Below are 71,330 nucleotides of genomic sequence, written 5' to 3' on the forward strand. Positions count from 1 at the left end.
ACGGTTCAATAACCTCATCAAGTCTCCCCCATCCTCCCACTCAATTCTTTCGAAAGAAACTTTTCCTCGAGAAAGGACTCGATTCTAGAAACAATCCCTTATTGCTTTCGGTTCTGAGACAGGAGGTATACCCAACTGTTTTGGGTGTCCTATGAAGATGCATTTATCCGCTATGGGTTCGAGCTTATCGGCCTGAAACTTTTTCGCATAAGCGTCGCAGCCCCAAACTTTTAAGAAATGACAGCTTAGGTTTCTCTAAACCATAGTTCATACGGTGTCATCTCATCGGAATTACGTGGTGCCCTATTTAAAGTGAATGTGGTTGTCTCTAATGCCTAACCCATAAACTATCGTGGTAATTCGATAAGAGACATCATGGTATGCATCATATCCAATAGGGTGCAGTTATGATGTTCGGACACACCATCACACTATGGTGTTCCAGGCTGTATTAGTTGTGAAACAATTTCCACAATGTCTTAATTCTGTGCCAAACTCGTAATTCAGATATTCATCTCTATGATCATATCATAGATATTTTATCCTCCTGTCACGACGATCTTTCAACTTCACCCTGAAATTACTTGAACCTTTCAATAATTCAGACTCGTGATTCATCAAGTAAATATACTCAACATCTACTCAAATCATCTGTGAAGTAAGAACATAACGATATCCACTACATGCCTCAGCACTCATTGGATTGCACACATCAAAATGTATTACTTCCAACAAGTTGCTTTCTAGTTCCATTTTACTGAAAACGAGGCTTTCAGTCATCTTGCCCATGTGGTATGATTTGCATGTCTCAAGTGATTCAAAATCAAGTGAGTCCAAACGGTCCATTTGCATGGAGTTTCTTCATGCATATACACCAATAGACATGGTTCGCATGTCTCAAACCTTTCAAAACAAGTTAGCCCAAAGATCCATCAACATGGAGCTTCTTCATGCGTTTTATACCGATATGACTTACGTGGTAGTGCCACAAGTAGGTGGTACTATCATTACTATCTTTTGGCATGAACATGTGTATCACTACGATCGAGATTCAATAAACCATTCATTTCAGGTGTAAGACCATTGAAGGTATTATTCAAATAAACAGAGTAACCATTATTCTCTTTAAATGAATAACCGTATTGCGATAGATGAAGGAAATATGCCCTAGAGGCAATACTAAAGTTATTATTTATTTCCTTATAATCATGATAAATGTTTATTATTCATGCTAGAATTGTATTAACTGGAAACATAATACATGTGTGAATACATAGACAAACAAAGTGTCACTAGTATGCCTCCACTTGACTAGCTCGTTAATCAAAGATGGTTATGTTTCCTAACCATGAACAATAAGTTGTTATTTGATTAACGAGGTCACATCATTAGTTGAATGATCTGATTGACATGACCCATTCCATTAGCTTAGCACCCGATCGTTTAGTATGTTTCTATTGCTTTCTTCATGACTTATACATGTTCCTATGACTATGAGATTATGCAACTCCCGTTTGCCGGAGGAACACTTCAGGTGCTACCAAACGTCACAACATAACTGGGTGATTATAAAGGAGCATTACAGGTGTCTCCAAAGGTAGATGTTGGGTTGGCGTATTTCGAGAATAGGATTTGTCACTCCGATTGTCGGAGAGGTATCTCTGGGCCCTCTCGGTAATACACATCACATAAGCCTTGCAAGCATTACAACTAATATGTTAGTTGTGAGATGATGTATTACGGAACGAGTAAAGAGACTTGCCGGTAACAAGATTGAACTAGGTATTGGATACCGACGATCGAATCTCGGACAAGTAACATACCGATGACAAAGGGAACAGCGTATGTGGTTATGCGGTCTGACCGATAAAGATCTTCGTAGAATATGTAGGAGCCAATATGGGCATCCAGGTCCCGCTATTGGTTATTGACCGGAGACGTGTCTCGGTCATGTCTACATTGTTCTCGAACCCGTAGGGTCCGCACGCTTAAGGTTACGATGATAGTTATATTATGAGTTTATGCATTTTGATGTACCGAAGGTTGTTTGGAGTCCCGGATGTGATCACGGACATGACGAGGAGTCTCGAAATGGTCGAGACGTAAAGATTGATATATTGGAAGCCTATATTTGGATATCGGAAGTGTTCCGGGTGAAATCGGGATTTTACCGGGTTACTGGGAGGTTACCGGAACCCCCCGGGAGCCATATGGGCCTTCATGGGCCTTAGTGGAAAGGAGAAAGGGGCAGCCAAAGGTGGCTGCGCACCTCCCCCCTCCCCTAGTCCTATTAGGACTAGGAGAAGGTGGCCGGCCCCCCCCTCTCTCTTTCCCCCCTTGGGAATCCTAGTTGGAATAGGATTGGGGGGGGGGGAATCCTACTCCCGGAGGGAGTAGGACTCTCCTGGCGCACCCCTTGTGGCCGGCCAGCCTCCCCCCTTGGCTCCTTTATATACTGAGGTAGAGGCACCCTAGAACACACAAGTTGATCCACGTGATCTATTCCTTAGCCGTGTGCGGTGCCCCCTGCCACCATATTCCTCGATAATACTATAGCGGAGTTTAGGCGAAGCCCTGCTGCTGTAGTTCATCAAGATCGTCACCACGCCATCGTGCTGACGGAACTCTTCCCCGACACTTTGCTGGATCGGAGTCCGGGGATCGTCATCGAGCTGAACGTGTGCTCGAACTCGGAGGTGCCGTAGTTTCGGTGCTTGATCGGTTGGATCGTGAAGACGTACGACTACTTCCTCTACGTCGTGTCAGCGCTTCCGCAGTCGGTCTGCGTTGGGTACGTAGACAACACTCTCCCCTCTCGTTGCTATGCATCACATGATCTTGCGTGTGCGTAGGAAATTTTTTGAAATTACTACGAAACCCAGCAGTGGTATCAGAGCCTAGGTTATTTATGTTGATGTTATATGCACGAGTAGAACACAAGTGAGTTGTGGACGATACAAGTCATACTGCCTACCAGCATGTCATACTTTGGTTCAGCGGTATTGTTGGACGAGACGACCCGGACCAACCTTACGCGTACGCTTACGCGAGACCAGTTCCCTCGACGTGCTTTGCACATAGATGGCTTGCGGGCGACTGTCTCTCCAACTTTAGTTGAACCGAGTGTGGCTACGCCCGGTCCTTGCGAAGGTTAAAACGGAGTCTATTTGACAAACTATCGTTGTGGTTTTGATGCGTAGGTGAGATTGGTTCTTACTTAAGCCCGTAGCAGCCACGTAAAATTTGCAACAACAAAGTAGAGGACGTCTAACTTGTTTTTGCAGGGCATGTTGTGATGTGATATGGTCAAGGCATGATGCTGAATTTTATTGTATGAGATGATCATGTTTTGTAACCGAGTTATCGGCAACTGGCAGGAGCCATATGGTTGTCGCTTTATTGTATGCAATGCAATCGCGATGTAATGCTTTACTTTATTACTAAACGGTAGTGATAGTCATGGAAGCATAAGATTGGCGAGACGACAACGATGCTACGATGGAGATCAAGGTGTCGCGCCGGTGACGATGGTGATCATGACGGTGCTTCGGAGATGGAGATCACAAGCACAAGATGATGGCCATATCATATCACTTAGATTGATTGCATGTGATGTTTATCTTTTTATGCATCTTATCTTGCTTTGATTGACGGTAGCATTATAAGATGATCTCTCACTAAATTATCAAGAAGTGTTCTCCCTGAGTATGCACCGTTGCCAAAGTTCGTCGTGCCCAGACACCACGTGATGATCGGGTGTGATAAGCTCTACGTCCATCTACAACGGGTGCAAGCCAGTTTTTGCACAAGCAGAATACTCAGGTTAAACTTGACGAGCCTAGCATATGCAGATGTGGCCTCGGAACACGGAGACCGAAAGGTCGAGCGTGAATCATATAGTAGATATGATCAACATAAACGATGTTCACCATTGAAAACTACTCCATCTCACGTGATGATCGGTTATGGTTTAGTTGATTTGGATCACGTAATCACTTAGAAGATTAGAGGGATATCTATCTAAGTGGGAGTTCTTAAGTAATATGATTAATTGAACTTAAATTTATCATGAACTTAGTCCCTGATAGTATCTTGCTTGTTTATGTTGATTGTAGATAGATGGCTCGTGCTGTTGTTCCATTGAATTTTAATGCGTTCCTTGAGAAAGCAAAGTTGAAAGATGATGGTAGCAATTACACGGACTGGGTCCGTAACTTGAGGATTATCCTCATTGCTGCTCAGAAGAATTACGTCCTGGAAGCACCGCTGGGTGCCAGGCCTGCTGCTGGAGCAACACCAGATGTTATGAACGTCTGGCAGAGCAAAGCTGATGACTACTCAATAGTTCAGTGTGCCATGCTTTACGGCTTAGAATCGGGACTTCAACGACGTTTTGAACGTCATGGAGCATATGAGATGTTCCAAGAGTTGAAGTTAATATTTCAAGCAAATGCCCGGATTGAGAGATATGAAGTCTCCAATAAGTTCTATAGCTGCAAAATGGAGGAGAACAGTTCTGTCAGTGAACATATACTCAAAATGTCTGGGTATAATAATCACTTGATTCAATTGGGAGTTAATCTTCCGGATGATTGCGTCATTGACAGAATTCTCCAATCACTGCCACCAAGCTACAAGAGCTTCGTGATGAACTATAATATGCAAGGGATGAACAAGACTATTCCCGAGCTCTTCGCAATGCTGAAAGCTGCGGAGGTAGAAATCAAAAAGGAGCATCAAGTGTTGATGGTTAACAAGACCACTAGTTTCAAGAAAAAGGGCAAAGGGAAGAAGAAGGGGAACTTCAAGAAGAACGGCAAGCAAGTTGCTGCTCAGGAGAAGAAACCCAAGTCTGGACCTAAGCCTGAAACTGAGTGCTTCTACTGCAAGCAGACTGGTCACTGGAAGCGGAATTGCCCCAAGTATTTGGCGGATAAGAAGGATGGCAAGGTGAACAAAGGTATATGTGATATACATGTTATTGATGTGTACCTTACTAGAGCTCGCAGTAGCACCTGGGTATTTGACACTGGTTCTATTGCTAATATTTGCAACTCGAAACAGGGACTACAGAATAAGCGGGCACTGGCAAAGGACGAGGTGACGATGCGCGTGGGAAACGGTTCCAAAGTCGATGTGATCGCGGTCGGCACGCTACCTCTACATCTACCTTCGGGATTAATATTAGACCTAAATAATTGTTATTTGGTGCCAGCGTTGAGCATGAACATTATATCTAGATCTTGTTTAATGCGAGACGGTTATTCATTTAAATCAGAGAATAATGGTTGTTCTATTTATATGAGTAATATCTTTTATGGTCATGCACCCTTGAAGAGTGGTCTATTTTTATTGAATCTCGATAGTAGTAATACACATATTCATAATGTTGAAGCCAAAAGATGCAGAGTTGATAATGAAAGTGCAACCTATTTGTGGCACTGTCGTTTAGGTCATATCGGTGTAAAGCGCATGAAGAAACTCCATACTGATGGACTTTTGGAACCACTTGATTATGAATCACTTGGTACTTGCGAACCGTGCCTCATGGGCAAGATGACTAAAACACCGTTCTCCAGTACTATGGAGAGAGCAACAGATTTGTTGGAAATCATACATATCGATGTATGTGGTCCGATGAATATTGAGGCTCGTGGCGGATATCGTTATTTTCTCACCTTCACAGATGATTTAAGCAGATATGGATATATCTACTTAATGAAACATAAGTCTAAAACATTTGAAAAGTTCAAAGAATTTCAGAGTGAAGTTGAAAATCATCGTAACAAGAAAATAAAGTTTCTACGATCTGATCGTGGAGGAGAATATTTGAGTTACGAGTTTGGTGTACAGTTGAAAAACTGTGGAATAGTTTCGCAACTCACGCCACCCGGAACACCACAGCGTAATGGTGTGTCCGAACGTCGTAATCGTACTTTACTAGATATGGTGCGATCTATGATGTCTCTTACTGATTTACCGCTATCGTTTTGGGGTTATGCTCTAGAGACGGCTGCATTCACGTTAAATAGGGCACCATCAAAATCCGTTGAGACGACGCCTTATGAACTGTGGTTTGGCAAGAAACCAAAGTTGTCGTTTCTTAAAGTTTGGGGCTGCGATGCTTATGTGAAAAAGCTTCAACCTGATAAGCTTGAACCCAAATCGGAGAAATGTGTCTTCATAGGATACCCAAAGGAAACTGTTGGGTACACCTTCTATCACAGATCCGAAGGCAAGACATTCGTTGCTAAGAATGGATCCTTTCCGGAGAAGGAGTTTCTCTCGAAAGAAGTGAGTGGGAGGAAAGTAGAACTTGACGAGGTAACTGTACCTGCTCCCTTACTGGAAAGTAGTTCATCACAGAAAACTGTTTCAGTGACACCTACACCAGTTAGTGAGGAAGCCAATGATAATGATCATGAAACTTCAGATCAAGATACTACTGAACCTCGTAGATCAACCCGAGTAAGATCCGCACCAGAGTGGTACGGTAATCCTGTTCTGGAAGTCATGCTACTAGATCATGATGAACCTATGAACTATGAAGAAGCGATGGTGAGCCCAGATTCCGCAAAGTGGCTTGAAGCCATGAAATCTGAGATGGGATCCATGTATGAGAACAAAGTATGGACTTTGGTTGACTTGCCCGATGATCGGCAAGCAATTGAGAATAAATGGATCTTTAAGAAGAAGACTGACGCTGATGGTAATGTTACTGTCTACAAAGCTCGACTTGTCGCAAAAGGTTTTCGGCAAGTTCAAGGGATTGACTACGATGAGACCTTCTCACCCGTAGCGATGCTTAAGTCCGTCCGAATCATGTTAGCGATTGCCGCATTTTATGATTATGAAATTTGGCAGATGGATGTCAAAACTGCATTCCTGAATGGATTTCTGGAAGAAGAGTTGTATATGATGCAACCGGAAGGTTTTGTCGATCCAAAGGGAGCTAACAAAGTGTGCAAGCTCCAGCGATCCATTTATGGACTGGTGCAAGCCTCCCGGAGTTGGAATAAACGTTTTGATAGTGTGATCAAAGCATTTGGTTTTATACAGACTTTTGGAGAAGCCTGTATTTACAAGAAAGTGAGTGGGAGCTCTGTAGCATTTCTGATATTATATGTGGATGACATATTGCTGATTGGAAATGATATAGAATTTCTGGATAGCATAAAGGGATACTTGAATAAAAGTTTTTCAATGAAAGACCTCGGTGAAGCTGCTTACATATTAGGCATTAAGATCTATAGAGATAGATCAAGACGCTTAATTGGACTTTCACAAAGCACATACCTTGACAAAATTTTGAAGAAGTTCAAAATGGATCAAGCAAAGAAAGGGTTCTTGCCTGTGTTACAAGGTGTGAAGTTGAGTAAGACTCAATGCCCAACCACTACAGAAGATAGAGAGAATATGAAAGATGTTCCCTATGCATCAGCCATAGGATCTATCATGTATGCAATGCTGTGTACCAGACCTGATGTGTGCCTTGCTATAAGTTTAGCAGGGAGGTACCAAAGTAATCCAGGAGTGGATCACTGGACAGCGGTCAAGAACATCCTGAAATACCTGAAAAGGACTAAGGATATGTTTCTCGTATATGGAGGTGACAAAGAGCTCACCGTAAAAGGTTACGTTGATGCAAGCTTTGACACTGATCCGGACGATTCTAAATCGCAAACCGGATACGTGTTTACATTAAACGGTGGAGCTGTCAGTTGGTGCAGTTCTAAACAAAGCGTCGTAGCGGGATCTACATGTGAAGCGGAGTACATAGCTGCTTCGGAAGCAGCGAACGAAGGAGTCTGGATGAAGGAGTTCATATCCGATCTAGGTGTCATACCTAATGCATCGGGTCCAATGAAAATCTTTTGTGGCAATACTGGTGCAATTGCCTTGGCAAAGGAATCCAGATTTCACAAAAGGACCAAACACATCAAGAGACGCTTCAACTACATCCGGGATCTAGTCCAGGTGGGAGACATAGAGATTTGCAAGATACATACGGATCTGAATGTTGCAGACCCGTTGACTAAGCCTCTTCCACGAGCAAAACATGATCAGCACCAAGGCTCCATGGGTGTTAGAATCATTACAGTGTAATCTAGATTATTGACTCTAGTGCAAGTGGGAGACTGAAGGAAATATGCCCTAGAGGCAATAATAAAGTTATTATTTATTTCCTTATAATCATGATAAATGTTTATTATTCATGCTAGAATTGTATTAACTGGAAACATAATACATGTGTGAATACATAGACAAACAAAGTGTCACTAGTATGCCTCTACTTGACTAGCTCGTTAATCAAAGATGGTTATGTTTCCTGACCATGAACAATAAGTTGTTATTTGATTAACGAGGTCACATCATTAGTTGAATGATCTGATTGACATGACCCATTCCATTAGCTTAGCACCCGATCGTTTAGTATGTTGCTATTGCTTTCTTCATGACTTATACATGTTCCTATGACTATGAGATTATGCAACTCCCGTTTGCCGGAGGAACACTTCAGGTGCTACCAAACGTCACAACATAACTGGGTGATTATAAAGGAGCATTACAGGTGTCTCCAAAGGTAGATGTTGGGTTGGCGTATTTCGAGAATAGGATTTGTCACTCCGATTGTCGGAGAGGTATCTCTGGGCCCTCTCGGTAATACACATCACATAAGCCTTGCAAGCATTACAACTAATATGTTAGTTGTGAGATGATGTATTACGGAACGAGTAAAGAGACTTGCCGGTAACGAGATTGAACTAGGTATTGGATACCGACGATCGAATCTCGGACAAGTAACATACCGATGACAAAGGGAACAGCGTATGTGGTTATGCGGTCTGACCGATAAAGATCTTCATAGAATATGTAGGAGCCAATATGGGCATCCAGGTCCCGCTATTGGTTATTGACCGGAGACGTGTCTCGGTCATGTCTACATTGTTCTCGAACCCGTAGGGTCCGCACGCTTAAGGTTACGATGACAGTTATATTATGAGTTTATGCATTTTGATGTACCGAAGGTTGTTCGAAGTCCCGGATGTGATCACGGACATGACGAGGAGTCTCGAAATGGCCGAGACGTAAAGATTGATATATTGGAAGCCTATATTTGGATATCGGAAGTGTTCCGGGTAAAATCGGGATTTTACCGGGTTACCGGGAGGTTACCGGAACCCCCCGGGAGCCATATGGGCCTTCATGGGCCTTAGTGGAAAGGAGAAAGGGGCAGCCAAAGGTGGCTGCGCACCTCCCCCCTCCCCTAGTCCTATTAGGACTAGGAGAAGGTGGCCGGCCCCCCTCTCTCTCTTTCCCCCCTTGGGAATCCTAGTTGGAATAGGATTGGGGGGGGGGGGAATCGTACTCCCGGAGGGAGTAGGACTCTCCTGGCGCACCCCTTGTGGCCGGCCAGCCTCCCCCCCTTGGCTCCTTTATATACTGAGGTAGAGGCACCCTAGAACACACAAGTTGATCCACGTGATCTATTCCTTAGCCGTGTGCGGTGCCCCCTGCCACCATATTCCTCGATAATACTGTAGCGGAGTTTAGGCGAAGCCCTGCTGCTGTAGTTCATCAAGATCGTCACCATGCCGTCGTGCTGACGGAACTCTTCCCCGACACTTTGCTGGATCAGAGTCCGGGGATCGTCATCGAGCTGAACGTGTGCTCGAACTCGGAGGTGCCGTAGTTTCGGTGCTTGATCGGTTGGATTGTGAAGACGTACGACTACTTCCTCTACGTCGTGTCAGCGCTTCCGCAGTCGGTCTGCGTTGGGTACATAGACAACACTCTCCCCTCTCGTTGCTATGCATCACATGATCTTGCGTGTGCGTAGAAATTTTTTTGAAATTACTACGAAACCCAGCAATAGACATAATCCAATCATGTCTATGCTCAACGCAAACACCAATCTCGATGGTAGAGGAAGCGTACGATATTTGATCAACCATGGAAATACTTCCAACACATATCGTCATCTCACCTTTAGCTAGTCTCCGTTTATTCCGTAGCTTTTATTTCGAGTTACTAACACTTAGCAACCGAACCGGTATCTAATACCCTGGTGCTACTAGGAGTACTAGTAAAGTACACATTAACATAATGTATATCCAATATACTTCTATCGACCTTGCCAGCCTTCTAATCTACCAAGTATCTAGGGTAATTCTGCTCCAGTGGTTGTTCCCCTTATTACAGAAGCACTCAGTCTCGGGTTTGGGTTCAACCTTGGGTTTCTTCACTAGAGCAGCAGCTGAATTGCCATTTCATGAAGTGTCCCTTCTTGCCCTTGCCCTTCTTTGAAACTAGTGGTTTCACCAACCATCAACAATTGATGCTCCTTCTTGATTTCTACTTTTGCGGTGTCAAACATCGCGAATATCTCAAGGATCATCATATATGTCCCTGATACATTATAGTTCATCACGAAGCTCTAGTAGCTTGGTGGTAATGACTTCGGAGAACTATCACCATTTCATTTGGAAGATCAACTCCCACTTGATTCAAGCGATTGTTGTACTCAGACAATCTGAGCACAAGCTCAACAATTGAGCTTTTCTCCCTTAGTTTGCAGGCTAAGAAAATCGTCGGAGGTCTTATACCTCTTGACGTGGGCACGAGCCTGAAATCCCAATTTCAGCCCTCGAAACATCTCATATGTTTCGCGACGTTTCAAAACGTCTTCGGTGCCTCAACTCTAAGCCGTTTAACTGAACTATCACATAGTTATCAAAATGTGTATGTCAGATGTTCGCAACATCCATAGACAACGTTCGAGGTTCAGCACACTGAGCGGTGCATTAAGGACATAAGCCTTCTACGAAGCAATGAGGACAAACCTCAGTTTACGGACCTAGTCCGCATAATTACTACTATCAACTTTCAACTAAATTTTCTCTAGGAACATATCTAAATAGTAGAACTGAAGCACGAGCTATGACATAATTTGCGAAGACCTTTTGACTATGTTCAGGATAATTAAGTTCATCTTGTGAACTCCCACTCAGATAGACATCCCTCTAGTCATCTAAGTGATTACATGATCCGAGTCAACTAGGCCGTGTCCGATCATCACGTGAGACGGACTAGTCATCATCGGTGAACATCTTCATGTTGATCGTATCTACCATACGACTCATGCTCGACCTTTCGGTCTCTTGTGTTCCGAGGCCATGTCTGTACATGCTAGGCTCGTCAAGTCAACCTAAGTGTTTCGCGTGTGTAAATCTGTCTTACACCCGTTGTATGTGAACGTTAGAATCTAACACCCGATCATCACGTGGTGCTTCGAAACAACGAACTGTCGCAACGGTGCACAGTTAGGGGGAACACTTTCTTGAAATTATTATGAGGGATCATCTTATTTACTACCGTCGTTCTAAGTAAACAAGATGCATAAACATGATAAACATCACATGCAATCAAATAGTGACATGATATGGCCATCATCACTTTGCTCCTCTTGATCTCCATCTTCGGGGCTCCATGATCATCATCGTCACCGGCATGACACCATGATCTCCATCATCGTGTCTTCATGAAGTTGTCTCGCCAACTATTACTTCTACTTCTACAGCTAACGGTTAGCAATAAAGTAAAGTAATTACATGACGTTTATGTTGACACGCAGGTCATAAATAAATTAAGACAACTCCTATGGCTCCTGCCGGTTGTCATACTCATCGACATGCAAGTCGTGATTCCTATTGCAAGAACATGATCATCTCATACATCACATATATCATTCATCACATCCTTTGGCCATATCACATCACATAGCATACCCTGCAAAAACAAGTTAGACATCCTCTAATTGTTGTTTGCATGTTTTACGTGGCTGTTATGGGTTTCTAGCAAGAACGTTTCTTACCTACGCAAAAAACCACAACGTGATATGCCAATTGCTATTTACCCTTCATAAGGACCCTTTTCATCGAATCCGATCCGACTAAAGTGGGAGAGACAGACACCCGCTAGCCACCTTATGCAACTAGTGCATGTCAGTCGGTGGAACCAGTCTCACGTAAGAGTACGTGTAAGGTCGGTCCGGGCCGCTTCATCCCACAATGCCGCCGAATCAAGATTGGACTAGTAACGGTAAGCATATTGAACAAAATCAACGCCCACAACTACTTTGTGTTCTACTCGTGCATAGAAACTACGCATAGACCTAGCTCATGATGCCACTGTTGGGGAACGTAGCATAAATTCAAAATTTTCCTACGTGTCACCAAGATCTATCTATGGAGTCATCTAGCAACGAGGGAGGAGTGGATCTACATACCCTTGTAGATCGCGCGCGGAAGCGTTCAAGAGAACGGGGTTGATGGAGTCGTACTCGTCGTGATCCAAATCACCGATGATCCTAGCGCCGAACGGACGGCACCTCCGCGTTCAACACACGTACGGAGCAGCAACGTCTCCTCCTTCTTGATCCAGCAAGGGGGGAGGAGAGGTTGATGGAGATCTAGCAGCACGACAGCGTGGTGGTGGAAGTAGCGGGATTCCAACAGGGCTTCGCCAAGCGCCGCGGGAGGAGGGAGATGTGTCATGGGAGGGAGAGGGAGGCGCCAGGGCTTAGGTATGGTTGTCCTCCCTTCCCCCCACTATATATAGGGCCAAGGGAGAGGGGGGCACAGCCTTGGCCCTTCCTCCAAGGAAGGGTGCGGCCAGGGAGGAGTCCATCCTCCCCAAGGCACCTCGGAGGTGCCTTCCCCCTTTAGGACTCTTCCTTTCCTTATCTCTTGGCGCATGGGCCTCTTGGGGCTGGTGCCCTTGGCCCATACAGGCCAAGGCGCACACCCCTACAGCCCATGTGGCCCCCCGGGGTAGGTGGCCCCACCCGGTGGACCCCCGGGACCCTTCCGGTGGTCCCGGTACAATACCGGTGACCCCGAAACTTGTCCCGATGGCCGAAATAGCACTTCCTATATATAATTCTTTACCTCCGGACCATTCTGGAACTCCTCGTGACGTCCGGGATCTCATCCGGGACTCCGAACAACTTTCGGGTTACCGCATACTAATATCTCTATAACCCTAGCGTCACCGAACCTTAAGTGTGTAGACCCTACGGGTTCGGGAGACATGCAGACATGACCGAGATGACTCTTCGATCAATAACCAACAGCGGGATCTGGATACCCATGTTGGCTCCCACATGTTCCACGATGATCTCATCGGATGAACCACGATGTCAAGGACTTAATCAATCCCGTATACAATTTCCTTTGTCTAGCGGTACGATACTTGCCCGAGATTCGATCGTCGGTATCCCGATACCTTGTTCAATCTCGTTACCGGTAAGTCTCTTTACTCATTTCGTAACACATCATCCCGTGATCAACTCCTTGATCACATTGTGCACATTATGATGATGTCCTACCGAGTGGGCCCAGAGATACCTCTCCGTTTACACGGAGTGACAAATCCCAGTCCCGATTCGTGCCAACCCAACAGACACTTTCGGAGATACCTGTAGTGTACCTTTATAGCCACCCAGTTACGTTGTGACGTTTGGCACACCCAAAGCACTCCTACGGTATCCGGGAGTTGCACAATCTCATGGTCTAAGGAAATGATACTTGACATTAGAAAAGCTTTAGCATACGAACTACATGATCTTGTGCTAGGCTTAGGATTGGGTCTTTGTCCATCACATCATTCTCCTAATGATGTGATCCCGTTATCAATGACATCCAATGTCCATGGTCAGGAAACCGTAACCATCTATTGATCAACGAGCTAGTCAACTAGAGGCTTACTAGGGACATGGGGTTGTCTATGTATCCACACATGTATCTGAGTTTCCTATCAATACAATTCTAGCATGGATAATAAACGATTATCATGAACAAGGAAATATAATAATAATCAATTTATTATTGCCTCTAGGGCTTATTTCCAACATAAATGACGGTTGAGTATGTGGACTTGCTGAAAAGCTCTTATATTGACTCTTTCCTATGTTATGATAAATTGCAATTGCTTCAATGACTGATATTATAGTTTGTTGGTTCTCAATGAAGTTTCTGATTCATACTTGAAATTGTGAATGAATTGTTACTTTAGCATAAGAAATCATATGACAATATATATATATATGTTGCTGTTCTAAGAATGATCATAATGCCCTCATGTCCGTATTTTATTCTGTCGACACCTCTATCTCTAAAAATGTGGACACATTTTTCGATATCGGCTTTCGCTTGCGTACAAGCGAGGTCTAAGCTTGGGGGAGTTGATACGTCCATTTTGCATCATGCTTTTATATTGATATTTATTGCATTATAGGCTGTTATTACACGTTAGTCACAATACTTATGCCTATTATCTCTTATTTTACAAGGTTTACATGAAGAGGGAGAATGCCGGCAACTGGAATTCTGGGCTGGAAAATGAGCAAATATTAGAGACCTATTATGCACAACTCCCAAAGTCTTGAAACTTCATGGGAGCACGTTTCAGAATATATAAAAAATATTGGGCAAAGAAAGAACCAAAGGGGGCCACCCACCATCCACGAGGGTGGGGGGTGCGCCCCCTGCCTCGTGGGCCCCCTGGCAGGCCTCCGGTGCCCATCTTCTCCTATATGAAGTCTTTTACCCTGGAAAAAATCATAAGCAAGCTCACGGGACAAAACTCCGCCGCCACGAGGCGGAACCAATCTAGGGCTCCGGCGGAGCTGTTCTGCCGGGGAAACTTCCCCTGGGAGGGGGAAATCATCACCATTGTCATCACCATCGATCCTCTCATTGGGAGGGGGTCAATCTCCATCAACATCTTCACCAGCACCATCTCATCTCAAACCCTAGTTCATCTCTTGTATCCAATCTTTGTCCCAAAGCCTTAGATTGGTACCTGTGGGTTGCTAGTAGTGTTGATTACTCCTTGTAGTTGATGCTAGTTGGTTTACTTGGTGGAAGATCATATGTTCAGATCCTTTATGCATATTAATACCCCTCTGATTATGAACATGAATATGAATTGTGAGTAGTTACGTTTGTTCCTGAGGACATGAAAGAAGTCTTGCTATAAGTAGTCATGTGAATTTGGTATTCGTTCGATATTTTGATGAGATGTATGTTGTGTCTCCTCTAGCGATGTCATGTGAACGTCGAATACATGACACTTCACCATTGTTTGGGCCTAGAGGAAGGCATTGGGAAGTAATAATGAAGGAAATATGCCCTAGAGGCAATAATAAAGTTATTATTTATTTCCTTATTTCATGATATATGTTTATTATTCATGCTAGAATTGTATTGACCGGAAACATAATATATGTGTGAATACATAGACAAACATAGTGTCACTAGTATGCCTCTACTTGACTAGCTCGTTAATCAAAGATGGTTAAGTTTCCTAACCATAGACATGAGTTGTCATTTGATTAACAGGATCACATCATTAGGAGAATGATGTGATTGACTTGACCCATTCCGTTAGCTTAGCATTTGATCGTTTAGTATGTTGCTATTGCTTTCTTCATGACTTATACATGTTCCTATGACTATGGGATTATGCAACTCCCGTTTACCGGAGGAACACTTTGTGTGCTACCAAACGTCACAATGTAACTGGGTGATTATAAAGGTGCTCTACAGGTGTCTCCGAAGGTACTTGTTGAGTTGGCGTATTTCGAGATTAGGATTTGTCACTCCGATTGTCGGAGAGGTATCTCTGGACCCAATCGGTAATGCACATCACTATAAGCCTTGCAAGCATTGTAACTAATGAGTTAGTTGCGGGATGATGTATTACGTAACGAGTAAAGAGACTTGCTAGTAACGAGATTGAACTAGGTATTGAGATACCGACGATCGAATCTCGGGCAAGTAACATACCGATGACAAAGGGAACAATGTATGTTGTTATGCGGTTCGACTGATATGTAGGAGCCAATATGGGCATCCAGGTTCCGCTATTGGTTATTGACCAGAGAAGTGTCTCGGTCATGTCTACATAGTTCTCGAACCCATAGGGTCCGCACGCTTAACGTTCGTTGATGATATAGTATAAATGAGTTATGTATGTTGGTAACCGAATGTTGTTCGGAGTTCCGGATAAGATCACGGACATGACGAGGAAATCCGGAATGGTCCGGAGATAAAGTTTGATATATGGGATAATAGTGTTTGGTCTCCAGAAGGGTTCCGGAATTCACCGGAAGGGGTTCCAGATGTTTCCCGAAATGTTTGGGTACGAGAACACTTCATTTGGGCCAAAGGGAAAAGCCCACAAGGTTTTTGGAAAGCGCAAAAGGAAGTTTTGCGGAGTCCAGGGGCCAGACGACAGGGTCCCTGGCGTCTGGACCCAGACGCCGGGAACCCTGGCGTCTGGCCCTGGAGTCCGAGAAGGACTCTTGCCTTTCGGGTGAAACCGACTTTGTGGAGGCTTTTACTCCAAGTTTCGACCCAAGGCTCAACATATAAATAGAGGGGTAGGGCTAGCACCCAAGACAGATCAAGAAACACCAAGCCGTGTGCCGGCAACCCCGTCCCCTCTAGTTTATCCTCTGTCATAGTTTTCGTAGTGCTTAGGCGAAGCCCTGCGAAGATTGTTCTTCACCAACACCGTCACCACCCCGTCGTGCTGCCGGAACTCATCTACTACTTCGCCCCTCTTGCTGGATCAAGAAGGCGAGGACGTCATCGAGCTGAACGTGTGTAGAACTCGGAGGTGCCGTGCGTTCGGTACTTGGATCAGTCGGATCGTGAAGACGTACGACTACATCAACTGAGTTGTGCTAATGCTTCCGCTTTTGGTCTACGAGGGTACGTAGACATACTCTCCCCTCTCGTTGCTATGCATCATCATGTTCTTGCGTGTGCGTAGGAAATTTTTGAAATTACTACGTTCCCAAACAAATAAGTAGATGATGGGTTGCTAGAGTGACAGAAGCTTAAACCCTAGTTTATGAGTTGCTTCGTAAGGGGCTGATTTGGATCCATATGTTTCATGCTATGGTTAGGTTTACCTTAATACTTCTTTTGTAGTCGCGGATGCTTGCAAGAGGGGTTAATCATAAGTGGGATGCTTGTCCAAGGAAGGGCAGTACCCAAGCACCGGTCCACCCACATATCAAATTATCAAAGTACCGAACGCGAATCATATGAACGTGATGAAAACTAGCTTGACGATAATTCTCATGTGTCCTCGGGAGCGTTTTCCTTCGTATAAGAGTTTGTCCAGACTTGTCCTTTGCTACAAAAAGGATTGGGCCATCTTGCTGCACCTTATTTACTTTTATTACTTGTTACCCGTTACAAATTACCTTATCACAAAACTACCTGTTACCGATAATTTCAGTGCTTGCAGAGAATACCTTGCTGAAAACTGCTTATCATTTCCTTCTGCTCCTCGTTGGGTTCGACACTCTTACTTATCAAAAGGATTACGATAGATCCCCTATACTTGTGGGTCATCAGTCGTCTCATCAATATTCGGTCTGACTACAAAATTCAGAAGACTTGAAGGTGAAAAAACTCTATTGAACATGATTTGACAACTTTGATGGGCCATCCGGGGATCAGTAATCTATCGTTGCCATCAATATTGCCCCCTATTTGTGACTTGGTTTGTAAAGACTTTGTATTCCTTATTTGTAATATGTGGGGACAATTTGCTACATGGAGCGCATAGCCGACCATTCGAGGGAGTGATCGGGCTATGGAACAAGATGTTGTTTGAGGTATGGCTCAACTTCTCATTGGATTCATTGTGCCATTTGTCGTGAGACTAGATGATTTCATGTTTGCTTCACCAACATGCCTGTCAAAATGCTTATATTTTTGTAGTATTAAATATTTTCTCAAATGCCATGGATTTGGTGGATGGGGTCCATCATGTGACTTACTTTAATCTAAGATGCTAGAGACATCATAATGGTTTATTTTTGTGAAGACCCATGACTTTACACAAAAATGCATGGCACGGCTAGTAAGGTCCAAGTCAACACTACTGTGCAAAATGCTTTCCAGCACGTTCAATTTTTTTTTACTAAACTGAACATATATGCCGAGTTTAAGGTGCCTATTTAACCATTTTCAAGTTTATGAGATAAGTTGAACCCACACGTCAAATCAAAAGACATCAATTGCATTTTATTCTTCTTAAATATATTTTTCAAAAAAGAGGCTATCCAAGTTTTTGTTCTTGTCGAAACATTTAGAGGACAAGTGGTTCGTTGCATGAAGTTGTCGCTTCCTGCACGTACATATTTTGATTCCCCCGTTTGCATGTTTGTATCCAACAGTGTCATAACATGAGTACTAAAGACATGTAAGAAGAAAATCACGCCATACACATGGATCTATATAGTATAAGGAGCTGTTTGGTTTGTGACTAACTTTGTCAAAGATTGCCACACCTAAGGTTAGGCAAGTTTGACCAACTTAGGTGAGTGTTTGGTTCAAGCCACATTTTAGGCAAGCCACACTTGGGCCCCACATGGCATACACACAAAAAGTATGGCAAGATTCCCTTAGGCTTGCCAACTTGTGACTCTCTTTTTGATGAACTAATCTTAGGAAAGTTTGACAAAAATGTGTGGCAAAGTGTGGCAATGCTAGTCCTAGAATCGAACATCCCCTAAGTGTGTGTGTGTGCGCGCCCCCAGAATCCACCACTAAACCGTCTCCTCGAACGCTAAATGGAAGACTCTAGTTGTCTCTGAAGGTATGTCTGACACTCCTTGGAACAATGACGAGCAAATCCCCCCCCCCCCCCCTCTGAAAGGTTTGTAAAGTTAAATGTAGATGCATGCTTCCTGGAGAACAGTGGAAGCTTGGTGAGTTTCATTGCCCGAGACCATCGTGGTGAGGCCTTATGTGCGGACAACCAAGTCTTCAACCATGATTTGACATGAAAGAAGAGAAAGCCATGGCTACCAAGTTGGGTCTGCGTTAACTATCTAGATTTTGGATACCACAATTTTAGTTGAACTTGACTTGGCTACGATGGTGAACACACTCAATTTGTGATAGTGCAAATTTCTCTAGGAAGTGATAAAATTGCATACACATTTTTCATCTCATCAATATTCATTCTGACATTGTAAACGACTTCATTTTCTTGCAATTTTTGGGAAGGAAAAATGAGAATTTAGAGTCGGGAGTTGTGACTTGGAAATGGAATATATGATTCTATTCCTAATCCCTCGTCTGGTATTGGGTGAGTATTATGTATGAATATTTAAGAGGAGTGTTTATTCCCTCGTTTGATTATTGGGAAATGGGGACTTGGCCGAGAGATGGCAACATAAGTTATGATGAAGGGACGCGATGTTATGTGTAAATCAATTCCCACCCCCTATTCTGTTAATAAAATGATGAAAATTGGCCTCTAAACTCCCATGTCCAATCCCATTTAAATTCATATTCCTTCCAACCACTGTCTAATTACTCCTAACCAAACATGTTGTTAAGGAAATGGGGGTCATGTGGCCTCTCTCGTTGTAGAAGGTCAAAAACCTCTATTGCTCGTGGTATAGCAGGTTCGACGCGCCATTTGGATATCAACAATCTGTGATTACCTCTCCAATACCATTCCTTGTATGTGACTTGATTTGTAAAGATTTTGTAATCTAGAAACAGGCTCGCGCCCTGCTTTATAGATAAAGTAACAACCAAAGTACAAGGCCGAACGATACAAAATGAAGAGATAGCCCTCTTACAAAACAGATCCTGAGATCTCGGTACTGTGCAGAGCCTATGTTGCCGAAGAAGAACAAGGGAATGTCAGAGTAGAACGCCACACCTCACCCTAGCACGCCTAGACTCCACGACAACGCCCTCAAGAGGACGAACGACACAGAGTGTCGCCACTGCCAAGTCTGGAATGGACAAGGGTCTTCATCCGGAGCCCGGACACAGAAGCTTTGCTACATCAACGGACAATTACAGGCTTGTTACGGGGTGAGGTTGAGTTGTCAAACTGTAATTGGATTAAGGGGGGAGGAAGGGCCCCACCCACCTGAAAATATGAGAAGGGGGGGAGAAGATTAGTTAGTCCGAAGGGTCCGTTGCAACTCCATAATCAACCCGTGCGTGTAGCATTTTTGCCGGACACAAAGAGGAGAACCACAACGACGTCTTCAGGAAGATAGCGCCGTCCGCAGGTGCCGTCCTCATCAGCGCCAAAGCGCGGAGCTTTCCCTCAACAACTTATCCATGTCACACAATATATGCAGGACAACACCGGGAGATTCAAAGACTTTGTAGTCCACAGCTAAAAGTTCACAACAACTTTCTCAGAGCTTAGAACAGCTTTTTTAGAATCTGCAGTTCAACCAAACACAACGATTTGCAAGATTTTTCTTTAGGTCTTTGTTAATCAATGCCAAACTGAAATCGTAGTTACTCGACCGTCGGATCTCATCTCAAGCTAAACGCAACATTTTCAAATTTGGTGCGTCCCGTTCGTCACACTGCTACAGTGCGCACCATCGGCGCGGCGCCATTCTCCCCCACCTCCCATGGATTTTGGCCAAGGCGCCATTGGTGGCGCTGCGGGTGGCGGGCGCTCCCAGAATCGCACGTTCGCCCGGGCGGCCAGACTCGTCCTCCTCCCCCTCCTCCTCCTCTCCCTCTCCCTCCCCCTTCCCCCACCCCATGGTGCCAAAAATAGATGGGAGTCGCCTCGCCTCTGGTTCGCGCCCCACGTTCCCGCTCCCCTCCCGGCTCCGGCTCCGGCTCGCCTCCCTCCGCCCGCCCGCGCGCTCACCGCCGGTGCCGGCATCGCGCGTCTCCCCGCACGCGCGCGCTCGATCGACGCGGAACGCACCGGGCTCGGGCTGTTCCCTCCGCCTCCGCGGCCGCGAGGCGACCGGCGAGCGGCCCAAGGGAGGGAGACACCGCCGCCGCCCGCCTCCGGCCGCCGCCTCCGCCGAAGGCTCGATTCTCCCCCGTACGATCGTAGCATTCCGGCTCCCCCGCGCGTGACCCCATGGTGAGTTGTTTTGCCCTGTTGCTGTCTGACGAATATTTTTAGATCAACTGTCTGACGAATATCGGACGGTGAGATTCCCTTGTTTTGGTTTGGTTTGCACGGCGTGCGTGCGCGCCTCGCTTCCCGTAGTTTTGCGTCGTCGTCAATGTGTTTATTGGGCTCGAATCGTGCGTTAATGGTGCGAGGAAAACTCAGTACATTCAGGATTTCAGGTCAGCACGCGCGCGGCGTGTCCCATGCGGTTTGATGCACGCAAGACCGAACTGATTATGTTTGCTAAGTATGGGCTCAGTGACGGAGGATCGATTTTGTGTCGCTGTTCAGGATAACTCAATTGTTTGATCTGTTGGGGGCAGTTCAAAGCTGAAGGACGCAGAGTGTTGTGCTAAAATGCACTTTTAGTTAATTAGCTAGGTTCGTTTTGCTCTACGAGTGTATATCAGAAGAAGGCCTCTTGTTTTTACATGGGAAAATTGGCTGAATTTGATCAAGCAACCTTGCTTTTCTGGTTCCGTTGTGCGAGACAAGTACTTATTTCTAGTTATTATCATGTTAGGCTGGGCTTAAGCATGCTGGACAGTATTAGCTTAAATCTAGTTTGTTAAATTATTGACAACGCTGTCTTCTACTCTTGATGACGCTGTTAGTGTACTGGATGTTTTCAGATTGAGTGCGTTAGTTTCAGTTTCATCATTTGACAGGCCATTCTTAGGTTTACTGCACCTATCTGCTTTTCATAAACTATGCCCCTAATGGTGTTTTGAGCCTTCTTGCCAATTCATTTACCGCAGAAACTACAAGAATTTTCTCTGACTTGTTTTTCTCTCCTACTTGCCACATGTGCAGGCTCAGTCTGGGACATTAAACATTGTTGTAGGCTCCCATGTATGGCTGGAGGATAAAGATTTAGCTTGGATTGATGGTGAGGTCTTCCGAATTGAAGGCCGAAATGCCCATGTCCGCACTACTAACGGAAAGACGGTATGTGTGGGCGTGTGGGTGATGTCGGTTACAAGCTACATGCATCAGTAATGGTTCTCTGTGTTGTCCAAATGTGCTCTTTCCTTGTTCATGATGGGCTACATTTCTAGTTTTATTACCTAAGGCACTCGTTGATTTTTAGGTATTATAGCTGTTTTAGATATCCTTATACAACACTTGTACCTATAGTACTAGATGCCTATGTATTCAGTAACAATTATAAGAGTTAATACATGTATCTGTACCTACCTAAAACAGTTACATACATATCTTTAGTGTGCCCTTTAAATTGCAGTTTGGTATTATGATATATATTGATATGCTTCTGGTCCTGAAAACTTTAATTTCGCGAGACCAGGTTACTGCAAGCATATCAAACATTCATCCGAAGGACACAGAAGTTCTATCTGATGGAATTGATGACATGACACGCTTATCATACTTACATGAGCCTGGTGTTTTGGACAATCTCGCTGTCCGATATGCCAAAAATATTATTTATGTAAGTTTTTGTTGTTCACTTGTATCATGAGAGAAATGTTCAAAAGTAAATGGGTTTAAATTTTCTCATGTACTTTTTGTTTGAGTTCCAGACCTATACTGGCAATATTTTGATTGCAATAAATCCATTCCAAAGGCTGCCTCATATTGCTGAACCCAGTACTATGGAGAAGTACAGAGGTGCAAATTTTGGTGAGCTTGATCCTCATGTATTTGCACTCGCTGATGTTTCTTACAGGTGAATGCCTATACAAATATTGATGGATAATTTCTTTAACATATATACTGCATGGGCAGTACCAATATTGATGGTACCTCTTGTGACATTGTTTTGAATAAGGAAACAGGCAAATGATGAATGAGGGAAAGAGCAACTCCATTTTGGTGAGTGGTGAAAGTGGTGCTGGTAAAACTGAAACCACAAAGCTGCTTATGAGATATCTTGCATTTTTGGGTGGACGATCTAAAACTGGAGGGAGGACCGTTGAACAACAAGTTTTAGAAGTGAGTTGGGAATCATAATATTCTTACAGTTCTTTCTTGTTGCTTATGGTAGTATTCCTCCTGTTCAAAATACAGTGAAGGCATTAGAAGTTATATGCCATATGTAGTTTCACCTGCAACTAATCTCCTGTATCTATATTTTGCTTCATCGCAGTCAAATCCAGTCCTCGAAGCATTTGGCAATGCAAAAACTGTTCGGAACAACAACTCAAGGTTTGTTTTTACACTGGCAGTTTGAGTCTTCGCAGATAATTCGTTCAGAAGTTATCCAGTTTAGGATATTTAATAACTCTTTATAAGCAAGGAACAATGCTAACTGCTCCTAGCCCCCCCCCCCCCACACACACACAAACACAGAGTTCTCATGGATATAAATGTATTGTAATTCATGCATCATTTCTGTCCCTTTTCACTCATACTATTTGCTTACTGACCTGTTTGCACTTTGGACAACATGGTGAAGTCGATTCGGAAAATTTGTTGAAATCCAATTTGACCAGAGTGGGAAGATATCTGGTGCAGCCATTAGGACATATTTGCTTGAGCGATCTCGTGTTTGCCAAATCAATAGCCCAGAGAGGAACTATCACTGTTTTTACTTCCTGTGTTCAGCACCATCGGAGGTATTTTTTCTAACTCAATGTGACTGATCAGCTGAGTCTCTCCAACATTTTTCATAAACAAAACCCAATGGCAGGACATTAAAAGGTATAAGCTGGGCGATCCTTCGTCATTTCACTATCTCAACCAATCTTCCTGCATTAAAGTTGATGGAATGAGTGATGCTGAGGAGTATCTTGCAACAAGAAGTGCGATGAATACAGTTGGCATAACTGAGCAGGAACAGGTTTTTCCCTTTTGAATAATTGATATTCTACGTGAATGTCTAGGTGACCTCTGCAAGTAACATACTTTATAACGTAGGAGGCTACATTTCGGGTTGTTGCTGCTGTGCTTCACCTTGGGAACCTCAATTTTGTTAAAGGGAGAGATGCAGATTCATCTGTACTAAAGGATGAGAAAGCTAAGTTCCATCTGAATGCAGCAGCAGAGCTCTTGATGTATGCCTAATATCTACCCTGTTGTTCTATAATTATTATACCCAACATTCATACTCTATACATTGTGGAATTCCTCTTACAGGTGTGACCGTGAGAAGCTGGAGAATGCACTGATAAAGAGGAAAATAAATACGCCAGAAGGAGTGATTACCACAACAGTTGATCCTAATTCTGCTACTGTTAGCAGGGATGGCTTAGCAAAACAAATATATTGCCGACTATTTGACTGGTAATGAATATGGCACTGTAATTCATTCGTGGCTTATGTATCGGTTTTTGTGAGTACATATGGTTGTACCTTGTGCAGGCTTGTAAATAGGCTAAATGCATCAATAGGACAAGATGCACACTCAGCACGTTTGATTGGGGTGCTTGATATATATGGTTTTGAAAGTTTTAAGACTAACAGGTAAATTCTTAGCAAAAGACTGATTCCAATATATTCCATTGAAGACCATTTATAGAAGTCTCCTGTTGTTATAATTCTCTGATGGAAACAGCTTTGAGCAATTATGCATCAATTTCACCAATGAAAAACTCCAACAGCATTTTAATCAGGTACATGTGGAAGCGGAACACATGCTTGGAAGTTATGATGGTAGACTTATCTTTGCTTCTGCTGTTTGGTAAATTAGGCAGTGTTGTCTTTGCAGAATGTCTTCAAAATGGAGCAGGAAGAGTATAATCGAGAGCAGATCGACTGGAGTTACATAGAATTCGTTGACAATCAAGATGTGCTGGACTTGATTGAGAGGGTATGTGCATATATGGCATTTGTTTTATTTAGGGTGCTTAAGTAGCCTTTATATCACGTATTGCAGTCTTGTAATGGTCGTTGTCAGCAAGCTAAAATACTAGTTTTAAGATGTATTCATCAAGTAGTCTGATACTGTTTGACTTATAGATTGGCTATTTGGTGTTTAGTGAATTAATGTGGGCATAAACGTATATTTTTTCTTACCAAGTGTCAGTTTAAGCACCAAATAATCGAACACTGCTACCGTACTCTTATTTTGAGGCTTGGAGATGTTGCATGTTGGAGTTATTCAGAGTTGTTAACTTATTATGATAAGCTGCTTATCATAAGCACCGGTAATTTTGTGCAAGATAAGTGGTTTAGAAATAGCCCTGATGTGTTGTGTCAGCGGGTAATGTATTTGTGTATGCTTCCTAGTTGTGTGTCCCATTACCTCAATGTTTGTATCTCCCTCTTTCATTTTCAGAAACCTGGTGGAATTATTGCACTTCTTGATGAAGCTTGGTGAGTTTGAAGTATTCTTGTTGCACTACATGCAACCAGCAGCTTGTAAATAGTTGACCATCATTACTTGTTTCTATTTCTCAATTAATGCTTCTAACTGTGTTTTTTTTTGTTTCTTTGTTTCTTTGTCCTGTATGCATTAGTATGTTCCCGAAATGCACGCATGAATCATTTTCTCAGAAGCTGTATGAGAAGTTCAAGAACAACAAAAGGTTTAGCAAACCAAAGCTTTCTCGTACTGCATTTACAATTCAACATTACGCAGGAGAAGTAAGCATTTCTTGGAACACATTACTCTTTGCTTCTGCATTTAATTGAATATACTCCTTTCAGTTCCCTGAGTTTTTTTTGCAGGTAACCTATCAGTCCGATCATTTCCTGGACAAAAACAGAGATTATGTAGTAGGAGAACATGAAGAATTGCTTAATGCTTCCAAGTGCTCCTTTGTATCAGGGTTATTCCCATCAGTACCAGAGGAGAACACAAAATCGTCGAAGTCATCAATCGCTAATCGATTTAAGGTGTGATTCTGCTAGCTGTTTCCTATGTACTCCCTCTGTTCCTGAATATAAGTCTTTCTAGAGATTTCAATGCGGACTACATACGGAGCAAAATGAGTGAATCTACACTCTAAAATATGTCTATATACATCTGTATGTAGTCCTTACTGAAATCTCTCAAAAAGATTTATATTTAGGAACGGAGGGAGTACATGTTTCCTCATTGTTCTTTAGGCACTAAGTTTAGGGTAAAATCCTATTTTAATCCTCGAAGTTTTGTGCACGTAGAACTCTTTGATAGTTTGTTACACTTTATATGCAGACTGTATAATGGGGGTATATCACTGCATATTTGTAGCTTGGACAATCACACAACTACCTTAGTTTGTGCATCAAATCAACATGCAAATATTTAAAAGAGGTGGCTGTACTTCTCAATTTAGTCTACCTCCCTTCTGTCACCATAAAAAATCAAGAACAGTTGTTCTATAACTTCACTATGAATTTAGTTGCAGGTATAAAGAATATTTATGCCATCTTGGTTTTTGCAAAAAATAAATAATAAATGTACTGAATATAGTGAGCAAATGCATATGCATGTCCCAAAAAGGATGAATTAAGTACATTTTATGAAGTGAATGAGTATTACTTGGTAGACATAATGAAGCGATCAAGACCATTGCTCCAATGTGCTTCTGTTTTTTTATGTAAAATCTTTGGTATGATTTTGACATCTGATTATTCCATGAAATTCTTAGGGGCAACTCCATGAACTAATGGAGACTTTGAGTTCTACAGAACCTCATTACATTAGATGTGTTAAGCCCAATAATCTTCTTAAGCCTGCTACTTTTGACAACATCAATGTTCTGCAGCAACTTCGATGTTCGGTAAGGAAGCCATTGATCACAAAGTTTCCACATAACTTTTTTGTTTCTTAAACATGTGTCGTTTTGTATTAGAAGAAGAATGTTAACATAGAAGCTCAGTACCACTGTATACTCATGATTCTTCACCCTTTCAGGGTGTTCTTGAAGCTATCAGAATAAGCTGTGCTGGATACCCTACACGGAAAGTATTTCGTGATTTTCTTCAACGGTTTTGCATCATTGCTCCTGAAATTTTGAAAGAAAGGTGTGTAAGTTGTTTGATAATAACAGTAATAATGAATGTTCCCCTATGCCTCTAATTATATCACTTGTGGCCTGCTTTTATAACTATTTTCATGATATCTTGATAGAAACGATGACAAAGTAATCTGCCAAAAGATTTTGGACAAAACAGGACTCCAGGGTTATCAGGTGAAGCATGCTTCTACCATAATGAATCCTTTTTTATGTATTCTGTACATCACATTGTTCTTTGATCTGCATCTTGCCGAAAAGACAGGGAACTAAAAATGAGATGCTTGTTTTTAGTTGAATAATTACCACGTGTGACAGAGGTGATGAATGATGGGGAAATGTCTAGTGAAAACCATCACCATATTTTAAACCTAAAAGCTTTCTTAGCAGGCGATCGTAAATAATCTCTCTGAAAAAATTTCATGAAGATTTAGACCATTTGGCAGTAAAACTTAAGAATTACTTAGATATTCTCCTGGTAAGAATGCAAGGTGGGAGTATGCATATACAGTATAGCTAATGTGTACACCTTTTCGCTCATGTTTTTTTTTCATGATACTGCATGGAAGGAATATATGCATGCGTCATTTTCAGAGGGTATATAATACACAGTTTATTTAGTCATGATCTTTGTCACAATATTTCAAATAATTTCTGTTTTACAGATTGGAAGAACTAAGGTGTTCCTGAGAGCGGGTCAGATGGCTGAACTGGATGCTAGAAGAACTGAAGTGCGGAGTAAAGCAGCTAGAGTTATTCAGAGTAGATATCACACTTATGTTGCTCGTCAGAAATTCCTTGCAATACGCAACACATCTGTATCTTTTCAATCTATTGTTAGAGGTATGGTCACACCATATGACATCTAGAGGGAGACAGTTCTGACCGCAGTATTGCACTGGTGGATGTGTGGAACATATACTTACAAAGAGTTCCATTCTCCTTTGCAGTAATATTGGCTTGTAAGCGGCGTGTATTCCTGAGAAACCAAGATGCGGCGTTGAAAGTACAGAAAAGTGTCCGCTGGTACCTTGCTTGGAAGTCTTATTCTAAACTGCGATGGTCAGCCGTTACATTGCAGGCAGGATTGAGGGCTTTTGGTGCTTACAATGAATATGTTCGCAGAAAACAAAGGAAAGCTTCTATCCATATCCAGGTAGACTATTAATTCATGCTCTCTCTTTTTTATTTAAGGGGAGCATTTGTAGGTTATCATTCAAGCCATTTTACACATCTATGTTACGATAGACCAATTAATAATCGGTCCTTTACTATGGATAAAAGTTAAGAATCAGTCTCCTTACATCTTATAAGCTTTCTCTGTTCATCTCTTGGTTGTACCATCGGTCTGATAATTGTTACCTGCAGGCTCGTTGGCGTTGCCACACAGATAATTCAAATTATCTTAAGCTGAAGAGATCAGTGTTGATTTATCAGTGTGCATGGCGAAGACGTGTCGCTAGAAGAGAACTCAGAAAGCTTAAAATGGTACTCAAGCTGTCATACCATTTTTATTTATTTGTTTATGCTGATTTCATATTTACCTGTACAGCTTTTTATTTGTGTTGCATAATTTCTGTAGGCTGCAAGAGATACAGAAGCTCTGAAGGTGGAGAAGGAGAAACTTGAGGAACACGTGGAAGAGCTAACAAGCCGTTTAGGTTTGGAAATGAAACTGAGGGTAAATGCTGCCCCTTGAATCAAGCCATATTTAGATACAGAAATAGGATGCCATCTTGCTGATTATCTGGTCACGCTTTATTGACACATGTGTCTATTTTCAGGCTGACTTAGAGAACAACAAAGCAGGAGAAATCTCCAAATTACAGGCTGCCCTTCGTGAGATGGAGCATCGAGTAGAAGAAGCCACAGCGGTGCAGGAAAGTGAATCGGCCAAAAGGGCTGTTGAAGAAGCTCTAGCTCAAGAAAGAGAAAAAATCACTATATTGACTAATGAAGTTGAGGGGATGAAGGTACTTCTCCCCAGGCTCAACTTATGTATCATTGCAACAGTATAAAATTGGAAAGGTTTAAGTATTGCACCATTCGTTGTTTCAATGAAATCAAATGCGGTTGCAGTAGCTGTTTCAGGCTAAAAGGATTAAGAAAACCTGTGTATGACTATAAAATATTCCTGTTTCAACAGAGTACAGTGTTCAAGTAACTTGTTCAGTTATGTCATCATATCTGATTGGATGATGGTTGTGCCCTTGGACAGGTACTACTATCAAGAGAACAAGAAGAAAACACTGCAACAAAGAATGATCTTGCTATTGCTCAGGAAAGATGTGAAGACCTGAATGGAAAAATCGAGGTTGCAGATGAAAACATCAAGCAGCTTAGAGATACTGTGAAAAGGTTAGTTGCTTGGTGACTACTACTCCCTCCGTTCCTAAATATTTGTCTTTCTAGAGATTTCAACAAGTGACTACGTACGGAGCAAAATGAGTGAATCTACTGTTATGACTGGCATATTAGGGGCTTAGCCCAGTTAGTTGTGGCCCAGTTTATCTTATCGTTATTAGGGGCTTAGCCCAATTATCTTATTAGGAGGATTATATAAACTCGTATAAGGACCCGTTTTGGAATTAAGCAAAAAGCAATCATATTTGCTCGGCTTCCTTAGGGAGCCGGGAGACCTAACCCTAGCCGCCGCCCCTGCTCTCTCTCGCGCGCACGCAACGACGGCGTCCCAGCGCCGGCGACCACGCCTTCCTCCACGCCATCCCTCCTTCCAGCCCTACAACCTGAGACCACGCCCTGATAGGGATCCGGCTCCTACCAATTTGGTATCAGATAGCTTCGGAGCCGCGCAGACGTGGTACTACGCCCTCGAACAGGACGAGGGTGGCATGCCACGATGGGAGCACTTCCGTGATTTGTGCCTCTTGCGCTTTGGTCCGCCTATACGCGGGAGCCGTCTGGCGGAGCTTGGGCGTCTTCCGTTCCTCACCTCGGTGCAAGACTTCGCCGACCGCTTCCAGGCACTGGCGTGCCACACCCCCGGCGTTTTGGCTCGTCAGCGGGCTGAGCTCTTCGTCGGCGGCCTACCGGACCACATCCGCGTGGACGTGGATATGCGCGGGCCACAGGACCTTCAGACGGCCATGTACTACGCCCGCGCGTTCGAGCGTCGCGCGGTGGCCATACAGCAGGCACCACCGCCCCGAGCCGCTGGGCCGCCACCCTGGCCGGAAGTTCCCGCGCAGGGTCAGCCTGTCCAGGCTTCCGCGGCGCCCCTCGCCGCGGCTGCGACACGCTCGTTCCGCCGGCTCACCCAGGCCGAGCAACTCGAGCGTCGCCGCCAAGGGTTGTGCTTCAACTGCAACGAAACCTACGTACCAGGCCACGTCTGCCCATGACTCTTCTACCTGGAGGCTGCAGACTACATTGAGGAGGACCCCGCCGCTGCCGGGCTCGGCGACCAGCCCGCCCCAGTTGACGTGGAGGTGTTTGGCGACCGTTGATCTTCTCCGCCTTCCAGCTCGAGGACGAGCTGTTTGTGCAGGCGGGGAGAGATGTTATGACTGGCATATTAGGGGCTTAGCCCAGTTAGTTGTGGCCCAGTTTATCTTATCGTTATTAGGGGCTTAGCCCAATTACCTTATTAGGAGGATTATATAAACTCGTGTAAGGACCCGTTTTGGAATTAAGCAAAAAGCAATCATATTTGCTCGGCTTCCTTAGGGAGCCGGGAGACCTAACCCTAGCCGCCGCCCCTGCTCTCTCTCTCTCTCGCGCGCGCGCACGCAATGACGGTGCCCCAGCGCCGGCGACCACGCCTTCCTCCACGACATCCCTCCTTCCACCCCTCCAACCTGAGACCACGCCCTGGTAAGGATCCGGTTCCTACCATCTACACTCTAAAATATGTCTATATACATCCGTATGTGGTAGTCCATATGAAATCTCTAAAAAGACAAATATTTAGGAATTGAGGGAGTAGATCTTAGTAGACTAAGTAGCAGGTTCTTTTGGTTCCGAATAAAGCTGGTTGAAAGTAAAGAGTCGGGTGCATATGCTTCATACACATGGATAGATGGTGACGCACTCATGCATATTATCAGGAAATGGGTACACAAAGTTCAATCTGGGCTATTATAAGATCATGTTTCTCCAGACATATCTTTAGTAGAGCAATAATAAAAGAAAATCCTTTTAAGACCCCAGCTGCAGTTATTCACAATAAGAGCCATGTGTATATTCTTCATGAGGAATTTGTAGAAGGCTTGTGGTTTCTCCCACATGTTTACATGCTGGTGTTTGACACCTTTTAAGTCTACAAAAGTAGTTTTTTGTACAATAGGAAGTTACCATAACCAAGTAAATCCACTTTCATCCAGTCCTACTATGTGGGATAACAACTTGCTCCCTTTCTGTTGGATACAGATTTGAAGAGAATGTGACAGAACTAGAATCTTCACTGATGACGGAGAAGCAACACAATGAGGCAACCAGAGGGGAACTTGGTGAAGCACACCAGAGAGTTGAAGAACTACTGAGACAAGTTGCAGATGCTGATGGAAAATCCGCCGTACTTCAGTCTACTGTGCAAAGGTCATATTCGTTTTGCATGACATATAATCCTTGTCCAACAGCCACATAGTCTTATAACTGACCAACTTTCAGTACTGTTATTGGTGTGATATTTCTTGGCTACCAGGTGGTTAATTCATTATCTCATAGTCGTCGTCTTTTCTTCATGAGCACAGGCTGGAAGAAAGTCTAACAGAGACAGAGGGCACTTTGCTTTTAGAAAGGCAAGAGAGTGAGGCAATCAAGAAATCACTCACTGAAGCTCGTGGAGACAATGAAGAATTAGTCCATAAAACTGAAGTTTTTGAAAAGGACATTGCTAGGTTTCAAAACAACATCGAAAGGTCTATTGCCTAATTCCTTGGGTTGCTGTTTCCTATGCTTGAAGCTTGATTGCACTCGAAAACCGGCTTTAAGTCTTAACTCACAGTTTTAGACTATCATAATCCTAGTAATATGAATGCTGATTATTCTTGTCAACTGACAATTTGACAGACTTGAAGAAGCTGCAAGAACATTTGAGACTTCATTGCTGGCTGAAAAACAACACAGTGCTGCAATCATGTCACAGTTAGCTGAAACAAAGGAGGAAATTGAAGAACTGCAAAAGAAGTTTACAGATGCCAATAGGACAAATGACACGCTTCAAGATTCTTTGAAGAGGTTTAGCTCTCACGTCGCATTAATTACTCAATGTAATCATACTTCTACTGTTATACAGGCATCAGCTGATGTTCCAGTTAACAATATACTGTATCACTCACATTCATCCAAGCTCTAATGTTCATGTTTGTTTTTGCAAATATACAATCTTTTTTGGTGAACAAAATGGCAATAAAATGACGCAACAAGGAAAATAATGAACATTTACGGGCAAGGTAGTCAGCATCTCAATATGAGTTCCAGTTAACAACCTGACTATTATATCATAATATCATATATTCTTAACATTATGATGCTTCTAGTTTATTCCTACTTATATATATTCTTGGAAAATAAAGGCTTAAAATTAAGACATGATTTTAAAGATGGAAAAGAACAGTCAGGCCCTGAATCATTGGTTTGTATAATATAGAGGATAGTGAACCTGTTTGTTCAGGAAATCCTAGAGGATTGGTCATTGCTTGGGATAGGGTGATATATATGTCGATGTAACTTTCTGTCGTCAGATCTATAGCAATATGGCATCAACCATTTTTTTAACCTTTACCCCTGCGCTCAGTAGTACAAGCTAACCATTGTTAACATTTTTCTTCACTTCATATAGGCTTGAAGAAACTGCAGCCACAAGGGATGCCTTGCACGTAGCAGAAAAGCAAGAGCATGGTCAAACCAAAGAAGCGCTTTCTAAATCTCAGGAGAGAAATTCAGAATTGCTTACGAAAGTTGATGAGTCTGAGAAAAGTATAAATAAGCTGATGGAGAATGTCAAGAGGTTCTCGCCTTACTTCCATTATGCATTATTAGCAGCTGACCTTAGCTTTCTGAAAACTATAAGATCATCTCCTCAACTTTGTGAGCTAAAATGCATTTCATTTCTTACAATGTATTTAGACTTGAGAAACATGCAACATCAAGGGAGTCATTGCTGTTAAAGACAAAGCAAAATCAGGATGGCACAACAAAAGCACTAGCTGAAGCTGAAAAGAGAAACGAAGAGTTAATGAAAAGCTCTGAAGATTCAGATAAGAAAATCAGTCTGCTTGAGGACTCAGTGAACAGGTTTGATTTCATTGCTTTACAAATATTTATAACCTTTAAACAACCTAGCAACTATTTCGTGGCCAACTTCTCCGATTACCTCTCATCACAATACATCCTTATTGCATGACCATGTTAAGTGACTCCAGCAGTATTTTTCTTTCTTGCGCATAGACTAGAAGAATGTGCTGCAGAGAAAGACTCTCTATTGGCAACAGAAAGACAAGAAAACAATGCTACCAAGGAAGAACTAGCCAATGCCCAGAAAAAAACAAAGGAATTAGTAAATGAGTTACAAAATTGCCAAGAAATCAGAAAGCAACTCGAAGAAAACATCAAGAGGTCTGACACTTCTCATCAGTGGATACATGTCCCATATTTTCTCAATATTTTTATTCATTGTGATAGTAAATTCTCATTTTGGTGTTCTCAGGCTTGAACAAGATGCTACTGCCAAAGATGCTTTATTGATATCAGAAAAACAAACACATGAGGCGACCAAGAAAACTCTGACTGAAACTCTGGGGAGAAATGAAGAGTTAATCAAGAAAATTCAGGATTCTGATAAACATAGTCTTCAGCTTCAGCTAACTGTTGAGAGGTTGATAATCATTCTTGGCAGTATGTTCTTATTTTAAGTAACTTTCTGAGATCCTATCAAGTACATCATTCATCTTATGCTCTGTCCTTCTTAATTAACTAGATAGCTCTTTCATGATTACAGACTTCAAGCAAATGCATCTGCAAAGGAGGATTTACTGTTGAGAGAAAGGGAGCAAAGTAATACAACCATGAAGGTGCAAGAAGAAAATCAAGAAAGAAATTTGCAATTACTAAAGAGATTTGAGGATGTTGACAAGAAAATTGACCTTCTTCAAGGCACCATACAGAGGTAATTTATGCTGCATTTCGATATGTCATGCATACTAAATCTTCGTATATGTAGATGCTGATATTTGTAATGCTATTTCTTTGTTGGTTCAATTCAGGCTTGGCGACCATACAGAGAAAGACACGTTACTGCTATCTGAGAAACAAGAGAAGGATGAATTGAAGAAAGCACTCACTGAGACTGAATACAAAAATGAAGAATTAACGATAAAAAATGGTGAAACCAACAAAAAAATTGAACATCTGCAAAACACTATACATATGTATGTACCTTTGATTAAGTTTATGTGGTACAAGTGCATCATCTTAGTTTTTCATTGTTGGGACCTACCTGTCAGTGTCTCATTATTCTCATCAAGGTGTAACAGAGTGACACGTCTGCTGCTACCTCCGGACCCAACATGTGCTCTCCACCTGGGCAGGCGGTACAGGTGTCCTTAGTTGACACCTTTTTTTCTGCTAGCTTGTGTACTGCATGCCCATGTAGAGAACCCTAGCCATGTCAGATGCTGACGTGGCAGCAGCCGTGTCACTTCTTTACACCTAGATGAGAGCAATGAGGCACTGACATGTGGGCTATATCACTCAAACTAACTGGAAACCAAAAATATGGAGTTGTGCAATACATTGTGACTTCAAATGTGGACATAGTGGCGAAAGTTGCTTCTTTGGATGGTTTATACAACATATGTATATTTTGCAAAATTAACTCCATTGGTTGTTAAACCCATGAGATTAAACAGTTGTTTCTGCCCGAAAACAGGCTTGAACAAGACATAGTGGCGAAAGTTGCTTCTTTGGAAGCTGAAAAACAAGAAAATGACGCGATTAGGAAATCTCTTGTTGAAGCTCAGGAGAGAAATGATGAACTATTTATGAAAATTAGAGATAGTGAATACAAGGCCCACCAGCTCCAAGATACTGTGCAAAAGTTGGTATTTTAACTTACTATCTGGCTTTCTACAGTTTTGTGCACCAAGTACAGTTCCATCATTATCAGTCATCATGTTGTCCTTTTTGAGACTAACGTCTTCACTGATTAGGCTTCAAGTAGATGCCATATCAAGACTGTCTTCCTTTGTACTGGAGAAACAAGAGAGTGATGCTGTGAAGAAAGCACTTACTGAGGCTCGTGGAAGAAATGAAGATCTAATAAGGAGAAACGAAGACCTCCTCGATAGAAATGATGACCTTATCAAGAAAATCGAAGAGCTTCAGGAGACCGTACAAAAGTATTCCTTTACATTTACAATAACCTTTTCAACTTTGGTAATTTATATGTCCAAATCATGCGCTCCTTTGTGATTACTTTTGATGGAACAACTGTATCCACAACACAGGCTAGAAGGAAAATCATCTAACTTAGAGGCAGAAAACCAAACTCTTCGTCAGCATTCGATTGTGTCGACTCCATCTACCGCCAAATCTCAAGCTTCATACTCTAAAATCAGTATGATCCATGTAATGTGCCTTCAATAGAGCTTACATTCGCATGACTGTTGAATGTTCTCATCTGATTTATTAGATGCATTTCAACAGAGAAGTCAAGAAAATGGTCATATTTTAAATGGCAACGTACCATATGCTGAAATGAGGTCCTCGTTTGGTCCAGCAGAAACAAGACCCTATATGGTAGTTTAACCAAGCACATGCCAGTTTTTTATTTTTATATTGTTTGATTGAGTAGTCATGACTTTGGTCGAAATAATATGGCAGGGTAGTGCCCCTGATTTGACTATCCACAGGGACTATGATACTGGGGAGAAAATGCAAAGGGTACTACTTAGTGAAGGATATCAGGTAGGCTGGTTGATACTTGCCTACCTACCCACCCCTTCCCATTTGCTAAAATGCTTTTTTGCCCTTCTAAACATCAGCAGCCCCAGGATGATCAGAAGTTATTGCTTAAGTACATTACCCAACATCTTGGATTCTCTGGGAACAAACCTGTTGCTGCTCTTCTTATATACCAATATCTTCTTCATTCGAGATCGTTTGAAGTTACAAAGACAGGTGTCTTTGACAGTATCCTACAGGCTATAAACTCAGCAACAGAGGTTTGTAGCACTCTGTTAATTATGTTTAATTGCGCTATATAATGGTACTTGAGTAGCATCTATCCCCTACGCCTTGTAGCATGATATGAGACAGCTTTATGCAGCCAATTTGCCAGTACCTGAAATCCAGAATCACTACATTTGCTCTTATATTAACTGACGTTCCTCTTACTTCAAGGCTCAATATGACACGAGAAGCTTGGCCTATTGGTTATCCAACTTATCGACATTATCAGTTCTCCTGCAACGCTCTTTTAGAACCGCTAGGACAGCAGCCTCAGTTCCATATAGACGAAAAATGTCGTATGATAGGATTTATCAAGCCAGTCAAGCATCTGGGCTTGCTTATTTAAGTGGTCAATTATTGGATGAACCTGGTGCATCACACCAAATTGATGCAAAATATCCAGCTTTGCTCTTCAAGCAGCAACTTGTGGATCTGATTGAAAAGGTGTATGGGTTGATAAGTGACAAATTGAAGAAAGAGCTTAATCCATTGCTTGAGCTGTGCATTCAGGTACCGCCTCTCTTGAGAAAAAGTAATCATCAGCTGTGAAAATTTGCTTGTTGAGAATCCTGTAAATATTGTAAATATTTAGGATCCAAGAACTTCTCAAGCAAAGGCCTCGGTGACATCTGCTGGCTTGGGCCAACACAACCAACTCACACATTGGCTGGGCATCGTGAAAATCCTCAACAGCTACTTGTATCTGCTAATAGCCAACCATGTACGTGCTAAATTATTACAAAAATCAGTGCATTATTCTTTTTATCGATACAGTGCAGTATCAATTTGCAAAGTTATGAATTATGAGTGCAAGTCCACACTCAATGTGCAGGTTCCAACAATATTGGTCCACAAGTTGCTAACCCAAATATTTTCTATGGTGAACGTCCAATTATTTAACAGGTATAAGCGTATGTTTGCCCCCCACTACCAATTTTTTAAAACTTCAAAGAATAAGCTGTTCTAACTTACCTTCCTCTCCTTTCAAAAACAGACTCCTTCTGCGTCGTGAGTGCTGTTCATTTAGCAACGGGGAACATATTAGAGCCGGATTAGCCCAACTAAAACATTGGTGCAATGATGTTGCTCAAGAGGTTGCTCACTATCTTTTATTATGGTTGTGGAGGCTATTCTCAGATGCTGTTAGCTAATGTTTTAGTACAGCTTGCAGATTCAGCCTGGGAAGCACTGAGGCATATAAGACAGGCGGCCGATTTCCTGGTCTGTGTTTCTTTTTTAAATCATAAGAAAACCTTGGTGGCTCTTAGGGCATGTACAATGGTGGCATATGGTTACATATGCCTCATGACAAAAAGTAATTTGAGGCACCTACATTTATTTTTCTCCCCAATGCAAGCTACCACTAGTGGACCTCATTAAGAAATAGAAAATAAAGACTCTAGTACACATGCATCTCTACTTTTTACTCCAACCTTTTCAGCTTGTGTTAGCGGACCACACTTTTTCTCTTCAAGCACCCGCCTCCTGGAGAGGATCCCGCTTCCCTATCCGAACCTACTTTACGTCATATCCGATCCTACATGGCATGCGAGGCATCACCTTGAGGCTATGCATTGTACATGCCCTTATACAAACTGAACTGTCGGTAACTTAAATCCTCTGACTTATTTTCCTGCTCTTCCTGTTCATCAGGTCATTTCCCGAAAACAAATGAGGACATGGAGAGAGATACGCAATGATATTTGTCCGGTAAGTGCCTTTTGCTATGAGAGCAAGGATCTTGTTTTGTTAATCCTCAACTTTGTATCTTTGATCGTTTCACTCTCTGTCCAGGCTCTCAGCTTACAGCAGCTAGAGAGAATAGTTGGTATGTACTGGGACGACATGAGCGGCACAAACGTACTTTCAGCAGAGGTATGTTGATAGGCTGAATCGGTGTAATCAAAACTGTTCGCCGTTGGCTGTTTGAAGTGTTGATTTCAACGTTGCTGTTTGCAGTTCACATCAAGCATGAGAGCAACCATGCATGAAGAATCAAATAGCCTCTCCAGCTTTTCAGTCTTGCTGGATGATGATTCCAGGTATGCATCATGCCCCCAAGGATTCCATTGTTTGCGCCCCTTTGGAACAACAACCAATGCTCCTTTTTCACCTCTGTTTGTTTCATTTCTCTCTTTGCAGCATACCCTTTTCGCTCGACGACATCGCAAAGTCGATGCCGAACATCGAGGACACGGTGGAGAGCGACCTGCTGCCCTTTATTCGTGAAAACCAGAGCCTTGCACTTATATTGCAAAGGAGGGACTGAGTAGTTCGCCGGCCTTGGGCGAACGAGGAGTGCCTCGCTCTAGGGTGTATATATTCTTGTAGCACAGTAGTAGAAGATAGGATGCCATATTAAGAGTGTTTCCACCGAGAATTTCTAGGCTTCTAAAGCTGTTAATAATTGTTTGGTTAAGCAGTGGTGCGTCTCTTCTCAGGGCATCTTGCCTGCATCACCCTCTTCTCCATTCTTTGGGTTTGAGTAGAAGCTGTAATTCATCAAAGGTGACAGAAACATGTTAAATCTTACTGTCATCTCAGCCGCTTGGCTATATACAAGTTCACTTTCTGTACACTGACGGCAAGGAACACAGCATGCCAGGGCTTGAGGCTGAAACTGACCGGCTGGAGAATGTTTTGACCATATGAACGGAAAACAGAGATATGATTAATTAATCATTATAACCCACTAGGTCGAAAATCCATCTATCATATACATGTACAATTCTTGAAACCCAACGAAAAAGGTGGGTCAAGTCTCATTAGAAGACCAACTGCTAGTATGGATTCAAGTCATGTTAGGAATTATTCTTGGGTTTCCTTCGGGGTTTCAAGTCGACCACTATTACGGTTATATTGTCCTGGCTTCCTTTCTTCAGCGCAAGCCTCGTCAGATAGTCCGCCGCTGCCTGCGCGGCAGGGTCGGTGGATCCATCACCTCCATCTGACGACGATGTTGTGACACTGTTGTTCTTGTGCCACTGCTGGATTTGCCGGCGCGCGACCTTGCACGCCTCTTCGTTCGACACGACATCCCAAAGCCCATCGCTGGCCAGAATGAGGCAGTCGTCATCTTTAGCCCGGGGAACAACCGTAACTTCTGGTTTGGGGATGATGTATGGCTTCAAGTATCGGTCACCTGCACCATCAGCAATTTCCAGTTCCAAGTTAGCAGAGATTGCAACAAGTATGGACAAATGTTATCCAACGCACAGGTAAATCAGCTTAGCTATCATAGGTTCAACTAAGTCCCTATGATGTTGTCCGAGTATTTTCATACATCAGATTTGAGTGGCACAAGAGATGTGAACAGATACAAGTAGGACCAGGTATTAGCCATGGTCCAAGCTGCAAGTGCCACTTGCATGACACAAGGTACCTTCCTTGCTTCCATAAAAGATGGTTTTTCTACTTTGGCAGGTGACTTCTTTCCTTAATCACATCTGCATACTAGTAGGTGTCTTCTTTTCTTAATCACATCTTCATACTTGATTCTATCAGAGCTACATTTGACCTCATTTTGCAAGTTCATCAGCACGATTAGTAGCAAAATTGAGGCAGACAGCACTTAACATGACAACAGCCAAGAGAATAGAGGGGCTGTCTGGATGGCGCCCAGGCCAGCCACACCAAATTGCGGGCGAGCCAAAAAGTTGGCGATGAAATTCGCCGCCACAGATCTGCCCTGGCGTTGGCACAGAAAACAAACTAGCGACCAAAATTTTGGCGTAGGCTAGAAAATTTGGCTGCCAACCAAACAGACACCCACGCTGGTTGTCAACACCCATATTTTGGCAAGGCGAGCATCGGCCGTCATCCAAACAGCCCAGAGACTTCAGGTTTCCATAAATAGGAATCTTAAAATCAAGGGAAAAAAGCGCTACACTTTAAGTGTGCATTTTGCCACTGCCTAGTGCGTATCTCACGGTTCTCACCTAAGCACACGCAAGCATGATTACGTGCTAGGCGTTCTGTTGTCGCCTAGCGGCTAGCGCCTAGGCACGCTTAAACGCTAACCGTTCTGCTGTCACCTAGCGCCTACTGCTTAAAATGGTACCGAGTAACGACTAACGAGAAATAACTCCTCAAGCACAGCTACTTTCCTGGATTTCAAACAAAGCAGCAGCGCGCGAAGACATTTACCACTATCACACCGGACCAAAGTAATTTTGCATCATACTTTGAAGTTGCTGTGACTACAGTTTCAAACTCAACGGGTGATCCTTACTATGACGCGTGTCGTATGAAAAATAGCAACACATTGTACAAGATAAATATAGGTGCATACCAATGGATCGTGACATAGCAAGTATGCCGGACACTCGGTGTCCGTTCCATTGGATGACCTTGCCTCCCGCAGCCTCAATCCTCGCGCGCTCATCCTTCCTGTCAGGCTGAAACAACAAGGCATAATTAATCAGATTAACCCCAAACCATGGATGCTGTACCAATACCATGATGCTCGCATATCTACCTTCTGGTCAATTGAGAGAGCAACAGGCTCCTTCCCGCGTGAGAGCACGATGCGAGAATCGCCGCAGTTGGCGACCGCCACATGAGAGGAGCACACCACGACTGCAACCGCCGTGGAGCCCACGTTCTCCGCAGCGATCGGGTCTGACCGGGGCTCGCCGTCGACGAGCCTGCTCGCAAGCCCTGACACCTCGTCATCCACCGTCTGGAAGCACCTGGTGAAGAGGTCGTCCCAGTGCTCCTTCATGTCCACATCGCTCATCTCGCCCAGATCGCTGGGGGGCCTCCTCAGCTCCTTGCTCAGCACGACGTGGAGCCTCTCCCGGCAGTAGTTGGACACCTGCGCGACCGCACGGAAATCCACAGATCGTCAGATCACGGGGCTCGCTCGCTCGGCTGGGGGGCCGCCGTTGGCGATGAATCCGAGGGGGAGGGGGTTTCCGGTCCCGGGAGTGCATACCTCGGCGCCGCCGTGGCCGTCGAAGACGGCGAAGAGGTGGGACGGGAGGCGGAGCGCGTCGGCGTCGAGCCCGAGCCCGTCGAGGTCGCGGCGGCGGGCGAGCAGGCGCACGGGCACGTCGGCGAAGCGGGGCACGGCGGCGCAGGCGTCCTCCATCTCCCCGCCGCGCCCCGGCGTGGCGACGCAGCCCCACACCGGCTCGCAGTCCATGAGGTAGACGCTCCTCTTGCCCCCCGCCACGAGCGCCGCCCGGCCGTCCCCGAGATCCAGGCGCTCGACCCCGCCGCCCGCCGCCGCGCGCTCCGGATCGCGCGGCGCCGGCTCGTCCTCCCCGCAGATCGCCGCCGCCGCCGCCATATCGAACCTGGTGAACTGAAACGAAAGACGACAGCAGCAGCCGACTGGCCCAAGGAGGCAAGAAAGAGCCGCACCGCACCGCAGCCGGAGACGCACGCCGGAGGAGGAGGTGAGAGGGAGGTGGCTATGGGGGCTGCTGGGTGGGGGGAGAATGGTGGGTGGAGGAGGGCGGACGGATGATGGTGTGGAGCGCGCGCGCGTGTCCGGGGAGGGGAAAGGGGAGGGAGGTGGGGGGAGGGGATTGGAGCGGGCGGGCGCGCCGTACCGGGCAGGTCTTCTTCTCGCTTCCGGACCGGTGTGTCTGCTGCGGGAGGGGTCCGCGTGGCCGTGGCCGCTCCCGATATTATGTCTTGTCGCCCCGGCCCACGGTTTCTGCCACCCTCACGCCACCCCCCGTACACTTGTTCAGGCCCGTGCTGATTTGTCACTTGCTTTTTCTTTCAACAACATACATTTGTCACTCGCTTCGTTTTCAACAACGTACGTTTGTCACTTGCCTTTTTTGCTCGAGGGGAAACGGATGGTGTTGTTGAGAAGAAATGTGGCAGGGGCTGGCACATGTGCTAGGTTGGGGATGCGTTGATACGCGTATGCTCTGCTTTGTGAAATTTCACCCTTGTCGATACCCCCTCCGTTCGGGTTTGTAAGGCAGCGGAGACAAAATGGCCTCTGTTTTGTACCCTTTGCACGCGCATTGTGCTGGGCGATCTGTCGGTACGGTAGTGTGGCTTGAAGCGGCGGCTTGCTGCTGGCGGTGCATGGGCCATGCAGGCGCAACGTGCGAAAAACACACATGCGGGCTCCTTAAGGAATTAGCGTCTTAGCACACGTGCGGGCGAGCGGCGTAGTGTGCGACCAAGACGACATTTATTCTCTCCCATGCCGATTGTCCGTTTCGAAGCTCAAATTCTCGATGACGGTTCTCTTGTTCTGTATTGGTTACTATGTGTTTCTGCCCTCTGACCCAACAAACCCTTTCTGTGGAAGTAATTGTCGTACAAAAACACCAAAATAGTTATGTATATTACAATTAACATATGCCATTCCAAGGCACACTGGATTAAAACTGTCCTATGCATAGCATCATGGAAAAAACACTTATTATGCTTTTGATAAGTACACAGAATAAATTATCGTTTTTCTGAGGGAAATAGAATAAATGATTTGAATCATGGTTTTTGAAATGAAATGAAAAAAAAACAGGGATGCCCAAAATCCGAACGTATCCTCCGATGTTGATGCTATCCGGGCGGCCACTTGGGGATGGGCGACACGAGCAGACAAAACAAATTGAATGGAACGAATTCAAAAACAGTACCCTGCGGGGGACCGCGGCACCACGTGTCCGCTGGCATCGATTTTCTTTTCCCTCCCTCGCAGTTTCCCCTCTTTCCGGCGGCCCCACCCATCCGTCCGCCCCGACACGTCGCCGTCCGGGTCCGTCGCCAGCCTTTCTCGGCAAGCGGGGCCCGCGCGCCCCAGCTGGGCCAATGGGGAGGCGCCACTTGACGGCCTCGCCCCGGACGGGCAGGCGAAACTGCCTGGCCGCGTACGGATGCCCGGCCCGATCCAGGGGGCCGCGCCACGTGTCGCCCGCCCGCGAGAAACTGCCAGGATAGCGTTTGCGTGTCCCAGGTTGCACGCTGCCGCTGCTGTCTTTTTCTCTATCTGTATATTAAATAAATTAAAAAGCTGGAGAGGTTGATCGGAACTGCTTAGCGCAGAGCGGGACACGTAGCGGGTACAGTGCGTGGATGGTGTGAGGTGTGACGACAAGGACGGGCGTATTACGCGTGCTAGTACGAAGGAACGGACCGCGACGGCATGGCCAAAAGGTGGTTTGGATTGGAGTGTGCATCCATCCGTCACGGATGGGGTTGGGCTTCTCGTCGTTAAAGATGTAAAGATGGGCTCCTTTGTGAGTACTACGTACGTACGTGGGTGGACGGGCGGGCGTTGGTCCGGTCGGGTCGAGCGAGCGAGGAGGGTTCGAGATGCCATGCGCTACGGATTTGGTCGATGGATCAGGCCCGGCGTAGGTGCCCGACCGGATCGGCGGGCGGGCACATGCGCATGCGCGGCGTGGGGGCGTGTACCGGCAGCGACGTGATGGCGCGTGGCGACGGACGGATCCTTGGGTTCGATCCGTCGAACCGAGCTGGGCTGGGCTGGCTATGCTAGCACGACAGCGCGCGGCGCCGCGCGACCGACCAGGCCACCAGGCAGGACCATGCGCGCGCGCGCGCGTGGCTAGAGCCTAGAGCGGGGACGAGAGCTAGCAGATGCGTAGTGGGATTTGCTTGCTTGCGTGCGTGTGCTTGCGAAGATGAGCTTGCGGTGAACAGTATTCCCTCCGGTCCTTTTTATTCTGCATATTAAAATTTTCTGAAGTTAAATTTCACAAAGTTTAAGTCATGACAAATCTATTGATATTGATTTCAGATTCTAAATGTTGATACTTTTTTCTATAAAGTTAGTCAAACTTTACGAAGCTTGACTTTAGTCAAATCTTATATGCAAACTAAAAAGAACTGGAGCAGACAAAGAAAAAAGACCTAACCAACCACAAACAACAAACACGCAACAGACATCATATACCGTCCTAGAGAACATATGAGTTCTTCAGCAACATTGTCACCTTTAGGAAGAAAATGACACGCAAGCATCATTGTCGCAGGTTCTAACACTGAAGGTCGGATCTTGCCATTTCGGACTTACACCAAGGACGTGTGAACAATCTCCAAGGCAAACCTTCATCAAGAAACGCAAAACATACACACCGCCATTGCAAGATGCGACTAACAAAGGTCATATCTAGAGTTTTCACCACCGAAGCTTGAAACCTGGTATTCGAAAAGCATTATCTAGCCAAAGTCACCCTATTTTTTGCGAAAAAAATTCAATCTATTCATCTTCAATCATGGCGGTACAGCAAACAACAGAAAAAATAAAAATTACATCCAGATCCGTAGACCACCTAGCGAGGACTACAAGCACTGAAGCGAGCCGAAGGTGCGCCGCCGTCATCGCCCCTCCCTCGCCGGAGTCGGGCACAACTTGTAGTAGACAGTCAGGAAGTCGTCGTGCTAAGACCCCATAGGACCAGCGCACTAGAACAACAACCACCGCCAATGAAGAACAACATAGATCGAAAGGATCCAACCCGAAGACACACAAATATAGAAGAACAACAACCAGATCCGAACAAATACACCAAGGATAGATCCACCGGAGATACACCTCCACACGCCCACCAATGATGCTATATGCACCACCGGAATGGGGCTAGGCGGGGAGACCTTTATTCCATCTTCAAAGAGACACCGCCATCTCACCTTTATGAGCAGGACACAAACCCTACCAAATCTCAAATAAATGACTAACAATGAAGCCCTCCCGCTGGCATTTGCTAGGATCCACCGTGCCCCCATGGCCCTAGGGTCACCGAAGATGAGACGGACCTGCGGCGAAGCCGCGAGAGGCACGAACCCCTAGCTTTTTTGAGGAGGAGGGGCGGCTGCTTATGCAAATTATCTTCTACTAGTTAGGAATGTTAGCCAAAGTCACCTTGTGCCGGTAACACCACTTGCCTAAAAAAATGATGTTGCCGGGAGGGGCACAACCGCACCAACGTCATGAGAATTGAAAAACCAACCGTTCCCTGGCATGTATGTCGGTCTACAGTCGGTCACGCACATCTTCTTGATGGACATTAGCACGCAACTGAAGGCATGCTTGCGAACATGAACTGCCGCACAACCTGGGGAGTCGAACACCGTCTGTGGCTTCCTTCCGCATGCTTCACAACCACTACAACGAAGATGGGATATCCCACCGTAATGTGCGATGATATGCCACACGCAGCAACCAAACTGATGATGACTTCTTTTTTGCGTGGAAAACTGATGAGGAATTGAGAGTCGATGACGATGGGGTAGTAAAATGACTTTTGTATTTTGGTCAATGAGATTAGAGCATCTACATCCGGACCCTATACTAACCAACTGGATGACCGACCAGTGACCGATCCCTTTTGACGATTAAATCGACCTCCTCAAACGGCACCTATACACCCAGACCGACTGAAACTCCTCATATCTAGCCCATATATGACATGGACATGGAGTGGCCCGGACGCATCAATGAGGCCCAACATGGCCCGCATGGACCCCACTTCGTCCCCACTAAAATTCCCATCTAACCCAAACCCTAGATTTACTCTCTCACTCTCCGCTCGGTTATCCATCGCTTCCCCTCCCCCCTCCGTCCCAATGTCGAGCACCGGCTGCGGCATCAACGACAACACCGGATCTGGCAGTGAGGACGATCCCATCGACCAGGACGTCCTCGTTCGCAAGGCGGAGGCGGGTGACGATGAGCAGCTGGCCCTCTACATAGCACTGCAGTGGTCACGGGGCAACACAGGTGGTGGCTCGGGCTCTGCTCCGTCCCCTGTCACCCGGTGTCGCATCGCGCACACCGGCACCGTCCCGTCCCGCACCTCGCGCACAGCCTGCTCCACCCCACTAGCTCGATGCTCTCCTACCCCTCTGGCGGCTGCTCCTCACGGGCTCTGCGGACCTGGACGCATGAATCGGAGGTGCCTGCCACGAGAGGCACCGGGCTAGGAAGAGGGCAGCGGGGAATGTAGAGGAGCAGCTCCTCGCGGTTGTCCTCTGCCGCTCGCCAACGGTGGCAGAGACGGATGCCGTCTTCGTTGCAAGAACGACAAGGCACTTGTTCTTGACATCGAGCGTTAAGCGAAGGAGATGAAAGAGAGTGGTTGGAACCCATGTCCACCAGAGACCACAACCCAAGCATGAAAACCCTGTGTGTTTCTATAAAGCGATGAATATTCTTCCTGTGGACAACAATGTTTCCCGTGATGGTGACACATATGTGATAATTTCATTAATTCTAAAGCACCATAAAAATCTGCTCTTTTTGTAAGCAATGTGTGCATTTATGGGTCCGTCATTTTTGGAAAAGAAAAGGGAAAAAGGTGTTTAGTCGAGACTTGAGAGCGTTCTCGGCGCCTAGACAGGTTCTTGAGCTGGTTCAGTGTTAGACGTAATTTTCTTGCATCGTTCCTTTTACATTAATAGTATGAAGTACCAATTATAGAGACTAGAGAGTGTGAGAGTGAGACCGTTGGAAGAGTCGCTAGCCCGGACGGCACGCGCTGCCAGCCGGCCCTTGTGCGGTGCAGCGACGGAGGCACCCAGAGAGCAGCTAGCTCCGGCAGATAATTTGCAGGAGTATTCTGCTTGGTTGTGACTGATGGTGCCGGTCGGAGCAGATGGATCACTTCACTTGTGACTCGTGGATGTTACATAGCTGTCGCCTCCGGTTTCACTTTCAAAGGCTTGCAATCCAATCCACACACGTACGTGGTTCCTTGCGTACCTGGCACTGGCAGCAAAAATCTACAAACCACCCAATCATCAGCTAGCAGCTCCGATCCATTATTGGTGCCAAAAATATCCGTTGGTAAGAGAAATAAACCGGTGAATCTCTCAGTTGTTGCGTGCAGAAATCTCTTCGGACGGCCGATAAATATGGCGCGCGCGGCAGCCAAGCCGATGATGATCGACGGATGGAGTAGAAAAAATGACAACCTCGCCAGCCCCGTTGGAAAGAGAGGAGTATTATTTGTGAATGCTGAGCTGTCTGACCGTCCCGGCCGGAACAGATGGATCACACACGTACTCGTACGTGTGCGTGCTTCCTTACGTGGGCAGCAAGAAGCTAGAGATCACTCAACTCAATCATCGGCTTGCAGCTCCGATTCATTGGTAAGAGAAATCGACAAGCATAATATATCGATCTGCGATGATATGGCGCGCGCGGCAACCGAAGCCGATGAGGATCCATCCGTCGGTAGAGTAGTAAAATGACAGCATATAGCTAGCTCGATTGGAAAGAGAGAGAAGGAGATGATATGTCTTGCACCCCGGCCGGGACCGGGAGGCCGGGCCATGGGTCGTTTTCGTTTCACCGGTCGATGCCTACGTGTTATCCTCCTCGCGGCGGCCTCCCGTTGGTCCAGCTCGCCGGGCCAACTTTCGCGCGTGGGAACACGGCGAGGCAGACGGGCATCTTCGTCTTCCTCCCGCGGGGATCATGCGTAGCTTTCGTATACGTCGCTAGGTAGCATCCCAGTCTGGAATACGTACGTGTGAAGATGCTTGTGCGTACATGCTAGCGTGGCGCCTAGTACGTACGACGGTACGAGTACCAACCAGCTGAATGTACGTACTCTACTAGCATAGCATGTTGGATGTAGTACTAGCATTGTAGCGGCCGGACCGGAGCACGTACCGGCGTGCGTTTGGGGGCGGTCCGTTCATGCCGTCGGGTCGACGAGGCCGCAGGCCGCGCGCGCGTAAAAAAGAGCAAAGCCGGCCGTGCGATCCCGGACTGGAGTGCCCACGGAGCTGCCGTTTCAGGGGATCCTCGTCGGCGTTGATCCAGAGATGCACCCGTCAGGCCGTCACCATACGAATCTGCTCTGCCGGCCAGCCAGACTGCGTACGTGCCCGCCTGCGCCTGGCTCCGGCTGCACTCCTCCGGGGGCAAGTCCCGCCCTGCAGCGGGGCTACCACACCTCGGCGGCGAACGCGAACCGGAGGGCCGACGCCTTGTTTTTTTTTTCTTTTTTTAGGGGACTTGTTTTTTTTTTTAGGTTCTATTGGGCTGGACAAGCTGGGGAGAGAGACAGGCTCGGCCCATCTACACCGGAGTTGAGGACGGCTTATTTAGTCCCACATGGCTAAGCTTACAACCTTGAAGACCAGCGTAAATAGCAATGGACTCCGCCTTGTCTCGCCGAGCTCAAATGGTGGGAGCATGCGGTGGAGTTAGTTGGGCCGAATATGCGCGGATTTAAAAAATACGCTAGTTGGGCCGTTGTTTAATCAATCTGCTTGATTAAAACCAAGCACACTCTGTGTGGGGCAGCTAGCTCAGAACTGCAAAACACCTTTTTTTTCTATCTTTCTTATTATGCAATATACTACTTATGTTTATAACCTCTTTATCTTATTTTTCTGGAATATTTGTTTTGCCTGGGTTCAGAACATAAATTGGAATTGTTACCAGTGAGGTGATGTTTTGTAGCATGCAATTATATTTTGTGTAAAAATTATTACAAATTCTGAAAACCTCATTGTATCTTCCAATGTTGATAGATTTCCGGCCTTTTTGGGATAGTGACATGATCAGACAAAACAAATTCAATGAATTACTCTTCCCGTTCTTGAAAAGGAAATGTATAAAATTTATATGAAGCCAAACGGTGCAAAGTTAATCGGGTTTGATGGAGTATTGAATACATTGACGGTATAACCAAAGAGAAGAGAGATCACAGATGAAATCCATTTAATATTCTCATCTCAGCCAAATCTGTGGCTGCATTTGAAGTTTCTAAGTGCAAACAAAATATTCTTTAAATCAGCTTCTAAAAAGTAGAACTTTGTGAATTGATTGATCGTCCCGGCCGGAACAGATGGATCACTTCATTTGCATCTCGTGTTACATAGCTATCATCTCGTTCTGACGTCTCTATCAGACGCTTGCAATCCACACACGTGTGCCTACAGGTGCTTGAGCTTACGCTATTAGGGAAAACCTTATACACAGCATCTTAGCAGTAGTGCTGGACAAAACAGGTCGCTACTGCTACTTAGTAGTAGTGTTTTTAAATAAACCGTGCTACTGCTCTACAGGTGCTTGAGCTTACGTGCTTCCTTGCGTGGGTAGCAAGAAGCTAGAAATCACTCAATTATTAGCTAGCAGCTCGGATCCATTGGTTCATGAGAGAGACAAGTGAATCTATCTCTCCTTTTCCTTTTCAGAAAAACAGGGAGGCTCTCCCCATGTTACAAGTGAATCTCTCGGTGCTGCATGTCGAAATCCGCGATCATATGCCTGGCAACCAAACTGATGAGGAACTGAGAGTCGATGACAATGGAGTATAAAATGACTTTAGTTCTTTGGCTTGATGCTTTAGTTAGATTAGGAGGGGAGTTGTTGCTCATAGAGGGGAGATTTCCTCCATCATATGAATATTTTCTTCCTTGTCTTTGAGTTTCTTTGCTCCTTTGTTTTGTTGACCGTATTAAAATATTTCTGACTTTTGTTGACCGGTGTAATTTGATGGGACCCATGGAACCTTGGCTTGGACTATCGTTGACCGCCTTAATTAGTGTTGATCCATATTGACTTTTCTACTAATAATTGTTCGGTACCTTGTTGGTTAGATTGGTAGGAATCTATGAGAGTGGTTGTGTCGGTGTCAAAACCGGCGGATCTCGGGTAGGGGGTCCCGAACTATGCGTCTAGGCCAGATGGTAACAGGAGACAAGTGACACAATGTTTTACCCAGGTTCGGGCCCTCTTGATGGAGGTAAAACCCTACGTCTTGCTTGATTAATATTGATGATATGGGTAGTACAAGAGTAGATCTACCACGAGATCAGGGAGGCTAAACCCTAGAAGCTAGCCTATGGTATGATTGTTGTATGATGAAGTTGTCCTACGGACTAAAACCCTCCGGTTTATATAGACACCGGAGAGGGTTAGGGTTACACAAAGTCGGTTACAATGGTAGGAGATCTTGAATATCCGCATTGCCAAGCTTGCCTTCCACGCCAAGGAAAGTCCCCTCCAGACACGGGACGGAGTCTTCAATCTTGTATCTTCATAGTCCTGGAGTCCGGCTGAAGGTATAGTCCGGCCACCCGAACACCCCCTAATCCAGGACTCCCTCAGTAGCCCCCGAACCAGGCTTCAATGACGACGAGTCCGGCGCGCAGATTGTCTTCGGCATTGCAAGGCGGGTTCTTCTCCAAATTCCGTGTACCTGCTGAGTAATGTCCGATTTTCATAATGTAGCGCACCTTGGCTTCCACGCCCAATAATGGCCGTCTTCCACGTGTCAAACGAATGTGAAAAGTCGGGGTGTTTTTACATTCACACCCCTAGCCGCATAAACGAGCCACCTATTTAATGGGATGGGGATTCAGATCCAAACCACACCTTCTCCTCTCCGCGAGTAATCATCAGAGCGCCTCCAGCAAAGGTTCATTTCAACATGGCCAGCCGTCGCAGCTCCTCCTCTCGCCCTTCCAGTCCTAAACCTGAAGACTGGGAGAGGTGCTCCATCCCGCACAGCGAGCTAGTGTCGCTTCAGGCCAAGGGATTTCTCCCTCAGGCCTATATGGTCCCGGTCTGAGCCAAACTCGCCACCTATAATGGCGGAGAGCAAGCGGAGAGCACCCCCAGTCCCTCCAAAGGAGAGCGGGTGTGCCTCGTCCCTTATCTAGTAAGAGGACTTGGATTTCCAATCCATCCATTTCTCCGTGGGCTTCTGGAGTTCTACGGCCTCCAGCTGCACGATCTCACGCCCGCCTCTATATTGCATATCGCGGGCTTCGTCGCTCTTTGCGAGCTATTCTTGGGTGTTGAGACTCATTTCACGCTGTGGAAGAGATTATTCTATCTGGTGCCCCGCTCTCAAGAGGGGTCTATATATCAAGTGGGCGGAGCCGAAGTGTGGCGTATCACCGGGACCAGATATCTATCCGGAACCCCAAAGAAGGCGTCCGAGGACTGGCCTTCGGAATGGTTTTATATAGATGATGTCCCGCTACCGGACCCTAACCGGGTCGGTCTCCCCGAATTCAACAGTGCTCCCTTAAAGAAACGCCTGAGCTGGTGTCCGCGGAGCTCTCAGAGAGAAAGCGATAGGGACGTCCTTCGCCTGATGGGCCGGATAAGACTATTGGCTCATTCCGGACTAACCATGATTGGAGTCATGGCCGCATGCATTATGCGGGGGGTGCAGCCGCTTCAATATAGAGGCCACCCCATATGGGATTTTAACGGGGAGGATGACGCCACCCGTTACGGTCGTAAGGGGCCAGCCTCAGCTGCCGCTCTAGTAAAGATCTTATCCTCTTTGTACAAGGGAGAAGAGGAGGAATTCCTCCGCATCAACCTGCAGGGCGGATTTAGTATGTACAACCCCCCGAGTTGGGTAAGTGAACAATTGTGCCTGCCCATCCGCTTTATATTACCATGATTAAATATGTAGTCCAACGATTTTAACGCAGGAACTGCGTCAGGAAGTAAAGGATATAAACAGCCGTCCCCCACAACCCGAGGATCCAGAACGGTCCCTCGATCTGGACTCCGAAGAGGATCCGGATATATCGGTGGAGTTGATTGACGGGGTGTTTCATCAGTTAAGCAAGGACAATACCTTGGTGGCCATTACAGCTGATTACCAGGGTTAATCCCGGCCTCCTAGGTAACAGAGAGCGGAGTCTCATCCCTTTTAGAAGGAATCCATTCTCACGCATTTCAGTTTTCCTGACGACGACCGTGTTTTGCAGGGGAGGTTTCCAAGGCGGGAGGCCGAACCTGCGGCGGCTAGCCATCGAGGGGCCGCAGGTCCCCATGGGGTAAAAAGGAATGTAGTCCGGACTAGGATGCCGGCACAAAGGTATAGCGCATCCTCTTTTTCCCTGATGTTATTTCTTCAGGGCATATTAACGTTCGTGCTATCTTCAGGACGAAGAGACCTCGCCGGACTACATCCGGGGAGGTTGCCAACCGCGCCTCCACCAGCCAGGCTCCAACGCCTGGCCCGGAAGCGGGAGCGAACACGAGGCGCGCACCGGATGCTCCTCCGACAGAGGATGCGGACAGGCTGTCTGCCACCAATTCCGAGGTGGAGAGTGCCATGAACCACAGGCGTCGCCGGACAGTTCTTCGCGACGCTTGTTTCTCCCGAGAGGCATTAGATGCCTTCAATTCGGGAGATGCGTACCTCCGTGCCGCTCAAAATGGTTTAACCAGAGCCATGGAGCAATATGTAAAAGACATACGGGTAAGAAATTTTTGGTAAATATATATGTATATACCAGTAGCCCCCGAGACTTGAAACAGTTAGAGTAACTGGTTTAAGGATCATTTGTTATGCAGGTTCTTACAGAGAAGAATACCGTACTGTCCCAGGAGCTGAAAGAGTGCAAAGCCCAACTGGAGGCCGCACTAGCCACGGCAGGGGAGCCTAAAGAGACCCCCTCTGGTAAGATACACTTCGAAAGACTAATATCTTGCGAGTTTGAATATGTGGCGTACTCTTTAGGGAGTTCGGCCTCCGTCCATTCTGCGACGAAGTTGGCCAAAACTTGCGACTTGATAGCTCGCCGTGGCCTATAAGTTATTTTGAACGGGAGGAGCTCGATGGCCCATTTTGCAATCCGGCCCATTGCGTCACGGTTGTTTATAATATCATTGAGTGGTACTTCCGATGCTACTGTGATTGAACACTCTTGAAAGTAGTGTCGTAGCTTCCGGGATGCCATGAATACCGCATATGCAATCTTTTAATAATGTGGGTACCGTGATTTGCATGGGGTGAGGACAGTGGACACATAGTAAACCGGCTTTTGAAGGGGGAATTTGTGTCCGTCCGTTTCCCGCTCGACAACGAGTACTGCGCTGACAACTTGATGGGTTGCTGCAATGTACAATAGCATTGGTTCGCCGATGTTTGGCGCGGCCAGGACGGGGTTTGTTGCCAATATGGCTTTTATTTCCTCGAGTCCGGCCGTGGCGGCGTCCGTCCACTCGAAGTGTTCGGTGCGCCGAAGGAGGCGATAGAGGGGTAGCGCCTTTTCTCCCAACCGGGAGATAAAGCGGCTTAGAGCCGCCACGCATCCGGTTAATTTTTGTATTTGTTTGAGGTCCTTTGGGATATCCAATTGTGACAAAGCTCGGATCTTGGCTGGATTTGCTTCGATTCCCCTACCGGATACAATGAAGCCCAAGAGCTTTCCGGCTGGAACGCCAAAAACGCATTTTTCCGGATTTAGCTTAATGTCATATGCTCGGAGGTTGTCAAATGTAAGCCTCAAGTCGTCTACTAGAGATTCGACATGTCTTGTTTTTACGACCACATCATCCACGTATGCCTCTACTGTTTTGCCGATCTGGTTTGCCAGACATGTCTGAATCATGCGCTGATATGTTGCACCGGCGTTTTTGAGCCCGAAAGGCATTGTGTTGAAGCAAAATGGGCCGTATGGGGTGATGAATGCCATTGCGGCTTGGTCTGACTCGGCCATCTTGATTTGATGGTAACCGGAGTATGCATCGAGGAAGCACAACGAATCGTGTCCTGCAGTGGCGTCGATAATTTGATCGATGCGGGGGAGGGGGAAGGGATCCTTTGGGCAGGCCTTGTTGAGGTCTTTGAAGTCAACGCACAGGCGCCAGGATTTGTCCTTCTTTGGTACCATCACCAAGTTTGCTAGCCAGTCCGGATGTTTTATATCTCTGATGAATCCGGCCTCCAATAGTTTGGCTAGCTCCTCTCCCATTGCCTGTCTCTTGGGTTCAGAAAAATGCCGAAGGGCTTGTTTGACAGGTTTGAATCCTTTTAGGATATTTAAGCTGTGTTCGGCTAGCCTGCGTGGGATTCCTGGCATGTCCGAAGGGTGCCATGCAAAAATGTCGCAGTTCTCCCGTAGGAATTCTCGCAGTGCGGCGTCTACATCGGGGTTTAATTGTGCCCCGATGGAAGCTGTTTTATTGGGGTCCGTTGGATGGACCTGAAATTTGACTATTTCATCCGCTGGTTTAAAGGAGGTGGACTTGGATCTTTTGTCGAGTATCACATCGTCCCTGTTTACCGTGGAGCGCAGCATAGTCAGTTCCTCAGCCGCTAGGGCTTCGGACAGTGCCTCAAGGGCCAGTGCGGCTGTCTTGTTTTCGGCGCGGAGTGCTATGTCCGGATCACTAGCGATAGTGATGATTCCGTTCGGCCCGGGCATCTTGAGCTTCATGTACCCGTAATGGGGTATTGCTTGGAAGATTGTAAACGCTTCCCGCCCCAGCAGAGCGTGGTATCCGCTGCTGAACGGGGCTACTTAGAATGTGACCTCTTCGGACCTATATTATCCGGCGTGCCGAACACCACATCTAGTGTGATTTTTCCTGTACAGCGTGCTTCTCGACTGGGGATTATTCCTCTGAAGGTTGTGCTGCTTTGCTCAATGCGGTTCCAGTCTATTTCCATTTTTTGAAGGGTTTCCTCATAAATGATGTTCAATCTGCTGCCTCCATCCATGAGTACCTTGGTGAGGCGAAAGCCGTCCACTATAGGACTGAGTACCAATGCGGCTGGTGCTCGAGCTGTTCGGAATTTAGGTTCGTCGCTGGCATTAAAGGTAATAGCCGTGTCACTCCATGGGTTTATTGTTGCTACTTGATAGACTTCGGCGAAGCTGTGGAGTGTTCTTTTTCGCATTTTATTTGATGCGAAAGTCTCGAAGACTGTTAAGACTGTACTGGTGTCCCTGAGGTGGCTTTCTGCGGCCTCCGGAATTAGGAGATCTTCGCCCCTTTTGGCCACCTGCCGGAGTATCCAACATGCTCTAAGGCTATGAGTTGGTGTGGCGTCCTCTGTACTATGAATTTTACAGGGTCTGTTAAGCCATCCCTGCAGTACGGTTCCATGCCCTGTAGAGGGTTTTGGTTTTTTGGTTTTTAATCCGGGTGTCTGATGATGATGCACCCTTTTATTTCGGACGGGGTTTCTATTCAGGGCCGGATTGTCCCAAAATTTAGTTTCGGTTTTTCGGGCACTTTCCATCGCACAGTACTTTTGTACTATGGACGCCAAGTCAGCGAACCGTGTAAGATCACGACGACCTGTGGCGTTGAGGATTCCCTTGTCCGTGCAATTATTGCAGAAGATTGTGATTGCGTTTTCCTCGCGGCAGTCCTTTATCCTGTTCATAACCAGGAGGAACCTTGCCTAGTAATGATGTACTGTTTCTTCGGGCTTTTGCCTGATTTGGGATAGATCGCTTATGTTCGGGCGGGTGGGTGGAATTAAATCCGGAACTTCACCCAATCTAAGACTCAGAGGCCAAGGATTTTCCGAACTCTGAGGTTCGGATTCTTGGATGTTGTCCAGTGAATCCAGCCCGTTGCCTGATTCTAAATTCAGGTCTTGAGTTACATCCTCCCCTCCGCGGGTATCCGGCTTGGAGGGATCTGAAATCCGAACGTAGCTAGTCCTTAAGATAGATGAAGAGTCGCCGCACTATGCCTCTACTATGGCAACGTGATGGGTGACTTGGGGAGAATTAATTTCTCTTAGATCGGGTTTAAGCCCAACCTGGTCATAATCCGTAGTGACCCTCAAGGCGGCGATGCGATCCAAGAGCTCGTTTACGGAAGAGAGCTCCATTGGATCTAACTGCTCGACGAGTTCCGAGCTGACGTGAAGATTGCTTTTGATGACCCGAGAGGTCACCGTCGGCGCAACGGCCGAACAGGTGGTCATGAGAAAACCGCCTAGCCGGAGAGTTTGGCCGACAGCCAAGGCTCCCTTAGTAACGACGCCGTCTTTAAAGACGGGAAGAGGCATCCTTCCTGATTGCGACGACACAGAGGAACTCTCAATGAAAGCACCAATGTCGGTGTCAAAACCGGCGGATCTCGGGTAGGGAGTCCCGAACTGTGCGTCTAGGCTGGATGGTAACAGGAGACAAGGGACACAATGTTTTACCCAGGTTCGGACCCTTTTGATGGAGGTAAAACCCTACGTCCTGCTTGATTAATATTGATGATATGGGTAGTACAAGAATAGATGTACCACGAGATCAAGAAGGCTAAACCCTAGAAGCTAGCCTATGGTATGATTGTTGTATGATAAAGTTGTCCTACGAACTAAAATCCTCCGGTTTATATAGACACCGGAGAGGGTTAGGGTTACACAAAGTCGGTTACAATGGTAGGAGATCTTGAATATCCGCATCACCAAGCTTGCCTTCCACGCAAGGAAAGTCTCCTTCGGACACGGGACGGAGTCTTCAATCTTGCATCTTCATAGTCCTAAAGTCCGGCTGAAGGTATAGTCCGACCACCCGAATACCCCCTAATCCAGGACTCCCTCAGGTTGGATTGCCAGTCCACCAGAGACCACACCAGGCATGAAAGCCTATGCGTCTCTATAAAGCGTCAAATATTCTTTTCGTGGGTAATGATATTTCCCATGATAGCGAGACGTATGTGCTAACTTCATTAACTTTAAAGCTTCATAACTTGCGCTCTTCTGAAAACAGTGAGTGCGTGTGCGTTTACGCGTATGGCGTTTCTCGAAGAAAAAAAGGTGTTTAGTCGAGATTGGAGAGCATTCTCAGCGTCTAGACACAGGTTCTTGAGTTTGTTCACTGCTAGACGTAATTTTCTTGCATCGTCCCCTTTACACCAATAAAGTGGCAACTATAGAAACGAGTAAGAGTTTGTGAGACTGAGACCGTTGCAAGAGTCTTTAGCCCGGACGACACGCGCTGCCAGCCGGCCGTTGTGCCGTGCAGCGACGGAGGCACCTAGGGAGGAGCTAGCCGCCCCAGCCGATAATTGGCAGGCAGGAGTATTGTGTTTGCTACTACTGAGATGTGATTGATCGTCCCAGCCGTAACCGGAACAGATGGATCACTTCACTCGTGACTCGTGTATGTTACATAGCTGTCACCTCGTTCCGATTTCACTATCAAACACCTGCGGTCAATACACGTACGTACGTGCGTGGTTCCTTACGTGGGTAGCAAGAAGCTAGCTAGAGAGCACCCAATCATCTTCTAAAAATATCCGTTGGTAAGAGAAACCCGTCGGGGCAAGTGAATCTCTGGGTTGCGTGTCCGTGTGCCGAAATCTCTTGGGATGATCGGCAGACATGGCTCGCGCGCGGCGACCAAAGACCGAACCGATGAGGATCGATGGATGGATTGAGTAGTAAAATGATGACAAGCTCGAGAGGAGAGGAGATAGTTTGTATTGCACTTGCACCCCGGGCCATGCATGGGTCGTTTTCGTGTCACCGGTGGATGGCTACGTGTTATCCTCCTCGCGGCGCCCTCCCGTTGGTCCACCTAGCTCTCCGGGCGTGGGAACACGGCGAGCAGACGGGCATCTTCCTCTCCCAGCCGGCCTGGACGATCATGTGTGGTACGTCGTGGCATGCTGTGTCGCCACCGGTAACTTGGAAAGAATAATTCTTCCTTTATCAAAACTGTTACAGATTACATGCCATATATACGAGAGAGAGATAGAGAGAGAGAGGATCGCCCCTGGAGTTTAGGCATGCTGGCCCGGGGCATCGTGGATCCTATTTACACGGACATGCACAACTACAGTAAGAGCAACTCCAACGGGCCTGACCCAAACGGACGGCGTTTTTGTCTGTTTGGGTCGGCCGTCCGCCCGCCGTCCGCCCTCTTTTAGTTTTGGGTCGGCAGTGCGCCCAACAGGCCGACCCATTTTCATGACCGCGCGCGTTTAACATCGTGCCGTCGCCCTGATTTTGGCGCTCCAACGCGTGCAGGGGAAAGCGGCCTAGCGCGCGCTGGTTTTGGCGCTCCAGCGCGCGGGAAAGGTTCGCGCGCGCGCCGCGGCCGGCGCTCGCTATAAAGAAGGCGCTCCCTCCACACTCTGTCGGCCGCCCACTCTCGCCGCCTCTGCGCCACCATGTCGATCCGCCGCCTGCGCGCTTTGGATTTTCACGGAGTCCACGAGCGCCGCTCCGGCGCCTTCTCCGCCGAGATCTGGTTTCGCGAGAAACGTCTCGTCCTCGGCACCTTCGACACTGCAGAGGAGGCGGCCCGCGCGCACGACGCGGCGGCGTGGCGCCTCCTGAGGCCTCGTCGGGATATGAATTTTCCCAACTTGTCGAGCCAGCGGGCGCAGGATCTGACGCCTCTCCCGCGGCTTTTCACCGACGAGGATCGTCGTGTCCACCGGAGGCGGCAGCGTCGCCTTGCCATCGCAGAGAAGGACGTGGAAGCCTTGGTGCTGTGGCGCGGAGGCTACCCGCAGGACATCGTCGACGAGCGCCAGTTCTACAAGCAATTGAGATCGGAGAGGGATGCGAGGAGGAGGGAGCGAGCCGCCTATCGGGAGGATAAGCGTTCGCGGAAGCAGGCAGCTCAATTGAAACCGAAGCTACAAGAAACGTCGGGTTGGGATTTTGAAGACGAGCAACTTGCTGACACCTACCTTCAAACGTTGGAGGAGGACATTACCGAGTCGGAGTCAGAAAGCAATGAGTAGTGGTCTTTTTCTTTTATCTGTGTACGCTAAAACTATCTATGTATCCATTTTAATCTGAAAAAAATAGCCGGCGGCGTCGGCGACGTAGCAAGCGGGCGAGTGTGTGAATCCAATGTGCCACCGACCAGCGGGCCCGGTGAAGAAAGAGGGCGAGCGCGCGCGCGACCGTCTTGTGTCCGCGCCGACGCAAATCAGGCTCAAAAATGGGTCGGGAATGGGTCGGCAGGTGGACGAAAGAGGACGCGCGTCTGTTTGGGTCGGCGCGTTGGGCCGGCTTTTTTGTCCGCGCCGACCCAAACAGATAGCCGCGGACGAAATGGGTCGCCTCATTGGAGGTGCTCTAACGTTGCATATATTTTTTGTGTGTTGAACGTTGCATACATTTCAACACGGTAATGTAGTCAGGACTCCAAGCTGTACCGACGTTCACCATGAGTTGTTTCCAACTCACAAAGAAAATGTGCCGGAATTTGTCTTCTATCTCTGCAAAATTCTGGTGGGGTGCAAGAAATGGTGAGGGGAAAGTGCACTGGATATCTTGGCAGAAAATGTGTGTTTCAAAACGGAGCGGAAGCATGGGGTTTAGAGACCCGGAGGCGTTTAACCAGGCCCTCCTTACCAAACAAGCGTGGAGAATTTTGCAGTGCCCCTCATCTTTATGTGCAAGGGTTCTTAAGGCAAAATATCTCAAGGATGACTCCATATTGACAGCCTCGTGTCCGGCCGCGGCATCCTTCACCTTCAGGAGTATTTTGCATGGGCGAGATCTATTACGTGAAGGATTGGTGTGGCACATTGGAGATGGCTCAAGTATTAATATTCATCATGCTAATTGGATTCCCACGAGTGGATCTTTGAGACCGTTGGGGCAGGTTTTCATAAATGGTGTAACTAAAGTTGCCGACCTACTATCACCGGATGGCAGGAGCTGGAACCTTGATCTGGTTAACCACATGTTCTAAGCCGATGATGCAGGAGACATAAGACGGTTAGCGATTGGGGGCCCTGGAACAGAGGATTATCTAGCTTGGAATTACACAAGGAATGGATGCTTTATAGTAAGATCGTCTTACCACTTCAACATGGCTAGAAGGAGTGCACGAACGGGACAACAGGGACCCTCAAGCGCGGTGAATTTGCACAAGGGGTATTTGTCGCCGTGGGATACGAACGCGCCGGGGAAGGCTAAGATTCATATGTGGAGATTGATCAAGAACGGGCTCGCTGTTGGCTCTGAACTACACCGTCGCAGGATTAAGCCCGGAGTCTTTTGCGTAGCCTGTGGGAGAGAAGAAACAATATACCATCGTTTTTGGGGCTGTCAACACTCGGTGTTGTTTTGGCAGCTGCTGAATTCAGAGAGAGGTGTGGCAGTACCCATACCACCATGTTAGATGGAGGAGCGGAGGGATATAGCAAGCTGGCTACTGGGTTGGTTTGCGGAAGCCCCTGATGAGGAAAAGGAGGCGATGGTGCAGGCAGTGTACGGGCGTTGGCTTGCCGTAATGAAGCGAGGGACGACAAAAGGATAATAGCACCTCTTGAAGTGGTCCAGTCTGTACACTCGTACTTGCAGGAGTGGAAGGAGATCCATCCCACAAAGATCAAGGCCACTGCTCAACGAGTAATGCAAAAATGGGAGCCGCCGAAGGAGGGGTGGATCAAGATCAATTCAGATGGTGCGGTTTCGAAACAAAGAGATAAGGGAGGGGGAGGTGCGGTACTGAGAGATCATAATGGGGCTTTTAGGGCGGGAATTGTTGGGGAACGTTGCAGAAAACAAAAAATTTCCTACTCGTTTCACCAAGATCCATCTAGGAGTTCATCTAGCAACGAGTGATCGGATGCATCTACATAGCTTTGTAGATCGCGAGCGGAAGCGTTCAAAGAACGGGGATGATGTAGTCGAACACGACGTGAATCAAATCACCGGAGATCCTAGCACCGAACGGACGGTGCCTCCGCGTTCAACACACGTACGGAACGGATGACGTCTCCTCCTTCTTGATCCAGCAAGGGGGAAGGAGAGGTTGATGAAGATCCAGCAGCACGACGGCGTGGTGGTGGATGCAGGGCGTCACAGTAGCAGGGCTTCGCCTATACTACAAGAGAGAGACGTAGCGGGGAGAGAGGGAGGCGCCAGGGGCCGGTGTATCAAGTCCCTCCTCTCCCCCACTATATATAGGAGGGCCAAGGGGGTGGTGCGCCAGCCTAGGAGATCCAATCTTCTAGGTGCGGCAGCCAAGGGGAGGTTTCCCTCCCCCCAAGACACCTAGAGGTGCCTTCCACCATTGGGACTCTTCCCTTATGTGGAACCCTAGGTGCATGGGATTTTGGGGCTGGTGCCCTTGGCCCATCTAGGCCAAGGCGCACCCCCTACAGCCCATGTGGCCCCCCGGGACAGGTGGCCCCACCCGGTGGGCCCCCGGGACCCCTCCGGTGGTCCCGGTACATTACCGATAACCCCGAAACTTGTCCCGATGGCCGAAACAGCACTTCCTATATATAATTCTTTACCTCCGGACCATTCCGGAACTGCTCGTGACATCCGGGATCTCATCCGGGACTCCGAACAACATTCGGGTTACTGCATATACATATCTTCACAACCCTAGCGTCACCGAACCTTAAGTGTGTAGACCCTACGGGTTCGGGAGACAAGCAGACATGACCGAGACGACTCTCCGGTCAATAACCAACAACGGGATCTGGATACCCATGTTGGCTCCCACATGCTCCACGATGATCTCATCGGATGAACCACGATGTCGAGGATTTAATCAACCCCGTATGCAATTCCCTTTGTCAATCGGTATGTTACTTGCCCGAGACTCGATCGTTGGTATCCCAATACCTTGTTCAGTCTCGTTACCGGCAAGTCACTTTACTCGTACCGTAATGCATGATCCCGTGATCAACCACTTGGTCACCTTGAGCTCATAATGATGATGCATTACCGAGTGGGCCCAGTGATACCTCTCCATTATATGGAGTGACAAATCCCAGTCTCGATCCGTATCAACCCAATAGACACTTTCGTAAATACCTGTAGTGCACCTTTATAGTCACCCAGTTACGTTGTGACGTTTGATACACCCAAAGCATTCTTACGGTATCCGGGAGTTACACGATCTCATGGTCAAAGGAAAAGATACTTGACATTGGAAAAGCTCTAGCAAACGAACTACATGATCTTGTGCTATGCTTAGGATTAGGTCTTGTCCATCACATCATTCTCCTAATGATGTGATCCCGTTATCAATGACATCCAATGTCCATAGCCAGGAAACCATGACTATCTGTTGATCAATGAGCTAGTCAACTAGAGGCTTACTAGGGACATATTATGGTCTATGTATTCACACGTGTATTACGATTTCCGGATAATACAGTTATAGCATGAATAAAGACAATTATCATGATCAAAGAAATATAATAATAATACCTTTATTATTGCCTCTAGGGCATATTTCCAACAGGAATGTGTCATCATTTCCCTCATATCAATGATCCAGAGGCGGCAGAAATCTTGGCTTGTAAGCAAGCTCTCGGCATGGCAAGGGAGATCAACACGGAGAAGGTTTATGTGGATCTTGACAGTCAAGGAGTGGTGCATATGCTGAATCACTCACCAAGAGAGCTGTCGGCTGCTGGTCCTTGGGTGCAGGAGATTATAACTTTACTGAATTCTTTTTCTGAGTTTAGAGTGTCGTGGGTTAGAAGATCTGCGAATGTTGCCACGCATAAATTTGCATAAGTAGGTGTAGGTGATGAACTCTGTAAGGTGTGGTTGGGGGCTCCCCCAGACTTCGTGTTGGATGTTATCTCGGATGAAATTCCGAGCTTTGTTCTTTAAATAAAGCGGCAATAGTTCCCCTAAAAAAACATGGTACGCGTTGCGTCTCGGCACCAACTAGAACCCAGAAGCACGTAGTCGGTGTGTGCTTGCCTGCTTGGGAAGGACTCGGTTCATTCACGTCTCGGGTCGAGGAGTGTAACACCCCGGATGTAACTTTCCCTATTTGTACTCCAACTCTTGCCGTTTCCGGCGTTAAGTTATATTTATTTTCTCGGGTTCGGGTCTTTGTCTCCGTGTGTTGTTGTCGTTGTCATGCATCTCATATCATGTCGTCATGTGCATTGCATTTGCATACGTGTTCATCTCATGCATTCGAGCATTTTCCCCGTTGTCCGTTTTGCATTCCGGCGCTTCGTTCTCCTCCGGTGGCCATTTCTACCTTTTCTTTCGTGTGTGGGGATTAAAGATTTCCGGATTGGACCGAGACTTGCCAAGCGGCCTTGGTTTACTACCGGTAGACCGCCTGTCAAGTTTCATACCATTTGGACTTCGTTTGATACTCCAACGGTTTACCGAGGGACCGAAAAGGCCTCGTGTGTGTTGCAGCCCAACACCCCTCCAATTTGGCCCAAAACCCACCAAACTCTGCTCCATGTCCTAGAGCGTTCGATCACGATCGCGTGGCCGAAAACCGCACCTCATTTGGACTCTCCTAGCTCCCTCTATGCCTATAAATAGCCCCTCCTCCGAAACCCGGATCTCTCCCCGTCCAACCCTAAAAAAAAAGATCTCCGCCGCCGCCGGACAACGTCCGCGCCGAGCCGGACGTGTCTGGATCCTCCCCGCCGCGCCACGTGGTGCGCTGCCATTCGCCGCGCCGCCCGCCCCACATCGCCGCTCCGCGCCGCCGGCCCGCGGAGGCCCAGGGCAGGCCCTCCGCCGCTCCCGCCCGGGCCGAGGATCGCCCGCACCCCGCCGCCGTCTCCTTCGCCTCCGGGAGCGTGCCGCCCCCCTCCGCCGCGGGTCGCCGCCCCGACCGCCGCGTCCCTCGCCGGCGAGAAGTCTGGCCTCGCCGCGCCCTCTTTCCGGCCCCGCCGCGCCGGCCGGCCGGCCGCCGCCCTCCGCCGTCCTCCTCGTCCCCTCGCCAAGTCCGGCCGGCGTGCCACCCCTCGCCAAGTCCGGCGACGAGCTCCGGCAAGAACCCCGGCGATCCTCGTAATCCGTGCAGATCTGGATCTGAAGATATTTTCGGTTGACTTTCCCTCCTAACCCTAATCCATGTGCCCTTCCTCACAGCCCCGTAACTTTGCATCCGTAGCTCCGATTTGGGCATATAGTATATCAAAATGTTCATCTCAGAGAGTACATCATTTCATTCCATTGCATCGTTTTCATTTGAGCTCATCTTGATGCCCGAAATGCTGTTAGAAGAGGCCTACTTGAGTTAATTGTCAGATCTGCTACTCCGTTTAGCACTTTTGTCATTTTTGCCATGATTAATGTGTGCATGATATGCCCGTGAGTTCTTCATATGTTTTGTTAAGGGTTTTGTCATCTTTCCAGAGGTGCAACCCATGTATTTTTAGGATGTGTGTGGTGACTTGTGCAAGCTTGCAAAGTGGTGCACTTGCTAGTCCTGGGATTGTTTATCTCATGATGCCATATGTTCATGTTGTTTCCTAGTGATCCGTGCCTCTTTTGAGGATGATCAGTAAGGGAGTTTTGTTAATATTGTAGTGCTCTATCCATCCGTGTCTTTGTTTGCAATAATCGAGCAACCTAGCTTGAGTCAATCGAGCTCTACTTTTGCTTCGTTGCGAATCTGGGCAGATCGTCAATTTGTTTGCGATTTTGCCGATGTTATTGTAGTTGATCCGTGCATGCTATGCCATTGTTCTTGTCATTTCTAGCTTGAATTTTGTGCCTTCTTAAGGGATGTATGCTTGTCTTGCCATGACTTGCACCGTGGTGAGTGCATCAAGCTCGTAAACATGCCTTCGTGAGTTATGTTTCAGCATGTCCCAGTTTTCACTAAGTCTGAAAACTGATTCTGTTTTTGCTATGTTCGTGTGCTTGTTAGTATATTTTGTGACCACTTTTGGCTCAAGGTCACTAAGGGACTTTTGTTAATCTTGTTGAGTAGCTCCATGCCATGTCTTTCTTTGTCATGTTCAGGTCCTGTAGCATGTTGTTTCGTTGCTCCGAAGAGGGCTATGTGATCTGAAATTTCAGACAAGTGTTAATTTCACTAAGTCTGAGATCTGTTTTACCATTTGCGTTTTTGCCATGCTTGTTTGAACCTCCTAATGGATGAATTGGCCGTAGCTCAGTGCTAGACTTTTGTTAAGTATCTTGAATGCTTCCCTGCCATGTATTTTGTTGCCATGTTTGGGTGCTGTAGCATGTTCATTTCATTGCATTTAGATGCCAACTTGCTGTAAATCGCAGACCGGTGTCGTTTTTGAATCGCTTGTCATTTCCAAACCGTAACTCCGATTCCGGCGTTCTTTATATCGTTTTCAAGCGATTTCATCTCATCTTTCCAGTGGCACCCTTGGAATTCCAAGTTGATGCCAGGTTCATGCATTTCCTGTCACATCTTGCATTTTGCATCCCGCATCGCATCCCGCATAGCATATCATCTTTGCATCGTGTTGTTTGAGTTTGCACGTGGTTGATTGTTTCCTTGTTGCTTGTTTATATTGTTTGGGTACAGCCGGGAGACGAGTTCGCTAACGAGGAGCCCGTTGAGTTTGCTTTTGAGGATCCAGTCAACTCTGACAACTGTGCATGCAAGATGATCATACCCTCGAAATCACTACTATCTTTGCTATACTAGTTTGCTCGCTCTTTTGCTATGCCATTGCTATGATGCCTACCACTTGCTTGAAAGCCTCCAAATTGCCATGTCAAACCTCTAACCCACCATTGTCCTAGCAAACCGTTGATTGGCTATGTTACCGCTTTGCTCAGCCCCTCTTATAGCGTTGCTAGTTGCAGGTGAAGTTTGGAGGCCGTTCCTTGTTGGAACATCTTTTATTTACTTGTTGGGATATCATTATATTATCTTGCTATCTTAATGCATCTATATACTTGGTAAAGGGTGGAAGGCTCGGCCTCTCGCCTAGTGTTTTGTTCCACTCTTGCCGCCCTAGTTTCCGTCATATCGGTGTTATGTTCCCGGATTTTTGCGTTCCTTACGCGGTTGGGTTATAATGGGAATCCCTTGATATTTCGCCTTGATTAAAGCTTTTCCAGCAATGCCCAACCTTGGTCTTACCATTTGCCACCTAGCCTCTTTTTCCCTCGGGTTTCCGTAGCCCGCGGGTCATCTTATTTTAAACCACCCCCCCGGGCCAGTGCTCCTCTGAGTGTTGGTCCGATCGAGTAGACTGCGGGGCCACCTCGGGGCAACTTGAGGGTTGGTTTTACCCGTAGGATGTCTCATCTGAGTGTGCCCTGAGAAAGAGATATGTGCAGCTCCTATCGGGATTTGTCGGCACATTCGGGCGGTGTTGCTGGTCTTGTTTTAACCTGTTGAAGTGTCTTGAATTACCGAGATACCGAGTCTGATCGGAACGTCTTGGGAGGAGGTCTATTCCTTCGTTGACCGTGAGAGCTTGTCATGGGCTAAGTTGGGACTCCCCTGCAGGGATTGAACTTTCGAAATCCATGCCCGCGGTTATGGGCAGATGGGAATTTGTTAATGTCCGGTTGTATATAACTTGAACCTTAATTTAATTAAAATGAATCAACTGAGTGTGTTACCGTGATGGCCTCTTCTCGGCGGAGTCCGGGAAGTGGACACGGTGTTGGAGTAATGTTTACGTAGGTTGTTCTCTAGCTTCTCGCTCGTGCTTTGCCTCCTCTTCTCGCTCTCTTTTGCGAATAAGTTAGCCACCGTACTTGCTATTAGCTTGCTGCAGCTCCACTCATATTTTACCTTGCCTTACCTATAAGCTTAAATAGTCTTGATCGCGAGGGTGCGAGATTGCTGAGTCCCTGGGGCTCACAGATTACTATTACACCAGATGCAGGGCTTGATGATTCCGCTCCAGGAGACGCGTATGAGCTCAAGTGGGAGTTCGACGAAGACTCACAACGTTACTATCTTTCCTTTCCCGACGATCAGTAGTAGTGCCCAGCCGGGGGTGATTGGGACCGTTGTCGCATGTTGGGTTCTCTTTATTTTGGCGCCGTAGTCGGGCCATGAGTGTTTGGATGATGTAATGTTATTTATGTACCTGATTGACGTGGCGAGTGTAAGCCAACTATGTTATCTCCCCTTTTATTATCATATTACATGGGATGTTGTGAAGATTGCCTAACTTGCGACATATGCCTTCAATGCGATTATGTCTCTAAGTCGTGCCTCGACACGTGGGAGCTATAGTCGCATCGAGGGTGTTATAAGTTGGTATCAGAGCCTTCCCCGACCTTAGGAGCCCCATTTCTTGATCGTTTTTAGCGGCCGAGTTGTGTCTAGAAAAATGTTTTGAGTCATTTAGGAATTATATATCGGAGAGTTTAGGAATTCTTTTACTTCCCAGTCTCCTCATCGCTCTGGTAAGGCATCCTGACGTAGAGTTTTGACACTTCTCTTCTCAAATTTCACTAATTTTTTTTAGGATCACGCAGGTATGTTGGAATCGTTTCGATGGTGTTATGATGAGAACATTGTCTTGGTGCCTCCTGTCAGGGGTTTAGTGGAAGTGTCCCGGGGAGTTGAGCTCTGAGGTGTTGTCATCATAATTTTACCGTTGCAGTTCTGGAATACCTGAGTTTAGTACGCCGACATCGAAAATCTCTTTTATGCAGTTCGTTGGTGAGATAACCTCGACGCCACCCAGTACTGGGGCGGGAGTTCGGGAGTATCACCATAACTTGTATAACGGATGCTTTTCGAAGGTTGAGGTAGATGGTTTCCGAAGGTTTCTTGGTTATGTGTTGAAGGATGGATACAGCTGGATGTAGGAATTGCTAGTTTGGGTGAGATATTATGCTTCCCCTGTATCCCCAACACCTGATTGCATAACCGGAAAGGTTCGGGAGTTTCATAGGTGGGAATTCTAGTAGCTCTAGTTTTTTTTCTTCCACGGATATTGGTTTGAGATTGGGATTTCTTACCGATTATTCGTTCTTGATCCGTACCTTGTTGATTTATTTCTCTACCTTAATTCTACGTGGCTTCTTAATTTATGGATATGTGACCATTTCTAGAGGAATGCATTCGTTCATTTTGTTCGGATGTGAAGACTATATGTTGCAATTTTCATTCCGTTGGATTCAGCTTCAATATTTTATCTATCAATGTGCTAATGGTGGTCAACCTCTTCAGGATGGCTCCTCCAACACGCACGACTCCGAATCCTGATCCGCCACCACCTCCACCTCCTCCGGAGGCATGGCAAGCTGTGATGGCCGCAACCAATGCAAACACACAGCTGATCATGCAAATTCTTCAAGAGCGCAATCAAGGCAGCAATCAGAGTCACTTTGCTACACTCAACCAGTTCCTTGCTAACGGGCCAAAGACTTTCAGCAATTGTGTTGAGGCAACCGATGCTGACGATTGGCTTGTGGATCTATGTAAGCATTTCGAGTGCAGTAACGTCAGGCCTGAGGACTTTGTCAAGTTCGCTTCCTTCCAACTCAAAGATCAAGCTGCAGAATGGTTCCAGCAGTACAAGGACTCCAGAGGTGGACGTGTTATCACTTGGGATGATTTCCGTCAAGATTTCTGAGCTCATCATATTCCCCAGAGCGTGGTTGAAAGCAAGCGTGAGGAATTCCGCAATCTGAAGCAAGGCTCTTTGTCTGTCTATGACTACAACAAGTTGTTCCAAAAGCTCGCCCGCTTTGCCAAGCAGGACATCCCTGATGAGAAGAGCATGATATACCAGTTCAGGGGTGGTCTCAGAGAAGATATTCAGCTCGCTCTTGTTCTCTTTGAGCCCTTGAGGTATGATGAGTTCTACAACATGGCATTGAAGTAAGAGGCTGCTCAGTTGAGGTGTGATGCTTCCAAGAAGCGAGTCAGAGATACTACTCCTTCTTCCTCTACTCAAGTGGCCAAGCAGCAGAAGTTTTGGCTTCCTCCTCCTCCGTTCCGTCAGCCGTATTAGCAGAAGAGCAAAGGTGGCAGCGGTTCTTCCCACCCACCCAACCCTGGCTTTCAGAACAAGACTTCGTCTCAAGCTCCAAGATCGAGTGCTCCGTATCACCGTCCGCTTTCAGAGGTCACGTGCAACAAGTGCCAACAGAAGGGTCACTATGCCAACAAGTGTCTCAACCAGAGGCGTCTTCCTCCTCCTCCTGTCAGATCGGCAAGTACAGCTGTGGTCAAGCATAACCCCAAGCATGCCAAGGTCAATTTGTTGAATGCAACTCAGGCAGAGGACTCGTCAGATGTGATCATGGGTAACCTTCCTGTTAACGATGTTCCTGCAAAAGTTCTTTTTGACACTGGTGCATCGCATTCCTTTTTGTCATGCCCTTTTGCATCGAAGCACAATGTTGATACCGAGATTATGCCCAAAGTCATGCAAGTTGTTTCTCCCGGCAAGCTTTTGACTTCTAGTTTGGTTGCTCCCGATATATCTATCACATTGGGTGATTACAAGTTTCTCTCTTCTCCGGTGGTCCTTGGTAACTCGGATATTGATCTTATTCTCGGAATGGATTGGCTTTCTAAGCACAAGGCTCAACTTGATTGTGCAGCCAGGCAGATTCAATTAACTCATTCGTCTGAGGATGTAATTGTCTTTGCCGCTCGTGATGATACTATCCGTCTGTTTTCTCTCAATGAGAAGGGTGAATTGGATGCCATCTCTCAAATTCCAGTCGTTTGTGAATATCAAGACGTCTTTCCATAAGAGCTTCCAGGAATGCCTCCGCACTGGCCAGTTGAATTCGTTATTGATCTTGAGCCCGGCATGGAACCTGTGTGCAAACGTCCTTACAAGCTCAGACCAGAAGAGTTGAAGGAGCTGAAGAAGCAACTCGATATGCAAGAGAAAATGGGTCTCATCCGGCCTAGTTCTTCTCCGTGGGGTTGTGGTGTTCTTTTTGTGAAGAAGAAGGATGGAACGGACCGACTTTGTGTTGATTACCGTCCAGTGAACAAGAAGACCATCAAGAACAAATACCCACTTCCCAACATCAATGAGCTGTTCGAACAACTCAAAGGTGCCCAAGTATTCTCCAAGCTTGATCTCCGTATGGGTTATCACCAGATTCGCATTCGTGAAGAAGATATTCCCAAGACAGCTTTCAGAACAAGCTTTGGTTCATATGAATACACTGTCATGTCTTTTGGCCTCGCCAACGCTCCTCCGACGTTCTCTCGCATGATGAACTTCATCTTCAATGCCTACACCAATGACTTCGCTTTGGTCTATGTCGATGATATTCTGGTTTTCTCGAAGAACAAGGAAGATCATGCCAAGCATTTGCGTTTGGTTCTTGATAAGCTCAGAGAACATCAGTTCTACGCCAAGTTCTCCAAGTGTGAATTTTTGCTTGATGAGGTTCTTTATCTTGGTCATATCATCTCTGCCAAGGGCATTGCCGTGAATCCTGAGAAGGTGTCTGCAATTGTGAATTGAGAACCTCCTCAGAACGTGAAGCAACTCCGCAGTTTTCTCGGTTTCGCAAGCTATTGCCGAAGATTCGTTGAAAACTTTTCCAAGATCGCGAAGCCTCTCTCAAATCTTCTCCAGAAGCATGTCAAGTACGTTTGGTTTCCGGAGTGTGATATTGCTTTCAACACTTTGAAAGAGAAATTGATCACTGCTCCAGTTCTGACTCCACCTGATGAATCCAAGCCGTACAAGGTCTTTTGTGATGCCTCTCTCCAAGGTCTTGGCGCAGTATTGATGCAAGAGAAGAAAGTTGTTGCTTATACATCTCGCCAGTTGAAGCCTAATGAGAAGAACTACCCCACTCATGATCTCGAGTTGGCGGCAGTTGTGCATGCTCTTTTGACTTGGAGACATCTTCTATTGGGAAGAAAAGTGGACATTTTCACTGATCACAAGAGTCTCAAGTACATCTTCACTCAGCCTAATCTCAACCTCAGGCAAACTCGATGGGTCGAAATGATTCAAGAGTATAATCCGAGTATCGAGTATACTCCAGGCAAGGCCAATGTGATTGCTGACGCTTTGAGCAGGAAGGTTTACTACAACAGTCTGATTCTCAAGCCTTATCAACCCGAGCTTTGTGAAGCTTTCCGCAAACTTAATCTGCAAGTTGTTCCTCAAGCTTTCCTCGCCAACCTTCAAGTCTCTCCTACCTTAGAAGACCAGATTCGCCAAGCTCAGCTTCTTGATGCTATGGTGAAAAAGGTGAAGATTGGGATTGCCAAGAATCAGTCCAAGTACAAGTGCTACCGCCTTGATGACAAGGACACTCTTTTCTTCGAGGATCGTATTGTTGTGCCCAAAGGTGAACTTCATAAAGTGATCATGAACGAGGCTCACAATTCTCTCCTCTCCATCCACCCTGGGAGCACGAAGATGTATCAGGACCTTAAGCAAGCTTATTGGTGGACTCGAATGAAGCGCGAGATCGCTCAATTCGTGAATGAATGTGATGTCTGCAGAAGAGTGAAGGCAGAACACCAAAGGCCAGCTGGTCTCCTCCAACCTCTTGCCATTCCAGAATGGAAGTTTGACCACATTGAAATGGACTTCGTGACTGGGTTTCCTAAGTCCAAGCGTGGCAATGATGCTATATTCGTTGTCATCGGCAAACTCACCAAAGTGGCTCACTTTCTGCCTATCAAAGAGTTGATCACTGCAGCTCAATTGGCGGAACTCTACACCTCTCGTATTGTCTCTCTGCACGGTATTCCATAAGTGATCTCTTCAGACCATGGCAGCATCTTTACCTCGAAGTTTTGGAATTCTTTTCAGAAGGCCATGGGCACTAACATCCGCTTCAGCACAGCTTTCCATCCTCAAACAAGCGGTCAAGTCGAGCGTGTCAACCAGATTCTTGAAGATATGCTCAGGGCTTGTGT

At 46.3% G+C, this 71,330-nt stretch overlaps 3 protein-coding genes and 1 pseudogene across 4 annotated transcripts; 2 read left to right on the forward strand and 2 right to left on the reverse strand.

The window, feature by feature from the left end:
- Positions 1–20,507: 20,507 nt before the first annotated feature.
- LOC125526536 (myosin-17-like) lies at positions 20,508–38,578 on the forward strand. Of its 2 annotated transcripts, XM_087529419.1 has the most exons (49): positions 20,508–20,955; positions 21,802–21,936; positions 22,295–22,438; positions 22,530–22,675; positions 22,785–22,941; positions 23,096–23,154; positions 23,405–23,564; positions 23,639–23,788; positions 23,866–24,002; positions 24,085–24,231; positions 24,310–24,411; positions 24,503–24,560; positions 24,656–24,757; positions 25,226–25,263; positions 25,407–25,533; positions 25,618–25,785; positions 26,523–26,654; positions 26,789–26,898; positions 27,005–27,065; positions 27,554–27,731; positions 27,839–28,044; positions 28,257–28,376; positions 28,471–28,569; positions 28,673–28,861; positions 29,107–29,246; positions 31,278–31,445; positions 31,601–31,768; positions 31,920–32,087; positions 32,692–32,859; positions 32,979–33,146; positions 33,300–33,467; positions 33,559–33,726; positions 33,850–34,017; positions 34,115–34,279; positions 34,780–34,947; positions 35,060–35,248; positions 35,357–35,477; positions 35,556–35,648; positions 35,733–35,816; positions 35,894–36,073; positions 36,252–36,590; positions 36,673–36,801; positions 36,913–36,983; positions 37,075–37,174; positions 37,245–37,301; positions 37,734–37,790; positions 37,875–37,955; positions 38,040–38,122; positions 38,223–38,578. In XM_087529419.1, exons 1-49 carry the CDS (start codon positions 20,953–20,955, stop codon positions 38,347–38,349), a joined length of 6,456 nt encoding a protein of 2,151 aa, XP_087385545.1. In that variant the 5' UTR covers positions 20,508–20,952; the 3' UTR covers positions 38,350–38,578. The 2 variants fall into 2 exon arrangements, with proteins under 2 accessions (XP_087385545.1, XP_087385553.1); XM_087529427.1 differs by lacking the exons at positions 20,508–20,955; positions 21,802–21,936; positions 22,295–22,438 and having other exon boundaries at positions 22,542–22,675; positions 22,778–22,941.
- On the reverse strand, positions 29,310–30,685 carry LOC147992336 (uncharacterized; annotated as a pseudogene).
- Positions 38,579–38,729: 151 nt separating the features above from the next.
- Positions 38,730–41,640, reverse strand: LOC125526541 (protein phosphatase 2C 50). Its single transcript, XM_048691222.2, has 4 exons — positions 41,017–41,640; positions 40,558–40,896; positions 40,372–40,477; positions 38,730–39,222 (listed from the first exon to the last, which is right to left on the reverse strand). Exons 1-4 carry the CDS (start codon positions 41,371–41,373, stop codon positions 38,882–38,884), a joined length of 1,143 nt encoding a protein of 380 aa, XP_048547179.1. The 5' UTR covers positions 41,374–41,640; the 3' UTR covers positions 38,730–38,881.
- Positions 41,641–57,924: 16,284 nt separating this feature from the next.
- Positions 57,925–58,506, forward strand: LOC147992337 (uncharacterized). The gene has a single exon (XM_087539005.1). The coding sequence runs from the start codon at positions 57,925–57,927 to the stop codon at positions 58,504–58,506; it is 582 nt and encodes a 193-aa protein (XP_087395131.1).
- The last annotated feature ends 12,824 nt before the right edge of the window (positions 58,507–71,330 follow it).

Source organism: Triticum urartu, chromosome 1A (genome assembly GCF_056163025.1).
Source record: "Triticum urartu cultivar PI428250 chromosome 1A, HENAU_Tu73, whole genome shotgun sequence".
NCBI lineage: Eukaryota > Viridiplantae > Streptophyta > Magnoliopsida > Poales > Poaceae > Triticum > Triticum urartu.

Coding starts and splice junctions, on each gene's coding strand:
- LOC147992337 (XM_087539005.1), top strand. CDS start 57,925: ATGTCGATCCGCCGCCTGCGCGCTTTGGATTTTCACGGAGTCCACGAG.
- LOC125526536 (XM_087529419.1), top strand. Junction 26,899..27,004: donor CCTGAAATTTTGAAAGAAAG/GTGTGTAAGTTG, acceptor ATATCTTGATAG/AAACGATGACAAAGTAATCT. Junction 33,727..33,849: donor CTTCAGCTAACTGTTGAGAG/GTTGATAATCAT, acceptor TCATGATTACAG/ACTTCAAGCAAATGCATCTG.
- LOC125526541 (XM_048691222.2), bottom strand. CDS start 41,373: ATGGCGGCGGCGGCGGCGATCTGCGGGGAGGACGAGCCGGCGCCGCGC. Junction 40,478..40,557: donor CTCTCTCAATTGACCAGAAG/GTAGATATGCGA, acceptor TTGTTGTTTCAG/CCTGACAGGAAGGATGAGCG. Junction 39,223..40,371: donor TGCTATGTCACGATCCATTG/GTATGCACCTAT, acceptor CTGATGGTGCAG/GTGACCGATACTTGAAGCCA.